Below are 71669 nucleotides of genomic sequence, written 5' to 3'. Positions count from 1 at the left end.
TTATTAATTTATTGTAGGGTTTAACACGCAGAACCTACACCTGAAACATGGGGCGCGCCGTATAGTGGCAAGCTCCGGGCTGATTTTCACCACCTCGAGATCTTACGTGCGCCGAGATATCGGCACCTGGGCATTTTTGCGTTTCACCTTCATCAGAAGATCAGCCACCGCCGCCGCACTCCTAAAAACGGGTGGTGGCGTTTACTAACAAAACACTAACCAGTTACTTGTCAAACCATCCACTAGGTACTCAGTAGTAGCTGGAGATAGTAACTATATACATGCTTTTACTAATTGGACATGCTTAATCTAGTAAAGCTACGCGTGACAATGTGGTTCTGCTGAGTGCGCATCACGACATAGACACATTCAAGAACACGCACATATCACACTTAGACAACAAATAATTGAGCAAGAAAACCAACGGGATGCACAGGGAGATTGAGAATAACTTCGTTACCGTAGAAATACGTCTGCTGTTCTTGCTTTTATAGCCAGCTGTGGAAAGTCTTCTGATAGAGTCGGTGGGCTTGTCGCAAAAAATCAAACATTTTAGCGATAATTTGTAATTATGCATTTTAATGTTAGCATATACTAGTCAGAATGTGGATTTGCAAAAACTTTTTAATCGTGAGGTGGAGTGCGAAAAGTGCAGTTGTTATTATGTTCAATAAGTCATTTTGTTACTATCAATGAATGTGAGCATCAAACAAGCAGCAATTGCTAAGTGCACGGTCTAGACTAGTAACGATAGCATTTAGGGTCCGTACTTAGTGGCAGCACCTGCGTACCGTTCTGCGGTGTAGTAAAGTTCCTAAGGATTTAGTAAATAAAACCCGTTAATGCCTTTTTACTAGCCCTTTTGTTAAGAGTGCGGGGTCAAACCCGCGTCCTGTGCCTCAGCAGCACAACACCTTAGCCAATGAGGCAGCGTGGCGGGTAATGTTTCGTGTTTAGGTACCAAGAAGAGACTAGCGTTCTTTCAAATAGGCGATTAATAGTAATGATCTCTACCGTGAGAAAACGAAGGATTGATAACAAAACAGGCGTTGGAAAAAAAATCAGAATTTCGAACTTCGTACGTATAGGAGATTCCGAACCTACGAGCTAACCTTTGTATGTTTGGACGTAATACAGAACATTTTTCGTGTCCGAATACCGACTTTTTTTCTGCATAAGATGCGCTCACCAGATGCCCGGTGAGGACATCTGTTTCCCAGAACTAACACTATAAATTCACGTATTTCTATAATCAACGTAGGTACACGGCAAGAAAAAAAAGTCTAAATGCAAGCCCATACAAGCAGGCGGTGGGTTTCCTTCTTTTTTTTTTTAAACACTCCGTTTATTTCTTCGCTTTCTTCTGCAGCATCGATATGTTAGCAAAGATATCAAAGATATCTCCTTAAAGCTAAAATTTTTCCGCAGATCAAGGCGGCGAATGACCTGGCTGCTTCACCTGTGATTGAGTCGGGGTCAACGTTACCTTCCTGCTTCAGGTTATGCCAAGAAGATACCGCTCACAAAAAGAACATCTGCTTCAGGAGCATTTGTAGTTGCACCAGCAGTCATTAACCTCCAGAAAATTGTACTCAAGGTTCGCTATGCTTCGGAAATATCGCCGAAAGTAGCTTCCCATGCATAAATTTTTCTAAATAAACATCGAGGCACGAAAATTCCTCGGAGCCTGTGCAGAAGTCACTTGATAAAGTGTGCTTATAAAGAAACCGAAGTGGCCTATGTGGATGCGTTATGCCGTGTGTCATTTCGCCGCATTGTTACCCTTACTGTAAAACGTTTGTTGTGATGAAGGGTGATGGGAGGAATTATTGAGGAAATGGCCAGTTGGACCATTTGCTGTCGAATCTGATATTTCTGTTTACAATGCACTGAAAATTTCTTTCTTGGTAAATTTGGCTGTTACAAGTATTATTGGAATTGCTATGTATAATAACGTATGCTGCGGGTACATTTAATGTCCTTGTTGAACCGGTCCACGAGGTTTCGGGTGTCCTCAATTAAGTATACCTATGGTAATTGTGTTGCCTGCTCGCCGGCGGCACGCCGCCGCCGGCGAGCAGGCACTTCCGCGCGAGGAACGCTGGGTAAATTCGCAGCGCCATCAACAGTGTGCTCCGTGAGTGACCCCCCCCCCCCCCCCCCCCCTTCGTAGCGGCCTCCGCCGCGTTGGGAGTTTGTTGTCCCGCACGCCACGAAAGAACCGTTGGCTGGTGGAGCTAGAAAGATTTGCTTTAAAAAGGGCGTATTACGCGGTCACCAAAAACGATTGATCTTGCTAAACCTAAGAGGAATGTACGAGGAGTGGAAAAAACATGTCTTCTAAAGTGGATATTACCTTCGTTCGCAGCTCTGGGCCCGCCACACTGCCTTTTGGCCGGCGGTAGTGGCACCCACAGAGTTTGCGTGAGGAGGGCGCACCAAAACTTCAAACTTATGCGTCATGCCGCAGGCTTCGGATAAACTACACAGTTATTGATGTCAGCAATTGTATGCAACATCGGCGATGAAGACTGCACGTGCAGGCACAAATACTTACACCCCATACGCTTTTTACATGGGCGGAAAATAACATTAAAGGTGTATCCCTCGTCTGAGTGCCAGAAGAAATGGTTGAGGAAACAAAAGAGCAACTCTCAAGAAGGTTTAAGTCGGCAAACCCTTTGAAAGGCACGCGCACCTTTCACCACTTCGTAACATAATCGCTAACAAATGTCGATGCGGGGTTCACGTTTTACTCCGCCCCCCAGGCTTTCCAATTATGGCAAAGGACCCCCGTCGGCGACCACGATGGAAACTGCCGCCCCTTAAATGCACCAAGGCTGGACTGGCAGCCGATCTTCTATACTACATCTGTATCACCTGCATGAACGCTGAGTTGCGGAATTCATTTAGGAGCACCACCAACTGATCATCTGAGGATGACGTCCTTCCAAAATTCAGTGCCAGCCAGCCACCCTTTTAAAGCAGCTCGCCTCGTGAAAACTAAAAAAACTCCCACCTCCCCTCGCGGGAACCCCTGTGTAGATGCGACGCATAGGGGGTTCTTTTGTTGTTTCCGTTACGTTGATTCTCCCATCGCGTGAAACGTGCCGTGAACCCCCTGCCCCCACATGCGCCGGCCCCAGCGCGTCTGCCGCGGCTATGACGCAATACAATCCAACACAATCCACTTGAATCCAATCCAAATCAAATTCAAGCTAAGCCAAGCCAAGCCAAGCCAATCTAATCCAATCGAATCCAATCCAATACCCCTCGCGAGAGAGTGTTCGCTATCGGAGAGGAGAGGGGGTGAGCGGCGGAGAGCGCAGCTGGCGCGGCGAGGAGAATGGGGAAGGGGCGGATAACGCCGACGACGACGACGACGACGCCGGAGGGACAAGGCGAGTGAATCAGATGCTCTGCATCTAAAACGCGCGCGGAACCTGCGCTGACCCAGCACCTAGCTGTACCGCGCAGGAACCGTCGTTGCAGTGAAGCGGACTTACGGCCCGCCGTAGGAGGCCGCAGAGGGCGGTCAATATGAAAATTATTGTCCCGCTCAAAACAAAAAAATTACACCATCTTCCCGTGGGGAACCCTGATGAGGATGCGAAGCATAGTGGCGGTTCCGTGTTGTTCCATTGTGTTGCCATTATGTTGAGTGATCTGGTTTTTACTAGCGCCAGAGGGAATTTCGCGTCCGGGTTCACACCGGTTGCAAAGGCACGCAAGTGCTGTTGTGTTACGGTGAGTAGGCGGTGGTTCTCGAGGCGCCGAGATGAGAGGCACGTGGTGGCTCGAACGCCGGCGGTCGCAGCTCAGCTACGCTCCAGCGTTTTCCCCCCTACAACCGCCACCGCATCTAGCCGCAGCACTACAGCCACGGCCACCGACGCCGAAACGCTCAGGGAACATCCTGACCAAGTTTCATTCACCGGTGAGCCCCCGTTTCTTCATGAGCAGAGTGCCAATCATCGACCACGCCGGCACGGCCTGCTAGGCCTAACCGGCGCTTCGGCGAGCCCGCGTTGCCGTGGCAACGGTAGCGCGCCCCTTTGATGACCGCCCGCCTTGGCCAAGTCATGGAGGTCGTGGTCGAAGGGGAGGACCTCGCTCCCGAGGACTTCCACGGGGACGACTGGCAGCATATACATCGCACCTACAAGGAAAACATCGAAAAAAGCAGGACCATTCAAGCCCCCAGCAAGCAGCAGCTGGCGCACCAGCCGAAGATGCGCCGAGCAAAGCAGCGGACTCCGCCGAGAGCCAATCTACCGGAAGAAGACTACAAAATCGTGTTCCGCCCAAGAGGTGGATTAGATCTGAAAGCCACCAGCAGCGTTACCATCACAAATGCGATCTACGCAGCCGCAGGAGTTCCTTACATAAGCGGTGAGCAGGTACGCACACAGCCCATCTCGAACTACTTCATCGTTAGTACCCCCTCCAAGGATCGAGCGGTTCTCTTCTCCTCCGTGAAGTTTATGCGCATTAAGACCAAAACTTCGAACTGTCGAGTCACGTTGCCGCCCCGTCGCGCACAGTGTCCGGCATCGTGTTCAACATTCCCGAGGACGAATCTCCAGACGACATCACGACAGGATTCAAAGATCACAACCCTGACTTCCACATACTGAGTGCCAGGAGGATGGGATCCTCCAAATCCATCCAAATTCTTTTTCAAGGCACCGTAGTACCATACTGGGTCCGATACCGACAAACGACCCAACGCTGCTACCCCTTCCGCAGGAAAACGGAGGCCTGCCCGCACTGCTGGAAAGTAGGCCATCGACCAGACGTGTGTCCAGCGGCTGAGACTCGCTGCCACACCTGCGGCATAGTGAATCCTACCGACGGACACCCGTGCACCCCCAAGTGTGTGATCTGCAATGGACAGCACCTGACCGGGGCAGTAGACTGCCCGCGTAGATTCCAACCCCGACGGAGACTCCCACCATCGTCGCAAGACGGAAGACAACAGCGACAAGAACATCAATCGAGGTCAATGCAGAAGTTCAAGTCGATCCTGAAAAACCCACAAGAATGGCCCAGCCTGCCGGAGCGAGAGAGAGGTCGCTCAAAATCTCGATCTCCATCCGGCAATAGGGCCACATCCAAGTCCCCTACGCGGAGCCAATCGAGATCGCCGTCAGTCAACAACCGCAGGCGACAAACTTCCAAGGGGAGGGACAAGACGCCGCCGCCAGCGTCAACCGCAACCGCCGACAAACAGGTGAGCTGGGGCAGCGGGGCGTCCCACCGTTCCTCGAACACCCCTCCTCCTCAGACTACCCAAATTCCTGCAGAGTTTCGGATGGAACTAGCTAGTCTTAAAGCAGAAGTTAGATCTCTTACGCAGAGCATCGCGAAGCTGTTAAAAGATAATGAAGCCTTGCGGGACGAAAATAAAGCCCTCCGTGAACAACTGACCACCCCGGCAGACCCCTCTGGTACAGATGTTAATTCGCCCCCCACAAAGAAACGCGCTGTCGAAACCTCCCTCCCCCAAGAAGTCGAAGATAAACTTGGCGACATTGCACGCACCCTTCAAGGTATTCTAGAAGTTCAAAATAGTATCCAGAAGTCTATGGTAATATTACCACATAGCCAACTGCTAACAGCCCCATCACAGCGATCCTCCGCTCCCCATGTCGAGAGAAACAGAGGCAAACCGTACAGTTAAAATCTGGCAGTGGAATTGCCGCGGATTTAGACGGAAGCGGCCAGAACTACAACTACTTGTCCAGTCACTTCAATTTCCTCCCGATGTAATTGCACTGCAAGAAAGCGGAACTAACGTTAAACTACCCGGCTATAAAGCTTTTCAGGACCCCGAAAATACCCGCACAGCCATCCTGGTCAACCGCAACCTACCGGCGACCAGGCAACAATTTGACAGTATAGACATTCATCATGATCTAATAACAATCTTTCCAAAGAAGCGCGAAGCGACTAAAATCTTCATTCTTAATGTATATAGCCCACCGCGGAACCGCGACCATAGATTTAATCTTCTTTTCGCTCTCACACGCAGGGAAGTAGGACCGCACGCGCTAGTGGTGGTAGGAGATTTTAATGCCCCACATACCGCCTGGGGCTACAGATGCAGTAACAAAAAAGGAAGGGACCTCTGGGAGCAAATACAGCAACACCACTTTAGCATTCTTGCTGACACCGGAATAGCCACCAGGATAGGTAACAGCATCCAAGTTGACACTGCCCCAGATCTTATCTTCGCCCTGCATACGAGATGCGAAGAGTGGAACGTTACTGGTCACACCCTCGGCAGCGATCACTTTATTATCGAGACAGTAATTAAGCACACGACGAAAATCAAATACACTCCCCGTCAGGCAACACTAGTCGAGTGGGACGAATTCCGATTTCTTCGAAGCAGCAATGCAGATGACGCTCCGATATCAAATATAGACACTTGGACAGAACAACTCCTAATGGACATAAAAACCACCACGAAAAAGCTTGATCAGGACATACCATCCCTAACCATTGATGCCAGGCTTGCCCACCTCTGGGAGGCCTACAAAAGCATCCAGAAGCGCTGGCGCAGAAAAACGCAACCGAAAGCTTAATGGCCTCACTGGAAAGGGAAATAGCAGCACACGCCAGCGAGCTCGCACGAGACCAATGGGACCAAATTTGCGACCAGCTTCAAGGAAATCTAGGGATGAAGAAAACATGGCAGCTTCTCAGACACCTCATCGATCCTAACCACAGCAAGGCTGAGCAGAGAAACCGGCTGACACAGGTCATACATAATTTCCCAGGATCTGATACAGAACTCCTTGACAAAATTCGTGACACATATTTGCCCCCGAGTCCTAGCCTCAAGCTCCCAAATTACACCGGCCTCCCAAATTCTGAAATGGACCGAGACATCTCGGAAGCGGAGCTCAGGGCGGCCATCGCAAAACTTCGCACCAGCTCAGCTCCTGGCCCCGATGGCGTAACTAATAAAGCACTCCGCAATCTGGATGACAAATCGATTGCATCCCTAACGCATTACATGAACGAGTGCTGGAGATCAGGCACCCTACCTCGGTCGTGGAAACATGCCAAGGTAGTTCTGATTCCCAAGCCGAACAAACCTCTCGCACTCGAACATCTACGCCCTATTTCACTTACATCCTGCCTCGGTAAGCTCATGGAGCACATCATACACACCCGGCTGTCAAATCACCTCATAGACACAGAGCAATTCCCCCATACGATGGTAGGTTTCCGAGCCGGTTTATCTACACAAGATGTGATGCTCAGACTCCATCATCACGTCATACGACGTTCGCCTGACAGGTTAGATTCATCGGCAGTGCTAGCACTAGATTTGACCAAGGCCTTCGACAACGTTGGCCACGAGGCCATTCTCAAAGGCCTGCAATCGATCAATCCTGGAGTACGCACCTATAACTACATCAAAGACTTTCTCTCAGACAGGACGACTGTCATGCACGTGGGTGACCTCGTAACCCCCATTTTCTCGGTTGGAGGAAAGGGTACTCCTCAAGGAGCCGTTCTTTCCCCACTCTTGTTTAATCTGGCCATCCTAAAAATCCCGAAGCGACTAGAAAAAATTCCGGGTCTCCATCATAACCTGTACGCGGATGACATCACTCTGTGGGCCAACAGAGGTAGCGATGCCCAAATTGAGGAAATCATGCAGATGGGCATCGACATCGTCATAGAGGAAGCTGGCAGAGCGGGACTCTCTTGCTCTCCATCTAAATCCGAGCTGCTTTTACTTCCGTCGCCGGCTCAAAGACCACCTCAGAAACCGAACATCGAGCTCCACATAAACGGCAAACCGATCCCAGAGGTCCCGATAATCCGAATCTTAGGACTAAGAATACAAAGCAACCGCAAAAGTGACAGCTTCATAAGCCTAATGAACCGAGCCGCGGACCAGACGGCCCGACTTGTCCGCAGGGTCACCAACCGCCATAAGGGTCTTACCGAAAGCGAAAAAGTTCGCATTCTCCAAGCCTTTGTCATAAGCCGGCTAGTTTACTCCCTCCCTTATCTCCTCCTAACTAAGGCCGACCTTCATAAAATAGACGTGCTAATTAGGCGAACCTATAAATTGGCGCTTCGACTCATTCCCGGCACTTCCACTGCCCGATTGGATGGAATGGGTCTCCACAATACAGCTCAGGAGCTGATAGAAGCCCACTTAACGAGTCAGTATGAGCGACTGGCCCGAGCCAGCACGGGGAGGCACATCCTTCAAGAACTGGGTATCGGTCACCATACAAACTTCGCGCAACTACATCCCATCCCCGCGTCAATACACTCCCAACTAATAATCAAACCGTTGCCCCGCAATATGCACCCTCAGCACCACGTCGCTAGGAGACAAAAGCGAGCGGAAGCACTCCACAAGATGTACGGCAACAATCCCCGAGTTGTATATGTCGACGCGGCAGAATACCGATTCCACGACGCATACACGATTGTAGCCATGAACAATGCCAAGGAACTTCTCAATTCGGCCACCGTTCGGTCCCCCCGCCCAGAGACAGCGGAAGAGGCGGCCACAGCCCTAGCCCTAACACTCGACCCCACTCCCAGCACGATCATTTCCGATTCTAAAACTGCAATTCAAAATTTTTCCACCGGTCGCATCTCAAAGCCGGCACTCAAAATTTTGACAGGAAACTCTGCCCGACCCCTAAAACAGCCAGTTCTTCTGACCTGGACGCCCGCGCATTCGGGCCTCGAAGGGAACGAAGCGGCCCACGAACACCCGAGGACTCACGATCCGGGCTGGGTCCAGCCTCTATCCCTACCACGGGGCGCGATCTGCGCGGGATCGCCTGGTCTCTTTTCACGATATCACTATGCACTACCGCCTTTCCCGCTTGACCTATCCTCCGGCGGACAAAACTTTAGACAATTGTAAGGCTCACACGTGGCGACTTCTTCAGACAGGCACCTTTCCGAATCCCGCCGTCCTGACGCACATCCACCCAGCTCTGTACCCCACTTCGGCCTGCTGCTTATGTGGCGGTCATGCCACACTATCCCACATCATCTGGGCTTGCCCGAAAAACCCCTTTCCAGAAATACCCTCCGAGGAACGGTGGGAGGCCGCGCTGCGCAGCTCGGACCCGGACCTACAGGCCCGCTTGGTCGCCAGGGCTGCCGAGATCGCTGATCAGTTCACGCTGACAGCCATCAACGCAACCTAACCACCAGCATCGTTTTCATGACGCATAATCACTGATAGTCCTCGAAATAAAGTTTAATCTCTCTCTCTCTCGAGGCGCCGAAGCTCGTCCATCATGTTCTTGTTGATGTTGTCTCTGTGGTAGAATCGGTAGTCTCCGTCGGCTTTGGTGAGGTAAAGGTTGTTGACATTGGTGCACCGGCTGATAGCAATGTACACGCCCTCCTCTTCGCAGCTTTGTCTTCTCGTTCTTCTTCTTCGGCGGTTCCCCTACGGGAAGATGACGACGGTGGTTGAACGCGAACCTATCTCGTGATGGATTCTTTGGTTGGCCAATCCCTAGGGGCATCCTGCCACAATCAGCATCAGAGGCGCTGCGGACGGGGCTGGTTGAGCTGCAAGGCGCGTGGCGCTTCCCGCCACAGCTTTCCCACGGGAAATTTAGCATCCCCCTCTAAAGTTTTCAGTTCGTCGTTTCCGTTGACGTTCAGCTTCGCGTGCCTTCGTTGTATCAGTAGCTTCTTGACGTAGTTTGAATGAGTCAAGGACATAAGGCTCGTTCGTAGCACTTGCTCCTGTCCCGGATTTGTAGCGTAGTGGGAAGAGCACCGCGTACCTCCCGTTGCGGCCAGAGAGTCGTGGGATCGAAACCGGGCGCCGCTAACTATTTCTTTAGTGTAGTATCGCGGAGCTGTGGGTGTAAGGAGGAGAGTTGCGCATGCGCAGTGAGCGTGTGGACGGCGCCGCCACCAACGACGGAGGACCAGGCGAGCCTAAGAAATGCTCCGCATTTAAAATTACTTAGATTAGACTTTCTGATTGAAATGCCATTTGCACATCTTTTCAAATAAACCTAAGGTTGTATTTTTACATGGACCACCACACAGCACGGTTCCGATGCTGAGGGCTTGGTAAAAGTGATTCCGCACCTTCAGGCCTTTCGTGGTGCCGCAGACGAAGGGTGTTGTTGATCTTTCGTAGTTCTCTCACTCACTTCTTTGAATTATGAGCGTATCAACAACTTGTTCGGGGCATACCCTTTTGCAAACAAGTATCGTAACGTGAGCAAATTTGCAAAATTTTCCAAGTTTATGCCTTTACTGTGGTATACCTCACAGGTTCCCGGCTCCCATAATTTTGTTTTTGCAATTATTGCCAACAATATAAACAAAGCGTGCAGCGGCACAGTCTTTAAGAAAATCTTAACAGCCGTGAGGTATGTGCGAGAGTCGCTCAAAAACGCCGCTCTGCTTCCCCACAAAGCCCATTTTCAAATATAAACTCTGAATGCATAGTATAGCAAGGAAGAACGCTTTTTTCCCGTCACCTGGAAGTATTTCACTGCGCTCCATGTAACATTTCATATCTGCGGTTTTTTTTTTTTTTTTTTTTTTTTTGCAGCCTGGGTTTTCGTCACCGCCGCGATTTTCAAATTGCTTGAGAGACAGAAAAAAAAATTCGCCATAGATAGGTTACGAGAACGATTAGCGTGGGGAAGTGATCTATTTTTATAGTGTAATCGGAGATGGTCGAGCGAACACTCCGGGACGTTCGGCTTGGAACGACCCGACTACGTTTTTAACAGTTGAGCAGTTTAGGCCGACAGAAATCCATCCAGCGTAGACAGAAAACTTCGAGCGCAGGTGAGCGCGTGCCTCCCGGCAACCGCCCGGCGTGGCCCAGGCTTGCGCGTGGGTTTACGCCACATGAGGAGCTCCCGCCTTCGTCGGCGTCGTCGTGTAGCGACCGGCGCACCACGGGACCGCCACGCCGAAGCCGATGACGACGAATCTTGACCTGTCAAGCCATCCCTTCACAATCCACACGTGGAGACGGCCACCGGACCAGCTGACGAAGAGGTATGGTGAGATTTAATTATGCTCCAACCAATTATACATAGACAAAAACCCGACGTTTCGAAGCCGGCTCGGCTTCTTCTTCAGGTGTGACTGGGACCACGCTGCAGTTGCGTCTTATAGTGTTTCACTTTTGCTGGCCTCGCACAAAGCCCTTCGCTGCGGCACGTAATCCGTGTGTGTACACCGAAGGGAGAGTGCCAAGCAAGCGATTAAGGTTCCCAGGGGTTCGCTGGATATGCCACGACTCAATGAAAAGCCGCTTCCTCCAGTTCGTCTCCCTTTCGAGGATGGCCGTTCCGGAGATATCATTTTTGTGGTCCGCCACTTCACAGTGTTCGGCCCAATTAAAGACCGGCCGACAATAGAGAAAGCGCCCGGGGTCGTTTACCGCATTCGGTGCGCTGAGTGCAACGCCTCGTACATCGGTGAAAGCAAAAACCTACCGGAGAGGATTAGGCAACACAAAAACGACGTACGGAAACAGAATAGAGACCGCAGCGCAGTCGCCGAATACTGTGAAGTGGCGGACCACAAAATTGACGGAGCGCTCCTGGTATGGACGGGGTGACGTACCAGATGCTGCGGAACCTGGACGTGACTCAGCTGGAGCCGCTTGTGCGACTGTTCAATCGGGTCTGCCAGACTGGTGTCCTCCCGCCACCCTGGCTCGTGGGGCTCATCTCGCCAATTCTCAACGTCGGAAAGCCCTCGACAGAGCCAGAGCCCTACCGGCCGGTGTCCCTGACGTCGGTTGCTGGGAGGGTCATGCAGTGTAGCCCTGGCCCGTCTTGAGTGGATCGCGGACCACAGCGGCGTCTTCCGGGAGCAGAAAAGCGGCTTCAGGCGACACCGCTGCACGGCTGACTCCCTGGGGGACGTCATCTCCCATGCTGGAACAGGCCCGCCACAAGAAGGAGGTGGCCTTCCTGCTCCTGCTGGACATGTGGTCGGCATTCGACCCTGACGGCCATGGACGGCATGGGCGTTGTGGGGCGCCTAGGAGGCTACATCCGGGCGTTCCTGCGTGACCGGACCCTGCGGGTGAAGGTCGGGCGGGCGACCAGCAGTACTCGAGACGTCCGCTCCGGGGTGCCCCAGGGAAGCGTGCTGAGCCCGTTCCTTTTCAACTTGGTGCTGGCTCCTCTCCCCGACTGCATCCCCCAGGTTTGCGACACCCAGTGAAGGTGGCGGTGTACGCTGACGACGTGGCACTCGGGACCCATGGCCCCACCAAAGGCTGCCACACAGTCAAGGCGTGCCTCCAGGAGGCTCTGGGAGCAGTTGTAGTCTTCCTCGATAGCCGTGGCCTGCAGCTCTCGGAGGCCAAAACGTAGGCACTTATGCTGCACCCGGGAGGATGCAGGGCTCGACGGGCAACACTACCCATCCCACTCAGCGGACGGCCTGTTCCCTGGCGGCTGACCGTGAAGTACCTGGGGCTGCCCATTGACTGCCGGCTCACATGACTGCCAGCTGTCAAGGCCCTCCGGACACGCAGCGCGCGGGTGCACCAAGGGGTGCGGCAGCTTCTTGCTCGAGGCAATGGCTGCTCACACCAAGTGGCGCAGCGCGTGTTCCACGGCATGGCCTCCGCAGCTGTGCTGTACGCGCTTCCACTCGCCTACCTGGGAACTAGACGCTGGCAGGAGCAGGAGATCGACCAGCACCGCGCCATCCGCCTGTGCCTGGGCCTCCCCTCCAAGTGCCCGGTGGCGGGCACTTACACAGAGGCGGGCACCTGGCCCATCGAGATGCGGGCACCAGCCAGCGCCTGCTGACAGCACGCGACGGGGCTGCGCTCCTGCAGAGGTTCCGTAGCCGGCCCAACTCGCACATGGGACCGCTGCTCACTATCTTCGAGGAGGGCATCGAGGTTCCGAACCGACCCCGCCTGGAGCTCCACCACCAGACACCGGGGAGGCCTTGCAGATCACCACGACCCTCCGCAGGGTCCGCAACAAGCGGACCACTCCATCCCACGCCATCCGCCACGAGGCGGCCGCCCTGCTGCAGGAGGTGAACAGCTACCTGCATCTCTTCACGGACGGCTCCGTCAAGCACAGCACGTGCGAGGGTGTGGCTGCGTGCGTGGTACCTGAGCTGGGAGCCAGCCGGAGCTGCCGCCTGCCCTTCCCCACTTCCTCCACACGGTCGGAGCTGGCAGCGCTGCACCTGGCCGCCGACCTCCTTCTCGAGAGTGGGCCCCATAACCACCCCGGGGCGGTCATCCTCACGGACTCCGGGACTGCCCTGCTGCGGCTGCACGCGGCCGATCAGCCCACCAACAGCAGCGGCCACCCCGAGTGCCCCCTTGCAACCAAGCTGCGCACTGTGGCCTCCCGAGGCGTCCTCAGAGAGGCTGCAGGTGATGATGATGACACCAACGCATGGAATCTCGCTTCACCTCCGTTTCTGCCGCCGATCTCGTCGCGACCGACGGCGGCGGCAGAGACGGATCGTCCAGCACCGGGTTTGAGTTTCCTTCAATTTTATAAAAAATGTTTCCAGTTCTTTGCATCACCAAAACAACTTAACCGACCACCGGTCATGAATCATGCATTGATTTAACCTTAGCAAAGAATATCTCTTTGAAGTAGTAAAGGGCGTCATTAAGTGCATTTCACTGGTCTCTGGTTTCACTATCTGTAGAGCCACGTGGGTGAATTTAAGTGACGTCGCATCGGTAACCGTTGTGGGTGTCGTTTACAGCTTTGCTTTCCAATCACATTCACAGGGTGGATTGGCGTGCATTTTTTTTTCAATATTTGTGTATCTGTAGCATTTCTTTTGTTAAAAAATGTATTTCGTGGCTGGGACGAAGCTGTTCCTATTCATACTCAATGAAGTTCTTCCTATTCATACCCGATTTGTAGTTCCAAATTTTATGTTAGCTACTTTTGGTGTTTTTTTACATATTTAAAGAGGCCATGAAGACAAAATGCAAGTTCGGTTCATTCGAAAGATTGCCTCGCTAAAATAACACTGGCGCTACTTTTAATGCACACTTCACTCAAATAAACTATATCATGAGGAAGACATTGAATAAACATGTGTCTCACCAGCTACTTTCCCTCTATGGCCCACTTGTTGCGATTGGCTGAGGCCAACAAAATTCAACGCAAGTGAAGCAGGGATTGCTAGTTGCAGTTGAAATCAGTGTATTTTCTTTTTATAGCAGTGAGAATGGTGATTGATTGATCGATTGATTGATTGTGGGGGTTTAACGCGCCGACGCAACGCAGGCGATGAGGCGCGCCGTAGTGGAGGGCTCCGGATTAATTTTGACCACCTGGGGATCTTTATCGTGCGCCGAAATCTCGTACACACGGGCGTTTTTGCTTTTCGCCTCCATCAGAAAAGCGGCCGCCGTGGGAATCGAACCCGCGCCCTCGTGCTCAGCAGCGCAACGCCTTAGCCACTGAGCCACCGCGGCGGGTGAGAATGGTGAGGTAAACAACAGAGGTTGAAAGCAAACACGTAAACACAGAAAGAAGCTGGTGCGGCACTATGCTGCTCGATTCATCGAGCACGTTAGGTTTGTCTGACACGACACGGCCAACTGTCAAAAGCAACCCTAGTTGTCATTACGAACCCTGCCAGTCAAGTGATAAGCAACGTTTCACGAAATGATTACTATTAACCATAACAACAATACGTGCGGTACACGTCCTGCCAGTTTCAAACAGCGCGAAATGCAGTCCTTGAGGGGGATTGCTGTGCCAACGAGGAAGGCAGACGGTAACAAAAGTAACCAAAGGGGAGTTTGCAGATAGCGGCAGCATCAGTTGACATACTGACTTTCGTTTTTAGGTCATCATCATCACCAGCCTACTCAGATCCACTGCAGGACGAATGCCTCTACCGATGACCTCCAACCACTCCTGTCCTGCACTGCTGGAGTCCACAGTTTAGCCCGGAATTCCCTTATTTCATCCCTCCATCGTGTTATTGACCTCAGGCCATCCGGCACTTCTCCAAAGGCTTTATATCCCCCGTAGCCCCCAAAATTCTTCTCCAAAGCCCCCCAACCGACCCCGTGCAACTGGTGTGGACCCTGGCCCACACCGGCATAGGTGCTAACGAGGCAGCGAATGCACACGCTCGAGCTCTTACTTCCCGGGCCGCTGTTTCTCGTACACCTATACACGGGCCTCCCGAGACCGAGACCTCCGAGTCTCTCCTCAGTTTCAGGGAAATTACCCTCATTACCGCCTCCTCCGCCGTACTCTCCCACCCCCCCATCCACACCTATCCCCCGAGGCTGCCCACATGTGGCGGATACTCCAAACGCACACGTTCCCTCATCGTACTCAACTAATACATACACATCCACATCAATTCCACACACCCCACTGCCCCAAGTGCGGTCAGCTGGATACTCTGTATCACTCTCTTTGCGAATGTCCTTCTGACCCATATTCCCCACTCCCCTGCTCATTCCACTGGGAGCAGGCCCCGGGCAGCTCCGAGGAGTCCAGCCAAGTGCTGGTCACCTGCCGAGCTCTGGCGGTCGCGGCGGACCTCTGGTCCTCCGCCACGCCCCCTCGCTAACCCGGTTTTCTTTTCTTTTTTAATAAAGTTTTGTTCTCTCTCTCTCTTTAGACCCGTCTCTTGGTATCCACTCTGATACCCTAACTGTCCACCGGTTGTCGCTTCGTCTCACCACATGGCCAGCCCAACTCCATTTCTTTTCCTTTATGTGAACTATGATGGTATCTTCTGCTCTAGTTTGTTCTCTTATCTAGGTAGCACGTTTCCTGACTCTGACTGTTACTCCTAACATTATTCATTCCATAGCCCGTTGAGCAGACCCACGTTCGCTTTCCAGTTGTTTAGTAAGGCGCCAAGTTTCAGCTCTGCATGTCATCATCGGCAGTATGCACTGGTTGTAAATTTTTCTTTTGAGTGACAGAGGTAGCTTGTAGGGTTAAAGTACCTGCCCATAACATGTCATTGCTGACGTCACAAAATGTACAATCTTTTGAAGAAAACAAAGTTCGTATTTGTCTTCATGGCCCATTTAAGATGTGAGCAGTCTAAGAGACATCTGCAGCGCAGGTGTGAAGAATTAAATTCAGGCCATGTAGGTGCTGAGACGGAGAAAGCAGGCATAATACCTCCACAATATGGCGGGTTTTGGAAACCTGCCTGAATTTTATGCTTTGCGCTAGTTCGCATAGAATTGACTATTTTTCTCAGAAGGGAACTGTGGTAACCATATTTTGTTGGAACAGTTACACTACCCCGATTTCACAAATGCTCAAAAATGTGCGGTTGAGGTGGCCACATGAGGTAAAAGTTGCCTCCACATAAAATCTAATATTGTCAGCAGCTAAACGCAGCTCACTAACTCTTGTTTGCTGTATGCAATATAGAAATGCACAAAAACTTTAAAATTACCTCACTCAATCCCCTTATTAAAAGTTAAATTAAGCATGAGCAAGAGATCGTAAATTTAGCTTTCTTATTAGAAACTTGCTTCAATTTGAAGCTATTTGAACAGAATAGTAACACGCTTAAAAAAATTAAAGCAGTTTTACTTAACGTGAAAGTTGTCTGAAGCATGGAGCAGATTTGCCAGTGTTTCCCTTGGGTTATTTTTGTAAGTATCTTTTGTTTGTGTTGTTCTTTGCAACACCGCCTGTATATCATTGCCAGATACAGGCAGCGTTGCTTCTACTCTCCCACCAGGAAAGGCTACGGTGCCCTCTCTTCCCTAGTTTCAGTATCAGCCTGGCCATGATACCGAAAGTAGTCAAGAGAGTGCACCGTAGCCCCTTAAAAGGCCTATAAAGACACACTGCATTGAGTTTTCATAAACTTGAGGTAAGTAATGCATTAATTCATGATGTCTTTCTTATTTTATTTCATTGTGCACTTATTTGCGGCCTAGCAATGGCAGCGTCCACGGCGATGGCGCAGCACAAAGATACCCCTAACATTGCAACGTGTGCCTCTGTGGGACCATGGGATAGACATTAGCTTCGTATCGCAAGAGACCCAGGTTCCATCCCGACCGGGCGGAAGTGGTTTCTTTTAAGCCCCCGTTTGGGTGTGTGACACTATGGACAACAAGCCGGCCCCTCAAGTGCTCCGCACTTAAAAATCGTTATTCACACATGCCTACTTTAGAAGGCACAAACACACCATCACAATGCAGGGCACACGTTTGCACTGCTTGTGTGAACTTTGGTTTAATGTCATCTACGTGAACAGGTTCAGAAAAAATACTTTCTGCGCCATTCCTGACAGCAGGAATACCACGATGCATCCCCTGGCATCAACTGTACCGCTAGTCCTTGCTCGAGTGAACCGACCTGGTTGCAGCACCAGCTGTATCTCCACGTATTTCCAATGGCTCATAGCATCGCCAAATGTGGTACAAACACCACAGGCCGTCTGAAATTCAGTGAACAACTTTTATAACTGCTTATATATCACAGAGGAGCGTGCCGATCTTGCGCGGTGCTCTCAGAGGTCTGTCACCCCGACGCATGGACGCCCGTGGCGACACCGACACAGGCCAGGCCTCTTTGAGTTGCAGCAGTGTTGCAATGGCCACGCCTTGCTGCAGTAGCGGTGCTGCACCCAGAGCCTGTGCAGGCCACGGATGCACAAGGAAACCCCACAGGTGAGTGACGCGTGCACTATTCGCGGTGAAGTTCTCCAAGCCACTTCAGAAGGAGGCACGACAGAGTGTATCCCGTGAAAGTCGCTTCCAAAGTGCTGAGCGGACGGTGCAGACTGGAGTCGCGAGAAGTCCTGATGTAACCGGTACTCAGAATGGACGTCCTCGGCACGGGAGTCCAGGTGGAGTGAAGAGCTAGCCTTGACCTCCTCTTCCGACCCCATTTCTGTTGGCAGAGCTCTGTGAGTGTGCACGCTGTTCGTGCTACCTTCGAGGCTACAAAGCCGTGCCACTCGTGCTGGGGAACTCACCACCTCGTACGCCGGGTATTGTCCCATTCAAGTGCGTACACATGGCACCTTGCTTCGCTAAAATGTTCTCTTTGCACGCATGTACTCGCGTTCATCTTCTCTGCAGCATACTCGAACCTCGGGAACCTTGCCAATGACTTCCGTCAGGATTTTCACTACCAGCGCCCTTCCTTCCCGGCACTGCATCTGCAGCTAAGACACAAGCCCCCCTACGCCTGGTCCCCAGAGCGCCTGCCGGTCACAACACTGGGCTGACCGAGCTCTGGCTCCCGTAGATGACGGCGCCGACAAAGTTGACCGCCGCGGCCAGCACAAACACGGGGAACCAGCGTCCGTGCGATTGCGTCACCAGCTCGGCCGTGAGCGGGCCGCACAGGATGCCCGGAATGGTGGCCTGCAAAAAGGAGGGAGACGCCACTGCTTCAAACGGTGCACTGGGGGGGAGGGAGGGGGCAGGAAGGTGACCTTGCTTCACATTCCTAAGAACAACTTGAGCCAGTAATTCTGCAGTGTTACACAATTACTGACACCTAGGCTAAAATACTTACCTTCTTCTTTCTCCTGGATCTTTGACCATCATCATCATCATCATCATCATCATCATCACCAGCCTATCTACGCCCACTGCAGGGCAAAGGCCTCTCCCATTATTCTCCAATTACCTCGGTCCTGTGCCAACTGTGACCAATTTATCCCCGCAAACTTCTTGATCTCATCTGCCCATCTAACTTTCTGCCGCCCCCTGCAACGCTTGCCTTCTCTAGGGATCCACTCTGTTGCCCTTAATGACCAGCGGTTATCTTGCCTTCGCATTACATGCCCTGCCCACATCCATTTCTTTTTCTTAATCTCCACTAATATGTCTTTAACACCAGTTTGCTCCCTGACCCACTCCGCTCTCTTCTTGTCCCTTAATGTTACACCTATCATTTTCCGCGCCATTGCCCGCTGAGTCGTTCTCAATTTAAGTTGAACCCTCTTAGTGAGCCTCCAAGTTTCTGCCCCGTAGGCGAGTACCGGTAAGATGCAGCTGTCATACACTTTCTTCTTCAGCAACAATGGTAGGCTGCTATTCATTATCTGAGAATGTCTGCCGTATGCACCCCACCCCATTCTGATCCTTCTAATTATCTCTGCCTCATGGTTGGGATCTGGGGTCACAACTTGGCCTAAGTAGATATATTCGCTTACCACTTCCACTGCCTCGCCACCTATCTCAAACTGCTGTGCTGTCCCGAGGTTATTGATCATTACTTTAGTTTTCTGCATATTAATTTTCAGGCCCACGGTTCTACTCTGTTCGCCCAGTGCGGAAAGCATGCTTTGCAATTCGTCCCCCGAGTTACTTAGCAAGGCAACGTCATCAGCAAATCTGAGGTTACTGAGGTATTCTCCATTAACCCTTACTCCCACCTGTTCCCAATCCAACGTTCTGAATACTTCTTGTAAGCATGCTGTGAATAACATTGGAGAGATTGTGTCTCCTTGTCTGACACCCTTCCTTATGGGTATTTTACTGCTCTCCCTATGGAGGATGATGGTAGCTGTAGACCCATTGTAGATATCCTCTAGTATTCTTACATAATGCTCATCTACCCCCTGGTTCCGTAATGCCTGAATGACTGCTAGGGTTTCGACCGAGTCAAATGCTTTCTCATATTCTATGAAGGCTATACAGGGTGTCCCAGCTATCATGCACCAAGATTTAAAAAAAGATAAATCCCGTAACTCGAAGAAAACCTAGTGCATAATGTTTGCAGTACTGTGAAGAAGCGGAGAGTAATTTTGTCGTTAATGAGACTTAATTAATTAATTGTAATTAATTATCTAACTCGAGAAATACTGTCCTAATCACTTAAGTGTCAATGAGGCACTTGTAGGTAACCACGAGGGGCATCTAACTGCGGTATTTTCAGCGACGAACTAATTGCGTACTCATTTATTCTGACTGATAAAGGAAACCCGCGAAATATGAAAAATACCACGTGACGACGCTTACGCGCGCATTGTAAAGCAGCGTCCCCAAACAAAGCTGATTGAAAGCAACTGCTTCGCGTGTTACCCGCTCGAAGAGACAGCGCATCACCTTGATAATAGCATGCATGGAAGGAGCAGCAGCAGCAAGATTCGCGGGACGCGTATGCAGATAAGGAACAAACTCGGTCGCGATTTCTTCTTTCTTTCTTTTGTCTATTTCATTCTGGCTAACTCAGAGGCAGCCTGTTTGAGGGCGTTGATTTACGGTGCGCGCGGAGGCACCGTCACGTGGTATTTTTCATATTTCGCGGGTTTCCTTTATCAGTCAGAATAAATGTGTACGCAATTAGTTCATCGCTGAAAATACCGCAGTTAGATGCCCCTCGTGGTTACCTACAAGTGCCTCATTGACACTTTAGTGATTAGGACAGTATTTCTCGAGTTAGATATTTAATTACAATTAGTTAATTAGGTCTCATTAACGAAAAAATTACTCTCCCCTTCTTCACAGTACTGCAAACATTATGCACTAGGTTTTCTTCGAGTTACGCCTTTACTCTTTTTTTAAATCTTGGTGCATGATAGCTGGGACACCCTGTATATAGGGGTTCAGTATACTCAGCACACTTCTCTATTACCTGATTGATCGTGTGAATATGGTCCATTGTTGAATAACCTTTACGGAACCCTGCTTGTTCTTTAGGTTGACTGAAATCTAAGGTTGCAGAGATTCGGTTAGCGATTACCTTGGTAAATAACTTGTAGACGACTGACAGTAAGCTGATCGGCCTGTAATTTTTTAAGTCCTTCATGTGGCCTTTCTTATGGATTAGGATGATGTTCGCGTTCTTCCAAGATTCCGGTACCATTGCGGTCATTAGGCATTGCGTATACAGGTTGGCCAGTTTTTCAAGTACAATTTCTCCGCCATCCTTCAAGAGGTCTGCTGTTATCTAATCCTCACCAGGTGCTTTGCCCCCTTTCATTTCTTTCAAAGCCTTCCTTACTTCTTCGGTCGTTACTGGTGGGATGTCTATCTCCTCTGAACTACTGTCTCGTTCGGCATTATCCTGTAAGTCCCGGCTACTGTACAGATCTCTATAGAACTCCTCGGCCACTGTGACTATTTTATCCCTATTTGTGATGACATTGCCTTGCTTATCCTTAAGTGCATACATCTGATTTTTCCCCACGCCAAGACGTCTCTTCACTGCTTTCAGGCTACCTCCGTTCTTTACAGCGTATTCGATCCTCTCCATATTATACTTCCGTATGTCAGCTGTCTTACGCTTATTGATTAACTTCGAGAGCTCGGCTAGTTCTATTCTGTCAGCTGCGGTAAAGATTCTCATGCTTTGCCGTTTCCTGATTAGATATTTCGTCTCCTTGGAAAGTTTACCAGTATCCTGTCTAGCCATAGTGCCCCCGACTTCTACTGCACACTCCGTGATAATGCGTGTAAGGTTGTCGCTGGCTTCCTGTGTCGTAAGCTCGGCTTCATCGTTAGGGGCGGAATATCGGTTCTGCAGCGCGATCCTGAATTCTTCTACTTTACGTCTTACTGTTAGCTCATTTATCGGCTTCTTTCGTACTAGCTTGTTGCGGTCCCTCCTCAGATCTAGCCTAATTCGAGATCTTACCATACGGTGGTCACTACACCTTACCCTTCCGAGCACTTCCATATCCTGCACGACGCCAGGGTTATCGCATAATATGAAGTCTATTTCATTTTTGTGCTCCCCATTCGGGCTCCTCCAGGTCCACTTCCGACTCTCCCGTTTACAGAAGAAGGTATTCATTATGTGTAGGTTATTCCGTTCTGCAAACTCAACTAGTAGGTCCCCCCTGCTATTTCTACAGCCCAGACCATAGTTCCCAACTGCCTTGTCTCCAGCCTGATTCTTGCCTACTTTAGCATTGAAGTCCCCCATAACTACGGTATACTGTGTTTTTACTTTAGCCATTGCCGATTCTACATCTTCATAGAGGCGTTCCACTACCTGGTCGTCGTGGCTGGATGTGGGTGCATAGCCCTGCACCACCTTCAGCTTGTACCTCTTATTGAGCCTAATTACAAGACCTGCTGCCCTTTCGTTAATGCTATAGTATTCGTCTATGTTGCCAGCTATGCTTTTATTGACTAGAAATCCCACTCCCAACTCTCTTCTGTTTTCTAGACCACGGTAACATAGGACGTGTCCATTTTTCAGCACCTTAAAGGCTTCGCCTGCCCTCCTAACCTCGCTAAGCCCTATTACATCCCATTTGATGCCCTCTAATTCCTCGAACAACACCTCGAGACTTGCTTCGCTAGATAAGGTTCGCGCGTTAAACGTTGCCAGGTTCAGATTCCATTGGCGGCCTGTCCGGATCCAGGGATTCTTAGCACCCTCTGCTGCGTCACAGGTCTGACCGCTGCCGTGGTCAGTTGCTTCGCAGCCGCTGGGGACTGAGGGCCGAGTGTTAATTGGCGTATTCATGGGAGGTTGTGGCCGTTACTACACCAGGGTGGCCAATCCTGCTCTGGTGAGGGAGTGCATTACCGGCAATGGTCGCCGGGTTCAGGCCGCACCCAAGCCCCTTTGTGCAATTCCATCAATACGCGGATTTTTCTTTCTTTTTTTTTTAATCCGGTGGGAATTGTCCGGCACCGGGATTCGAACCACGGTCCTTCTGCACGCGAGGCGGGTGTTCTACCAATTGACCAAACAGTCACAATTCGATATTCCTTTCCAGGGTACTTGACAACAATGAATAGCGAAGGTTAGGCTGCTTTCCTCCTCCCCCTACACAGGTAACAGCCTTCAAGTGCGTTTCCTACGCAATGCTACCCTTAACCAGCTTTGATTTTTTTCTTTCGTAACATCGGCTGCATCTTCCTTTCCCGCACAATGCTTGGTCACACAACGCGATTTAAACAAAGTCGAGTGTGCATGTGATTAACCACCACATAAAAGTTGCGTGCACGTCTGCCCGCTTCGCTGCAAACGATGTCACAATAACAGCATTCCCATCCACCTCTGTTCCCCATAGGCAGAAAACGCTCTGCTTCTCATGGTTAGTGACAAGGATGCCACTTTCAACCATCTCTATACCAACATCGCCAATCTGCTAGATCACGGTTTCTCAAAGTGGGTTCCGTGGATGATGATGATGATGATGATTCCTATTGGTTTCCCCTTTGAAGCGGGGTGATTACATGTCATCTCACCAAAAAGGACTAATAGAACCATGTTTTACACTCTTGGTTTAATACTAGCGCTGCTTATGGCAGGCACTAAAGCTTATTAGGTCCGAAATACTTTCTTTTCCCTGTTACAGGTGGTAACTGCAATATTCCCCTCTCTGCTTTTCGTCCACCAGCATTCTAATCTTCTTTTCGTCCCCTCCACAGCCTTGAAGTTAACTTCCTCTGTGATACCCTTAAATCCTAGGGCTTCTGAAAGCCCAATATTCCCTTCATGCAGATTTGGATGGATACCCTCACATTCTAACACTATGTGCCGCATAGTTTCTGTTTCTTTTCCGCAGACCACGCATACCCCATCATTTTGTGAATACTTCCCCACAAAACTCTTACATAGTTCGCAGGCAACCTGCTCTAGCCTCAAAAAGCAAAGCACTGCCCTGGGAATTATCGTAGAAATTTTCCTTTCTGATGTTCATCTTCTCAGCCCTGTACATCTCTAACGACGTTTTAGCTTCCATTTTTTCCCTCCATTTATTCATTTCAATCTGACTTGCCTCTTTTTTGGTTACCTTGGCTGTTTTGGATTCCCCACTGTTCTTTCCGTATTTCATCGTTAGCCTTCTAGTCTTCCTTAACCACTGCGTGTCCACGCTTTTCAAGTATAGGTACCTAAAAACCTTAGCTGCCCACCTTCGTTGATCCATTGCCCTCAACCTCACCTCAAAGCATATTTTACTCTGAGCTTCTCTAACTTCAAACGACGCCCAGCCCATATCTCCCTGAACTGCTTCGTTAGTTGTTTTTCCATGCGCGCCTAAGGCCAAACGTCCTACCGTTCTCTGGTTTACTTCAAGACCTGATAGAACGTCTGATTTTAAGCAGAGTACAGCATTCGCAAACGTGAGAACCGGAACCATTACTCCTTTCCACATTCCTCTTACTACTTCATATTTGTTATACCCCCACAGAGCTCTATGCTTCATTATAGCTGCGTTTCGCTTTCCCTTAACCTTAAGTTACTCCTCGTGAATACTTAAGTAGTTATCCCCTTCGTTTATCCACACTCCCAAATATTTATATTCCTTCACTCTAGGTAATTCGCCTTGCTGGATAGACACTACGTCGGTGGTAGCGTCATTGAAAACCATTATTCCTGATTTTTCTGCACTGACATTTAACCCGAGGTCAGTGGCTTCCTGGCCGAAATATTTATTAGCCGCTGCATATCGGTTTGGTTATCAGCTAAAAGAACAATGTCGTCAGCGTATAACATTCCCGGAATATGCTGTTGTACCACTTCGCCTTGCAGCATATGGGTTAGGCTAAACCCTACTTGACTTTCTTCCAGTTTCTTTTCTAACCCTGCCATGTAAAGCATGAACAGTACCTAGGGGTTCCGCAGGCTCCTCCCCGAGGCTCCGGGAGCCCCTGATAAATTTCCCCTGGTTCCGCACTCGCCAAGTCACTTCAATGGCAAACCAGAGGTGCGATTGATCTAAGAGACCTCCATTACTCACGCTGGAGTGTCAATAAGCGCATCTCAGTGCATAAGAGAAATGTGGGAGCTGCGCAGCAAATCCCGCCAGCACTTTGTAGCCAGCCACACACCGAAAACGGGCCACGCGGTCAAGCTATTGCACTTAAATCTCAGAGGCCTTATATATTACCCCCATGTGCATTTCTCCTGTTTGAAGACAGATGCCGCTAGCGTACGCGATCGCGTGATGTTGAGGCCAGGCATTCTCGACACTACCCTATCTGAAAAATAAGCACAGGAATCGGCTGAATCCAGCAGCCCACATGTGGCTGGCCATGCGTGTGACTGAGCCTCGCATCGGTTTATTGGTGCAAGGAAAGCGAGTTCAGTTGCATGTCAGTGAATAAATTTTTATATGCCCTTGCTTTTGAATTTATTGCACCTGAATTTAGCTAGAACCGAATGAAAAATGCTTCTATAACAGTGAGGAGGGGAGGGGCTTCCTTGGCATTTAATGAAGCTTAACAGGGTTCCCTGGGACCAACATGCTTGAGAACCCCTTAGATGGCAAAATCATCGGAGCACTCGAGTGTACCACAGTGATCCGCCATGTTGCCACCAAGCTCCATTTCAAGCACTCGCATTCAGCACTAAAGTCATTGGCTGCAGCGGCGTGCCTGACAGCAATTCAAGGCACACACCGCAGCAGCGCCCAGGATGCTTTGCTCATACACCTTTGACTTGTCCACGCTCCACACTGAGCTGTTCTTTGGGACATTGTGAGGCTGGTCCCATTGATAAGTGTGCGGAGCTTCCCGAAGTACACAAGCTGCGGCACTTAAAGGGGTCCTGAAATACCTTCCGCCGATGCATGGATGTACATGTACCCAAATAAAGCAATGTATTTGCAATCTCCTCCCGCAAGAATTTTGTTAAAGCGATGAGTATTAGCTGAGAAATCGTAAATCAAAAACCGCGCATTATCGTCGCTCCGCGTTTCCTCCTCCTTTCGACTTACTCTCCGCTGTTGACGGCGCGCGAGCTTTGCGTCCCATGATGCTGCGCTCCGCAGCGGTGACGTACTTCCGCTATTGCGCTGCTACGTCGTCTGCTACGGGCAAGCTTTGTTGACACCATGAATCCCGCACTTCGCTCAAGGCTGGAAAACCGAATGAAAAATCTGGCCGCATGTGTGCGGCGGCCTGGCCTTGCCCTTTCGCGGTGTTCGTTGGTGCAGTTGCTATCGGTGGCACGTGACTTTTTATCGGCGGCAAACTCGCAGCCGTACGGGGAAGATCGTGCGCTCGTTCCCTTTGATGCACCGACACTGTTTATCCAAAAAGTGCCGTATCAGATGTGGCCCCGCTGGTGCCGGGTCTTATTTTGCGACGGTCGTAATTCCTGCTGGCGGCATGTGAAAAAGACATTTTAAATCGATACAGAACCTGTGCACAAAACCCTTCAATCATGTGACCAGTTCAGCTTGGGGCGACGCGTGGTGGAGAGCGGCAACGTTGGCAAAGCATGCTCCACCGCGGCTCTGAGCTTTCTAGCGCTGGAGCGAGCGCCACTTCTTTGAGAATCTCAAACATCGGTTGCCTTGACAACAAGGCACAAACCACTGTAGAACTCAGTTACAGTTGCGTGTTCCCGGTTCAGCTCGGGGCCCCACCTCGCGACATGTGGGCACTGCAGGCGTACCACCCACTCCCATTGGGAAGTGCAAGATGCGTTTGACATTACAGGAGGCGATGGTGTGTGTGTGTTGTGGACGTCTTTGTTTCGCGATGCAATGCGACGTTGTGCTTCTGCGGGTGGATAGTGCTTCCCATGGCCTGGGTTATCTTTCTCGAGCGACGTACGACTCAACTTCGCATGGGGTATGTGCAGTGTGCGTGGCTAAAAGCCATCTCGGCTTGTGCGCCGGAGTTCAGTGACTTGCTGTTCGTCCCCGCAAACCGCGCGCGAGGTGAGTGCCGAAGTTACGACGGGCAGGAGGAGGCAACCCATCGTCTTTCAATCGCGGTTCAGACTTGCAACGCATGTTGTGACGTTGTGTTCGTTCGAAACCCATCTCTGGATTGTTGATTGATTGATTGTAGGGTTTAACGCGCCGACGCAACGCAGGCGATGAGGCGCGCCGTAGTGGAGGGCTCCGGATTAATTTTGACCACCTGGGGATCTTTAACGTGCGCCGAAATCTCGTACACACGGGCATTTTTGCTTTTCGCCTCCATCAGAAAAGCGACCGCCGCGGCCGGGAATCGAACCCGCGACCTCGTGCTCAGTAGCGCAACGCCTTAGCCACTGAGCCACCGCGGCGGGTCTCTGGATTGTTTTGAAGTAGAATAAAATGTATGCGTCAAACCCGGGCATTCGGCTCAGGGCGTTCTCTGCGATTGCACGAAAGAAGTGCCACGGGGCTTCAACGCTTTCTTTACGGAACGTACTCAGGTAAGGGAATATCCATGTCGTGTTATGGCCGTGCTGCATTTAATACAAACGGTTAAACGTTTGTTTACACTTGTTTCGTTTGTCGTAAAATGTCCAAGCACTCCGGCACTCCGCCGGCATATCAGCCGGCGAGCCGACGCTGAGCAGACGACTCATCTCTTTGCCGGAAGTGCGTGAAAAAGCCGCCCAATAGCAGGATGTCTAGCTCATGACGAACATCTGGGAATCGATGATGTAGACATGTGAAGATGGCGGCGTCCAAAAACACGAAGGAAAGGGTGAGAAAAAAGCGACAAACTTTGCAACAAAAGTGTGAGCTTTCCGCTGCGCGTAAAAGAGTAATACTTGGCACAGATGACGTTGACGACCCAATCTAACGATTGCGCTAGTTCATTTAGTGTGCTCAAAACGCCTTTCAGGGCCCCTTTAAGGATGCACCTCACTGGAGCAACAAAGCATGCCATTGCAGGGCATTAACTCAACGAAGACACCTACAAGACTGCTGAAAAAATATGTAGACTTTGTGTGCTTGTAGACCAGATGTGCGAAAGTCTCGCTTGTAGACCATGTCTTGTGTAGCTTGTGTAGGTGGCCTTGGCTCCCCTGCGCCCAGTCTGATGCACTGGGTGCATGTTTCGAGGGAGCAGTGCAATGTAGAGCTGCCTCTTCATATGTGACGGAGATTTCTCATTTGCAATGCCTGACGTTGCAGAGGGGATGTGAGCCCCAGGCAAGAGATAGGAACCTTGCCAGCCTCTATCTTTGGCTTGAAAGATAGGCTTCTATGAGCTCGTCGGCCGTATTGTGCAGGCTGAGCTTCAACAGCTTGTCGGTGGCCGTGCTAGCGGGAAGTCCGAGATTCTGTTTGTAGGCCTCCCTAATGATAACAACCAGCTTTTCAGTTTCCAATTTGGTGGGAAGTGCATAGGGTATGGCGCATGTTATCCTTCAGATAATGAATGCTTGGATGGGGCAAAAGGTGTCCCCATCAAGCATTCACCGTGTTTCGGTGGTTACAAGCCTATTCATGTGTGTGCCCTGGTCTGAGGTATGTTTCAGCCTATTCATTAGGAGGGAGTTAGTACGACCGGCTCGAGATGTAAGTTTTCATGAAATTTTAAAGGAGCCACGAAGCCAAAATACAAGTTGGTTTCATTCGAAAGATTTCGTGTTTTATAGCGTCCCCAGCGCTTGCGCGGCAGCAAATGATGCCGTATTCACTGAGAAATTAATTAATTTAGGTTAAAATTTTGATTCTCCCACCAAATCGTGCGTTTTGGTAACGCCTGCGATGAAGTCATAACAACGTGTATACAAGCAAACTTCCACTGCGTCATTCCACTCTGCAGCCTGCTTGCCGTCAAACCTCCCAGGTGGCGCTAGCATACTCAGCACTCCACCGTTGCTTTGTTTTTGACCGTATTTACACCTGGCTTGTTTTTGTTATGGTAGAAAGTAATTGCTTCGTGAAACATGGGGTATGCTTAACCAATAGGGTCACGTAAGGCAACTTCGCTTACACCAATCGGCCAGCGTCGTATATGACAACTCCAAAGTGTCGGACTGCTGTGCAGCTAAAACAAGCATAGTGCGCCCAGTACCAACAGCAGTGCGCATTGGTACTTCTATGTTTACGTGTATTTTCGTAACTTTTGTTGTTTACCGCACCATTCTTACTGCTGTAACAAGCGTGAAGAGCACGAGGCTACGTCTGCCATAGAGAAGGACGACTCAGCGGTTCCTGTCCAAGTAGACGGTGCAACACGTGAAATGAAGGACGTGAAAGAAAACATACAGGCTACGCAACACGGTTTCGAGTACCTCTTTGTTCCAGACTCCGTGAAGGGCGAGTCCTCACCGGAACTTCTTAAAAGACCCGACAAGCTCAAACCAACAAAGTAGTTGAGGAGGTTGCAGTCATGAACGAATCCCAGTCACTCTGTCAAACTAAAATTAGAAAAGCAGAAGAAACCTCGCTGTTCACTTCTGCGCAGTGCCAAGAAACAGCGAGATGTGCTCCAGAAGCAGCGCAGCCGTATTGTGAGCTGGCACCTATCAAGAAAATGTGCTCGCCAGGAACGGGAGTTACAGAAGAGAAAACCGAAGGAGAGGACAAAACTGATCTAAGAACACCATTCCACGCCAAGTCATTCCACGTTGCCCACTGTCATCTTCAGGGCAATTACAGCCAGACTGAAGGGCATGAAGTCTTTCGGGAAGCAGGGCGGAGAGTTCGGTTGTCGTCCGCGTCACCTTTTCGGCGCTTGGCTATCCTGAAAGCAGCAAGACGGTGCAAGCACCGCTGGAAGAGCAAGAGGAGACAGGGTTCGCCTAAGCTTTACAAGGACTGGCCTCCTGGAATGAGAAGAAACTTTACTATTGTGGACCTATTCTTTATCCACTAGGAACTATCTTGCAGGCCGGGGGGGGAAATGTTAGATCCCCCGGCAGGTACACGGTGCGCCGCAGGGAAAACGTTCCAGCGTTGCGAAGCTACAAAGAACTGGATCAGTACGTTCAAGCTGTGCCGCAGGGCTGAGGTGTTAAGGGCGCTTTAAGCGAGGCATCAGCGCGTAGTCATCAGAGCCCACTTGATGCTCAAGCTTTCGGATTAACTGCGAGACTCTCTGCGCGTATGTCATCCGAAAAGACACATACTAGAGGGCCATGTTGGAATTTGGCCAATACGCGGTTATGGTGCCAGCTGGAGAGGCTGTCGACTGGCCAGCAAGTACGGTGTGCTGTAGCGCGGCGGACCCGAATGTTGCGCGCGCAGGAGGATGTTAACTCTTTCGTTACCGCGGGAAATTGACCAATTTTGAAGGGTCTAACAAAACATTTTTTTGGGGCTATACGTATTCGTTAGGCACACATTGTAGTGACATAAAATGTAGATTATTCCACGCGCTTTCCAAGGACACCAGTTTTAATAATGTTTTCCTAAATAATGATTGTGAAAAAAATTATCGAATTCGAAATTTTTGTCCACGCGTCGAAGAAAATAAGAAAAAAGTAAGTTGTGTATAATAAACGACCAGTAGTAGAAAAAATTTAGAATATACATTTTGTAGGTAAACATTTCAAAAACCCGTCCTAGAAAAAAAATTTAGTTGCGTGGTAAAATACGTCAAATACAAAAGAAAATGTTAGCACACGTGGTGCTTGTGCCTTGTGGTGAAACCCAACCTCAGCGTCAAATTCTGCTATTTTGTATTTTTCTCTGGAAGAAATCTGGTTGTTTAATATTAAAGGCCCCAATTAGTCCCCACATGATGTAAAAACACCTTGTCAATGATTAGGACCAGCACAATATTGAAGGCAAGCAGGCAATGCGAAGAAATCCGTTTCAAGTTGAAAACCAAACTCGGTGGTTGAAGCTTGTTGACATTCTGATCACCGCTTATCAGTCAGAACTTCCATTTGCAGTTTATTATCATGTTGTGACTCACTATGGCAGCCCTGCTTGCAGGAATAAGGTGCGATGTGCTAGAATCGTGCCCAGCAAGCTTTCACCAAGCCGCCGTCGGGCTGTGAAGCGAGTTCAGCACTACGAGCCTACTACATTGCAGCGCCACCTAACCATTTTGAAAAGAAACAAATACAAAGCTGTTGGAGACTTCGTCAGAATAGACCGTACTACTAAGAAGCGACACTAGAGCTCCGGAAATACCCTCGTATTGAACAGCTGGCGGTGTTCGAGGCCAATTGGAAGCGTTCTCCTCGTCTGAACTGATACCAGACGACTTGGTGTTATCGTTTGACTTTCAGCGGAAGCTCTTATCGCAGAAACAAGGCGTAGATAAAGTGGAAGCGCGAGTGGCATGCTTGTTTTGAGGAGCAGTAGCGGACAACGGAGGCGCCATGGCAAATGAGCTTGTAGTTGGGTAACTGCGTTGTACATAGCGCCAAATATGAATTTCGCAATGCGAAAACGAAACCGAAACTGCTGGAAACTGGTTGAAAATGTCAGGCACACTTGCTAGACATGCGGGGGACCATCAGCAATAAGCTTTGGGAGAATAAAGCTGCCCTTTGTCCGAACCAAAGATCATTAGTGAATAGCTGGGACCATTTTCAAGTAATTATCACCTCTCAACGCTGTCGGATTACAAAGCTGACCGCATTATTTGGTATTTGACTAGCCAGGAGCCTTTTGACAAAAAAAAATATTGTGGTAATGCAGCCTAACCACGATCTGCATCCCTTTTTCTCAAGTGCAGCAGCCACGCCCCCTTCCTCAAAAACACACGCACCTCAGCTCGCAAGAAACGCCGTCAAAAATCTCAGTATCGCCGGAGCGGGAAAATTTAAACTGATTCTAAAAAGGCAGTGCCTAGACTAACTACTGGCCGCATTAGGTGTACGAGAAACGACTACAACATGTTGAAATAGGCAATATAAATCATCGATCACCGGTGATCGATTTGAATAGGCGTGGTAACGAAAGAGTTAAATCTCCCCCTGGCTATGCGCCAGTCATGATCATCACCGTGGATTTCCCATGTCGTTAAATCTGTCATCCCCGCTAAGGGCAGCCATGGCCCAGGTCTGCCTTGCGTCGTTCTTCCGTAAAAAACCCTGTAACGTGCCAGGATGGAACAAGAATTATCCGAATGTGTGCCGCATGACAGGGGAGCGTGACAGCACTGCAAACGCGGTGCAGCAGTGAAGAAGTCTTTAATAATCGCTGGCTTTCGCCTTCAAATCCCTTATGAGACTTACGTTCCATATAAATTTTTTTCCATTAACACTGAAAAGAATATAATTGTTACATGCTGCATCACAAAAGTCCCAGGAGAGCTCCCGCTCTCAAAATCTGCACACAATTTAATGCCAAGGCATCGATTTCAGAAATCATTTCCCTCACTACAGATTGGTCGCATCACAATGAACTTCCCCGGAGCAGCTCTGTGTATTTTTTGTTTCAGTGTTATCCTGGTTGGAAAAAAAAGAAAACGAAGAAAACCCGTTTTTTTTTCTTCCTAGCGCTTTCTTTGTTTTGGAATTTTTTTTTTTTTTTCAACTGCTCACATCTCTACGATTGGCTTGAAAGGTCATACCAAGGATCTTGATATGCGAGGAAGGATTGATGGTGCGGCCATGGTGACAGTGGGTGACCTTTGGAGAAGCTTCTTTCGTTTAGAAACAAGGAGGAGTTCTGATTTCTTGTGGAGCACATTGCAGGCCGCAAGACTCGGCGTAATGATTGACCATGTTGTCTGCAGTTTGCAGGTTCCACCTCGCCTAGGGATCCTGTATTCGACCATATGGTAATATCGTCTGCGTACAAGCCGTGATGTATGCCCGGAATGGAATCCAATAAGGGGGCAAGACTGGTGAGCGCAATGCTGAACAGCAAAGGGGATAGCACTGCTCCTTGGGGGGTGCCGCGGCTGCCCAGCAGGATCGGATCTGTGGCCAGGTCTCCCACTTTCCGTATTGCCCAAAGACCCATGAGGAAATCCGTGATGTACTAGTACATTCTATGCCTACAGTTTAGGGTATTTATCTGCGAGAGGATGGCGGCATGTTTAACGTCATGTTTAGCAGCATGGTGAGTTGCACCTGGCTGGTAGCATTACGTATTCTTTAAGCTGGAGTAAGATGTTTTGTGTACACAGACAAGGGCAAAAGCCAAACATGGTCGTAGGTAGCTTCTCGTGATCTCGGAGATACATTTGTAGTCTGTTTAAAACGATGTGTCCTCACAGTTTCCCTACATATGATATGAGGGAAATAGGTCGACGGTTATTAGTACTTGGGGGTTTGCCTGACTTAGGTATGAATCTGACTTCCGCTGTTTTCCATTCGTCTGGGAGTACACGCGCCTGCCAGATGTGAATGAGATAATCAGCTAACTCAAGCAGGGAAGGAGTGCCCAGGTTAGCCAGGGCCTTGTCTGTTACTTGGTCCATCCCGAGCACCGTATTGTGAAGATTGACCAGGGCGGCCGTAATCTCATGCAAATGGATGTCGTCATTTAGGAGCAGGTTGGGGCTTCCAGAGTATGGGGGAAGGGTTTCCGCAGGGTGAGTGGGAAGGTAGCGGGCCGTGAGAGTGGCGAGCAGATTGCGCGTGTCTCCCGGGTGTTGAAGAAGAATAATTCTTGTCATTGTACGTTGGAATTCCATCTTACTCTCGCTTGGCGTCTATAAGAAAGCGCGGCAGCTTCCACGTTTCGGAAGCGCCTTTGGGCTACCAGGTGCGGGCTGGGAATTACTTGGGAACAGAGCACAATCTCACACAACAGTCCACACTGGCCTATAACAAGCTATTTAGTGGAGTTCCACGCCCTTGTCGCTAATCTGATTCCACAAACCTATGGCACCAATAAAGCACTAAGTTGGGCAAGTTGGTTATTTACTAAGGTATTCATCGCACTAGCGAACATTAAGACAGGGACACAGCTGTCTTCTTTTTAGTTGTGTCCCTGTCTTAATGTTTGCTAGTACAATGAATACCTTACTATGGCACCAACCCTGCTACGAGCATTCCGCACATCCCGATTCCGACAGCCAGCCCTATTCTGCCCCGCACCAATGGACGGGGAGTGGAGGATGACCGTCCCACCTGTTCCAGCTGCGCTTGGGCTCAGACATAGGAGACGAAAGGGCCCATTGCGGCAAGCACGGTCGAGCGACCAGATAATGTCACAATAAAAACAAAGGCGGACTACAAAGCTTCACAGCTGCGCAGCGAAGGAGACGGTAGCGGCACCTGACGGACGAAGTGATAGCGGCCGCACTTATTTCAGGGCTGAGCAGTGAAATGCCGATTGCGGCAGCCGTGCAGTTTCTTCACCCATGGCAGATGCCGCTAGCTTAACCTATGACCAGCGCTTGTGACATTATCTGGCCGCGCTAGGAAGCCTAGTTTCGCCTCCTATCTTGTTCTTGCTCCGTGGGCTACCTGCGTTTGCTACCTGCAGTCGTTTGCTACCTGCGCAACAATCCCTTGGTTCCCCCAAGTAACGGTTGCTATGGGTGGGGAAAGCTATGCAGCTGCCACCAAAATACCTGACACCCCGTCTGACCCCCAAAATGTGAGTGACGTGCCTGCTGAAGCACACAGACATCAGTAGACACAATTCTCTCCCCCTGCCTCTTCACCGTGGTCACTGATCGATTGATTGATTGTGGGGTATGACGTGCTTGAGCTACACCAGGGCTATGATGCACGCTGCACTGGAGGGCTCCACACTACTTCAGACCACCTGGGGATCTTTTAAAGGGACTCCGCAACACTATCGATAAACGCTCTCACTCTTTTCTTTGCGTCTAGAAGTGCTGCAAAAGCTATAGTTATTACCAGCACAAAGCGGCACTGCACGATTCGCTCGTAGCAGCAGATACACCTTCCACTTCTGCTATGTTCGCGTGCCTTTCTTAGTGGCTATCGAATGTGTTCACTGCTGCAATTGAAGGCAAGCCGGCCAATAGCTGTTACACCGCTGTAATGACGTAATTCCAGCGGCCGAAAAATGTGAAGAACAGAAAAGAGAGAAAAATATTTTGAGCAGTTTTTTAACTTTTTTTGTTACCACGCCTATTCAAATCGATCACGGGTGATCGAAAATTTATACTGCCTATAATCGATACATTGTAGTCGTTTCTCGTACACCTAATGCAGCCAGTGGTTAGTCTAGGCACTGTACTTTTAGAATCAGTTTAAATTGTCCCACTCCAGCGACATTGAGATTTTTGACGGCGTTTTTTGCGAGCTGAGGTGCGTGTGTTTTTGAGAAAGGGGGAGTGCTGCACTTCACAAAAAAGCATGCCGCTCATGGTTAGGCTGCATTACCATAATTTTTTTTTATATAAAAAGTCTCCTAACAAGTCAAGTACAAAAAATGTTGTCAGCTTTGTAATCCGACAGCATTTAGAGGTGATAATTACTTGGAAATGACACCAGCAATTCACTAGTGATCTTTTGTATTGAGAAAGGGCAGCTTTATTCTGCCAAAGCTTATTTCTGGCGGTCACCCGCATGTCTAGCAAGTGTACCTGGTATTTTCAGCCAGTTTCGAGAGCAGTTTCAGTTTCGTTTTTGCATTGCGAAATTCATATTTGGTGCTACTATGCAGTTACCCAACTACAAGCTGATTAGCCGTAGCGCTTCTGTTGCCCGCTACTGTTCCTCTAAACAAGCACGCCGCTCGTGCTTCCACTTTACCAGCACCTTACTTCTATGATAACCGCTTCAGCTGAAAGTCGAAAGATAACACCAAGTCGTTAGTTATCAGTTCTGATGAGAGGAACACTTCCAATAGGCCTTGAACACCGCCACCTGTTCAGCGGCCAGTTTCGTTTCTGTATGAGGGTATTTCCGGAGGTCTAGTGTCGCTTCTTTGTAGAACTGTCCATTTTGACAAAGTCTTCAACTGGATTGATATTGTTTCTTTTCGAAATTGTTAGGTGGCACTGCAATATGTAGGCTTGTAGAGCTGAACTCACTTCATAGCACGACGGCTACTTGGTGAAAGATTGCTGGGCACGATTCTAGCACATCGCACCTTATTCTGCAAGCAGCTGGTCTACCATAGCGAGTCAGAACGTGATAATAAACTGCAAATGAAATTTCTTACGGATAGGTGATAATCAGAACGTCAACAAGCATCAACCACCGAGTTTGGTTTTCAACTCGAAACGGATTTCTTTGCATCACTTGCTTGCCTTCAATATTGTGCTGGTCATAATCATTGACGGGATGTTTTTACATCATGTGGGGACTAATTGGGGCCTTCAATATTTAACAAGCAGATTTCTTCCAGAGAACCATACAAAATAGCAGAATTTGAAGCTGAGGTTGGGCTTCACCACAAGGCATGGGCACCACGTGTGCTAACATTTTCTTTTATATTTGACAAATTGTACTGCCCAACTCAATTTTTTTCTAGGTTTTTGAAATGTTTGCCTACAAAATGTATATTCTAAATCTTTTTTACTACAGGCGGTTTGTTATACACAACTTCATTTTTTTTTTATTTTCTTCGATGCCTGGACAAAAATTTCGAATTTGATCATTTTTTTCACAATCATTATTTATGAAAACATTATTAAAACTGGTGTCGTTGGTAAGCGCGTGAAATCTTGTGAATTTTATGTTACTGCAATGTGCGCCTAACCAATATGTATAGCACAGAAAAAAATGTGTTGCTAAACCCCTCAAAATCGGTCCATTTTTTGCGGTAACGAAAGAGTTAAGTTATACGCCTCGAGATTCGCGATCGCTGCGCCGCCTGCCGCCGCTTCTCCGCGGCGTTTGCGGGATTAGCGCTGCGTGGCTGATAGGTGGTCATGCGGTGTTTTGGTTCTCCTTCGCTTCCCTTTGCCTTTCCGCGCACTAAACAACTTGTTATGGTGACGTCTGTAAGCTAACTGCACGTTTAGGGCCCTTAAAACAAACAGCTGCGTCTTGGTAGAGCGCTCTAACGCCAACAAGAGCTACCCGGGGAGGCGGTTCTGCGCGCTTCTTGGCGGCTCTTGCGGGCGTCGGCGACGGCAGCAGCATATCACCGCTGTCACCTTCGAACACGTCAGCACAAGTGAATTCTATTTATTGTCGCCTCGTTTAGACCTGATATTGCCACTGTAAAAGGTTGGTTCGATTTGCAGCGGAGACAACAAATGCGGCTTTGCTCTGAATATGTACGTCGTAGAAAAATATGTTTCGTGGATGTGATAACCCAATAGCTGACAAAAACTTGTGCCTTTTATGGGAATATAAGCCACGCGAAAATGTTAAGTACACTCAAAGGCTGTGCATTGTCAGATATGTGCCCACTCATGCCTTATAGTAAGAACCAAGGTATATGTTAATGAAACCACGGGAAAATGTATGGTCTGCAAGTCAGGAAGAAATAGAATAGTCGTACGGGAATGAAAAAAAACACCGAGTGCAGCTTCTGAAATGCTAAAGACGTTTGTTTGAGCAAGGTAGTATTCACCAGACCAAGTATGTGCGAAATGCACCGATATTTCGCTAGATATGGGGGTGGGGGGGGGTGGAGGAGGCGGACGCTCAACTATCGTTGTTTACAAATGCGGAGCGAAATAAACGAATGAACGTTTTAGTAATCACACCCACAAGCTGCGTGTTCACTTTTCGTTTGTTTTTCGCTTTCAACGAACAGCTGATCACTCGGCGGACGCATTTTTTTGAAGAATACAGGGTAGGCAGTTCACAAGCGATACGAGGTGTCGTTGGAATAGTTGACTGATTGATTGCAGGGTTTAACGCGCCGACGCAACGGAGACGATGAGACACGCCGTAGTGGAGGGCTCCGGATTAATTTTGACCACCTGGAGATCCTTGACGTGCGCCGAAATCTCGTACACACGGGCTCGTTGGAAGAGTGTCGTATCTGATAAGGGTCTCTGATTTGGTTTATGCTAGATTCTGCAGTCTCCCTGTGTCAGATGACGATGTTTCGAAGAAGAGTTTGGTCACGGACGCGGATCACTCTATAAGCCCATCTTCGCACTCCTCGTGGAGGATAAATGTAAAAGATGAAACTTTGCGAGCGCTCACCTCGGGACAAGACGACCCAGCATTCAATTTCTCGTCGTGTGCTGACTCCGGAGTGTAATTTTGCATTATCCATCGTACTTCTTTGGTACAATGTTTGTGAAATTTATGCCGCATTGGATTGTTCATGCTACTGATCAATATCTGATATGTGATATTGGCAGGCGTAACTTGCGTGCTGTCAGGTATGAGTGCTCCGCTGGATTTTGTAAGTGCACAAAGTCGATTTACATCATAGTGTGTATGGCCGCAACATGACCATTGGAGGAAACACTGCTTACGGAGACGCTGCCACTAAATTTCAGGTAGCGTAATGGCAATCAGCTGCATGCAAATGCTGGATCCGGGACGCCGGCCTGTGACACACGCCGGGCGCTCATATAGATTTCACTAAGATCGCGCCATAAACGTTTATACTCTCGTGAACACACCACGCTTGCAAACAGAGTGCCTGCTCCACGTTATTCGGTATTTCGAACGCGGACAAACGGTAAATCGCTGTATTGAACGAGCCCCAAAAGCAACGGCGACAGGGGGGAGCGGGCCGGGGACTCCCGCGCCTGCTTTCGAAACGGGCCGCTAGAGGGATTTCAGTGGCGCCCCTACAGGCCGCGCTCGAGGCGTATATGATGGGCATACAGCAGTCATTTTTGGCTGAGGTACCTAACAACCTGCTAATAAAGTACTTGATGTTTTGGCTGACTACGTTCTGCAAGCATTTAAGATTTTGGAAGATGTTACCGTATTTTCCGGTTATAAGTCGCACTTTTGTATAGGTCACACACATAGGGAAAAAAAAGAAATGTATGTAAGTCGCACCGGTGTACAAGATGCACTGGTGCACAAAACACATTTGTTTATGAGGTAAACTCATAGAGGATCAGTTCGTTAGAAAGTGTGGCGAAAGTACATGGTTGCGGCGGCCGCAACCTCTGATCCCATCCCTTGGTAAGCAGTGCTAGACACTTGCATCTACCGTCCAAATTCTATACAGAACTAACTTCTCAAAAATAGTTACACAGATAGCATGTACTTACAGACAGCATTTAGGCAAAACCATTGAAGCCTTCTTCCTCCAACTCGCCAACAAATAATTTGTTCATTTAGACCATTTAGGATAACCCGCACCAACGAAAATTTCAGAAGAAAAAAGAACACGACTTATACACCGGAAAATACAGTAAAAAAAGTGTTGCATGGTCCCTTTAACGTGTGCCGAAACCTCGTCACATAGGCGTTCCCACTTTCTGCCTGCATCAGAGAAGCAGCCACCGTGGCTGCTGAGCCCGTATCCTTGGACTCACCAGCACAACGCCCCAGCCACCATGGCCCATCCTGCTTACCAGGGTGTTGCTAATGCTGAACGTTAGGGGCGCGTGCGTGGGCGCCACGTCGGCGTGGTTGGCCAGGTGTCCGGCGGCGTTGCACGCGAGCAGGCCCATGGCGGCCGAGACGAGCAGCAGGGCCCCGGCGAGGCTCGAGGCGGCCGCAAAGGCCAGCAGGGCCACGCCGGGTGCCAGGAGGCCCAGGAGGGACGTGGCCAGCCGGCGCACGGCCAGCAGGCTCCAGCCGTACGGTGGGGAGGCCAACAGGCGGCCTACGAGCAGGCCGGCCAGCGAGTTGCACACGTAGGGCAGTGCGGCCAGGCTGAGGTGTGCGGGCTGGGCGGCCAGGGCCCGCACCAGGTACGTGGGCAGCCACTGCATGATGGTGTAGCTGGACCAGTTCATGGCAAAGTGGGCCACGTAGATGGCCCACAGGGGCCACCCGCACAGCAGCTCCCACCAGGGCACTTGGGAGGGTGGCACCCCTGAAGGAGGAGGAGGCAGGGGGTGACGTCAGCCCATGGCATACACGGCATAACGCTCATCCTAATCTCTTCGTGCACATTGTCCCTACTTTGCACCACGTCTATAGAAATGCTTCACCAACTAAACTTCGCACTCTCGCCTTACTACAGCTTGCAAGGGTCACTCACAAACCTCACAACCACCTTCTTTTGCAGCACCTGCCCCTCCTGACGTGTCTTCTTTCTCATTGCCTTGCTAGGCAAGGAAAGGTCTTCAGGAAAAGTTAAGGAGATAAGGAAGTTTAAGAAAGAAAGAAAAGATTAAGGCTTGAATATCTTCAAGCCTTAACCACTGCCTGTGTTAGTGTTAGGCCTCACATGGGCGTGCCTTCGCTGTCAGGTGTTGTCAAACGTGGAAACAAAAAGGAAATTGTGCGCACTCATCAGATTCCCTCACTGAATCGCTGTCTGATGAGAAAATCACAACACACAGTGACAACCAACCCTGCCAACAGGCTCTCTACCGGTAGCATGTGCACAATTTCATTTCAGGCAGGCCAAAACCGCAAAAATGACGACAGGGATATGAAAGGGGGAGAAACGTAGAACAACAAGGTGCAAGAAAAGACAGGAAAAATGTGAAAAAGAGAACCATTAAAAATTAAAAACAAAAACTCCAGTATGACACGAGTATACATTGCACGGCCTCCTTTCCATTATGTTCGTTTCTTTTTTCACTTCACAGTCATTGCAGAACAGCTGATCGTCAAGACGAGCGTATCCACTCTCCCAAAGTCCAAAAAATCCAAACAGCCAAAGTCCACTTCAACTCAGCCAATGTCCACAGCCAACGTCCAACCCCACACCACCAAAGTCCAAAGCCAAAGTCCAACCCTGCTCAAAGAATGTATTTCGTCATCGTCGTCACTAAACGTATGTACTGCCAAACAACATTTTGCCTATTACGAGAGACCCGCCAGGTGTGCAAAGACGCCCCATTCTTATGTTATGCAGTGAATGATTTATGCGCCTTTTGTGATACCGATTGTGTAAAGCTGGCACTCCTGCAGTGCGTTCTCGCATAACATCGCCACCAGTAAGGCATACTAAGCTTCACTTTAAAAACCGAAGAAACATAAGTAAACATTACCTTATTTCGTGTTTCTGGTAATTTGAAAAACAAGCTTTATTTTATTAGGTTGTGTTAGTGAGTCAATGTTTAGCAAAGTTCAGCTTATGTTCCCCTAGGTGGGGTGCCAGTGCACCTGCCCCTCAGAAACAACGAAGCCCAGGTGCTCGCTTGGCCCCGGAATCCGAAACAAAGTCGAACAAAGGGTGTACGTTAAAAACCCGAACTAACGAAGTCACCAGGAACCTCCAATTATTCCATTAAATCGAGAACTTCATAAAATCGGGACTGTCACTTTATTAGCACTTGATTCCATCAATTCGATGCCTCAAGGTAGACACACCTTGCAGCTACCACGACATCGTAATTGCCGCGGCAAAAGTGCTCACCTGTCACACTAGACGTAAAGCAAGCGCCACACTACTGCTGGCGCCATCTAGTAGAGCTCCGTAAAAATGAAACTAGATTGCTTGTTTGATTTTTGTTTTTTTTTCTGACGTGGCGCAATAATCTTCATGGCCTTCTGACAAAACATTCGAAACTGCTCCCTTTTCAAATGTGTCTGTTTCTTGAAATACTTTGTTAAATCGGGAATGGCACTGAATCTATTTCATTAGTTCGAGCTCGTAAAAGCATTGAGCCATATAGGCGCCTGCTAGGGAACGGTAATTTGTTCGATAGATCGGGAAATTCTTAACATGGGATTTCGTTAAATCGAGTTTTGACTATATATTGCAAAGCTCTAGCGCTATGGGTTGCCCCGGCCGGCGTACCTGCTGCCGACTTGGCGGTCCCGTCGTCGGCCTCCCGGTGCAGCGGCGGAGGCGGCAGCAGGACCCAGGCGGCCGTCCAGATGAGGCCCAGGGCGCCGAGGCCGTAGAAGGCGTGCGGCCACTCGAGGTGCGGGCACACGAGCGCCGCGGCCGTCTGCCCCGCGGCGCCCGCGGCCAGCACGTGAGCCACGGCGCGGGCGCGCTCCTCGGGCCGTCCGGCGGCGGCCTGCCCCACCAGGTGGAAGAGGCAGGGCAGACCCAGGCCCTCGCCCAGGCCCAGCAGCGCGCGGCACGCCAGCAGCAGCGGCAGCGACCACGCCACCAGCGGCGTCACTAGAGTCGATGCCGACCACAGCAGCACGGCGCCCGCTATCACCGCCCGGCTGCCGTAGCGACGAGCCACCCGCGAACCCAGCACCTGCGGGGTGACACGCACACGTGACGCTGCGGGCGCTGGTTCTTGTCTCGCCAACCGCCTCCGAGAAGACCTCCATTTCGAGCTCACTTCAACACAGCTCGAAACTAAAGGACTCACTTCGCAGCCGGTAAAATACGTCGCCAAAGGCATGGGTGCAGCTTCCCTTTCTGGCACAGCCTTTTTTTAACAAAGGAGCTGCTTAAGCTTGAGCGTGGTTCAGTGGCGTTAGCAAAAAAAATACCAATAAAAAGCTGCGCCGCCTGTAAAGGGAGCACCACCGCAGATGGGGTGTTATAACAGTGAAGCCAGCTTTCGCACACGCTCCAGTGAAAGCGCAAGTGACACCATATGCGTATGCGAACTCAATTTTAAAGGTAAAATTCTTTCTTGGGCTCCTAAAACGCAAAAAAAAAAATGGCGCAGCTTGCACTCGTGGCACAAGGCTGAAGAAACAGCAGAGCTGGGGGTAAACCTAGCTTCTTCCACCCTGGGATCCGTTTTGAGTGTGGGGGACTGACTGGAACGGCCTCGCAAATTCTGGCTAAACCTGGCCTCACCCCTCAACACTTAGCCTAGCTTAGCAAAAAACATCAAAAAACCAAACAAAATTTAGCAAAGCGTAGTAAAACCTAGCCAAAACTGGAAGAAGCTATAACTTATCCTGCCTTGCATCACTACCCAAGAGAAAATGGTAGCTGGTCCCAGCTGGTTTATGGTTAAATTCCCAGCTGGGCCCAGCTGGTCCCAGCTGGAACCACCTGCTCCCAGCTGGGAATTTCACCATAAACCAGCTGGGACAAGCTGCACCAATTTCTGTTTTGTTTTGTTTTGCTGTTCTATGTGGCTCCTTTCGAGTTCGTACGAGCCAAACTAACTAAAAGCCTTTAAACCATTTTGCACAACACATTCGGTCACCTTGATTAAACACCATGCCCTCTCACAGACGTCTATCTCCCTACAACCTCGCTCTGTGAGTTCACAAATTTACCCATACGAAGGAACTCCAGAAAATTCCCTTTTCACAGTGACCGGTACTCGGACAATGGGCAGCATAAGTCTCACCTGCACAAATGGGCAATGGACAAATGCTTTTACTGAAGAGACACCAAAATATAAAAGCTAGTTGGCCTATATTGGTATATTTGAGTGTCCTGAATACCAACATACCACTCGCAGCAGCAGCACATGCTTCTTAAAGGAGTGCTGACACAAAGTTTCAAAGGTGAAACAACTATGTAAAAAGCTTCCTTTGTAAATGGAGAGATATCTCCCAGGAAGTCTCAACAGCAACCGTTCAGTACGGCATATTTTAAATCAATTTTCATCTTCGCATGCCCGGGAAAGCTCCGAACGGATACTTTTTCGGCGTCAGCGTGACGCGTTGAGTGCCTCGCCGTGCGCCTTGCCCCAAAATGTCGATGCCAGGCCTCCCATGACATAGCCAAGGCTCTGGCTGCTGTCGGCGTGCACTGCTCTGCTTCGTATATCACCTCACAGAGTTGGCCACCTGCCGTGGTGGAACGAGAACAGCGACGTCAAAAGCGCCATCCTGTCATAGCAGCCACCTTGGTGTTCCTTCCGTCAAAACCAAAACTTACACGAATAAACAAGGCTGTAAAAAATTTTTTACGCTGCGATTGACCATCGAACGTGTCATACTGTGATTACCGGTGGTAGGCACCCATAGGAGCGAAAAAAACAAAGCGTAATGCGAAAATATCGTGTCACCACTCCTTTAACACTGAAAACACCAAATGCATGAAAACAGGTGTCCACACCCCAAACACTCTTCCACACTACATTTTGGGGCATCATGAACCGCGAATGCATGCTGAAACGAGATTGGTGGAGCTTGCTAAGCATTTTCATGAAACCAAACGGAGGTAGCAGGGAGATGCAAACGTAAAATAAATGTAAACGGAAACTTTTGAGGCTTACGCACTTTTTAAGGGTGACAAACAACAGTTAGAAAATAGCACACATCACAAGATATGATGGCACAGTCTAGGCAGTAACCTGTGTTTCAGCTTCAATTTCGTTGAAATGTTTCGCTTTGCATGCAAGCGCAGTCAAAACATGCACAATACGGGTGAATGAGAGAGTATGCTGTTCCTACTGACCACTTGCGCATGTACACATAAAAAGCCAGCGGCAAAAGCAGATATATTTGTGCAAGTGAAATCATTTGATCAACTGCAAACGCATTTTGAACGCCTGCTCCTGGGTGGCACCATGTTCCAGACATCCCTAGGAAAGCCTGGCCGACATCATCATCCCTCGCCAAACAAAAATGGTGGCTTGGTGGCCGATTTTGCAGTACGCCGCCACACCAAGATGGAATTAGAAACATCCTTTCTGATTGGCCCCGACAAAAGCGAAAGCCAATGAGGCGGAGCTTTTAGGAAGATGGTGACAATCAAGTAACGCCGTGCTGGCGTCGCTCTGGCTGCTTTGTAGCGTGATAAGAAATGTCACGAAAAAATGGAAGCGAAACGGCAGAGAAAAATGCCAGCTCTAATTATTTATTTCTCGAGGCAAGCAAAGCATCGATGCCGAACAAAACCTGGAAGGACTACGAAATGTGTGATCTTTTAGTTGAAACAAAAATTTGGTCAACCTTTAGTGTGCCCTTAAGACGCGCTCGGCCCCAAGTGTTGGTTCATGAGGCAGCCAACAACTTCCTGTGGGATGTCTGTCCTCTAGCTCGTATGAAAGCCACCATTTTATATAGTGGTGTAACTGCAAAGAATTTCTCAACAAATTAGCAAAAATGGTTTTAATTCGGCCCTAAATTTTTCGAAATCTGAAAAGTAGCAGTGCTGCAAAGTTACCACTCTGGCATTTGAATGACTTGGGATTGATTTAATGTACCTTCTTAAGTGTCTTTGGTTTCTATGATTGCCAAGCTCTGCCACTCAAGCCCTACGCGGCTTTGGCAGGCCAGACTTTTTGTCTTGTTTCAATTACAAAAATTACATGATCTAATCATTCCGTCTTTTCGTGACCCTAGAATGGAATGGGAATAGAATTAGGCACGTTCAGCCCGGAGAGGAGTGGAGTAGGTCTTTAAACTAGCTACGTCGATCTTCAGCTGGTATCTACAGCCAAGCTGAGTATTGAACTAGCATCCCTGCAACCTTAGCGGCCCATCACTGCCTTTAGTTTCTCGACGGCTGATGTGAACTCGTGGATGACAGTGGTGAGTGACTCACAGCGAATCCAACAAAAGGACTTCTCGAAAGTTAAAATATTCCTGTCACCTGAGGTGCGCCAAAGCAACTACTGTCGTATCTCGCAACCTACAGCAAGAACAGCAGCCTTTCTTCCCCACCACCGAGATTTAGCGCCTGTTGTTGTGAATCTCATCTTACTCAGTAGTACAAATTAGCATTTCTTTAAATGCCAGCAGTGAGCCTCCCATAGAACCAACGGTAATGCTCCCAAATAAAGCCCAACATTTACAGGGGTTGGGAGGGATTATGACTTGGTCACATTCACGAACCGAGGTGCGGTCAAGTCACTTCGCAACGCTTACACAACTGCGACGTGACTGTATTTATCACCAACTTAACACTCCGACACCGTCGTTTAGGAGCCCGCTTTTAATTTGGCACTTACAACGTTCACTTCGCGCGCAAAAAATACGCTACCGAGTGGGTGACGCAGTAATTACTGTTTGGCAGCCAGTGTACTGGGTTGGGTGGCACTTGAGGGAACATTTTTTTACACATGAGCATTGCCCAACCATTACACCGATCAAATGGTTAAAAATACACCGTCCCTGGATCCACGTAAGTAAAGTATTGGCCACGTCTCCACTTACTTCGCTGCAACGGTTGTCAGAAAACAAAAGCCTTTAGCCGCCCCTGTCATGTAAATGCTTTTCCCTTTCCCGCCCACCTCTCACATTCTTCCTCTCCTGTTCCGCTCCTCCCACCACAGATACAGTGGAGGTTTCCTCAAGTCAATCCAATTTTTCCGCGTTCCACTACACGCGCCATATACTGTCCACACAATGCATTTGTCCACACTTCTCCTACTAAGCTGGTTGGCATGCTGGTGGATCACATGATCAGATTAAGGAGAAACATAACAAAGACAACTGACTGTCTTAATCATTACCACGCTGATTGAGTTTGAGCTTGGCGAATGAGTGAATCGGGTGCGTCAGCATACGCTCTGGCATTATCAGGCGTGGCATTTCGTCGTCCTTACCGCGTCATTCAAACGGTGGCCACGGCCGTCTTTTTCTATGGTCACGCCATAAACTTGTAACATAGCAACAGACGATGGCGTGGTGTTCACGGCCAGGACGGTGATAATGCGACAAACAGCTTGCAAGTTAACATTGAGGCAGAGAGCTCACCTACGCCACCAAAAGCGATCGAAAGGAATAAATACATACGGGGAAAAAAATGTGCAATGTTCTTTAGCTTAACACATGCCTTTTGCTAGCTTTCGGATGGACGTTACTTGATCGCCTTGACGTGTTGACGCTAATGTTAACCTCAAGGAAAGTGTTTCTTTTGCCAGCCTCGGCTGCTGTCTTACTTTTTAAAATACGTAGCAGGTGTTTCGACGTCTGTTATCCGCATCATCTGATAGCTCGCTAGTGTCTTTGTGAGCTAAATGTCAAATTACACTGCATGTCATCAGAGCTATACGTGCACACGTCACTGATTGCTTACATTTTGCTTACACAAAAAACATGGCGAATTCACAGAGTATTCACGAAAAAATCGAGAATAGGGCCCTCTTAGAATATTGTATAGGGCGGCCAATCACCACCGCCACCGACAGTCGGGGTGATGATGATAACAAGCTGACGCAGGTGCCTCCAGCATGCCCCTTCATAACCATGGAGGATGTTCGGGATGTTCGCAACCAAACATAACAGCATCATCATCATCAGCGACAACAAGAGCCTGTTTAGGTCCACAACAGCACGAAGGCCTCTCCCATATCCGACGAAAACATCGCACTGCAACGACTGCCAGTTTCTCAGCGGTCTGAGGTTGCGACGCACGTCGCGCGTCGAATACTCGACAGCCGGTCTACGTGGTCCGGTGTCGGAAGCCAACGGCAATAAAAGCAGCACGACTCACCTGACTAGTGATGTAACCAACGGCGAAAGCGCTGAGTATCCAGCCTTGCCAAAGCAGGCTCCATCGGTACTCGTCGCTCATAGGCACGATGGCTATGGGCATGAGAACACGGTCGGCGGCATTCACGAAGTTCGCGAGACAGCACAGGGCCACGGTCCTCGACATTCGCGTCATGCTACTGCCGCTCAAGGCACACTTGACGCGCGCACTGGCACGCGCACTTCTTGGGCTCGGTCAGAGCAGGCGGCGAGCATTCGGATGACATACGTGAGCAGAATCGCCACGCGATCACGGATGCCACGTACGGGGACGGGCCCGCCACATCGTGCGCAGCTTTCGACGCCGCTGAGTGGTACGAAGCGCTTGCCCGGCAGCTGGCGGCCCGCAAAATGCGACGGCGTCGTACGATCGTGGAGGCGGCACAAGTGGTTGGGCTCGCTGACTGAGTTATAGTAAACTACAATATTTGGATATTCTAACCAGATATTTAGTTAACTGAGTCCACGGAGCGCGTCGTATGAGGTACGGCAAAATGTGGCAGTGTGCCGAGTGCATGGTTGTGGCATTGACAATAGTCTTAAGATGGGGTTAGTGTGACAGACGCCGAATTCACGTCGTGAAAGAGAAGCGCGAACGCAATGAAATATTTACGCCGCTAGGGGCGCTGCTGTAGATAGAGGTGAGTTTAGAGGACAGGACCAGACTGCTAACCAAGCGGTACGGAACGTTGGCAGGGGAAAGGGGAGCATACACAACAGTTAAAAAGCAGGTCAAGGCAGCAGAGACGACGAGTTGGGCACAGAGAATGGAAGTGAAAAAAGCAGAGAAGCTAGAAATCACGAAAGACGGCTTCTATGGCAGCACGAGAGGCAGTGCATTGTTCTTTGAAGCACGGGCAGAGTGTCTGCGAACCCGTGCACACACGGGCGTCTACAGGCAGCAGGATGAAACATGTGTATGCTGCACAGAGATGCGATGGCCACTGGGTGAGGAGGAAACGATCGTTGGTGGAGACTTTGGGATTTGGGGCGAGGTGAAGCCTCAACTTCAGGGCGACTGGAATGGAGCTGGAGGAAAAGTAGGGAAGAGATTGGTACGTAGGGGGGTAATCAAGCGATGAGAATTTAACACAGCGGGGGAGGGAAATTGGAGTTACCAAATCTAGGGTGGCTAGCAAATCTATTATAGGTTAGCATGGTTACCTATAAATAGGAGTAGGGCAAGCATGGAGGCTAGTCGGTTGCTGACGACTGACGCCCCGAAAGGAAGAGCCACTAATCATCATTGTAACATAGACAGCTGAGCACGTAAATATAAACCCTGCAGGTTGAAATTGAGAGGGAGAAACAAATGCGATAAATATTTAATCAGCTACACAAATATGTCGGGTGGCAGAAAGCCTGCTAAGTGGGTGGAACGGAAGTTTGCGGGAGGCGAGCGCATAAGGAGGTAAAAACGATATCCGTCGATTGCGAAACAACTGAAATAAAAACAAGCGGCATCCGGGGCGGCGACGAGGGAGGAAAGCCATAGAGAAGAGGCAAAGAGTGAGAGAGAGTAACCGATCGCCACGCTACGGAGGAGGCGCCAGTGAACGGAGGAAAGAAACATTTTGTACCCTGTCGTCAACAGCAGTGCGCTAACATGGCCCGGACTTTCACACTGGCTGGGTTCTCGGAAGCGATCGACTGGCGGCCCCTGAAGTTCGTGGAGCCCGTGCCGGCGGCCGCGATATGCGACTCATGCGGTTACGTGCCCCGGTCGACTTGCCTCCTGCCCTGCGGCCATACGCTCTGCGAGTCGTGCCGTCGGAGGTGCGTCACTGCTGATGGCGCCAAATTCGAATGCCCGTTTGACGGCGACATGTGCTCTTCCGAGGACATCGCCCGTAGGGACTATTCGGGGAACCTAACGAGACGAAAGGTAAGGAAAAACACTAACTGTTCGACGGGAGGAGAGCAAAGTTTACTCCCACCTTTTCCCACAACACTGTCCGTGTATTCTTCTCGCGTTACGACTGGTACGAACAACCATTTCGAGCTAGCTTTGCTTAGTGTATGTTATTGACGTCATCTATGATGTTAACTTGAAATAAGGCCGGTTTTGGGCCGTTTCACCATTCGTGAAAAAAATACACTACTTGGGAATCGCCGCTGGCGCCTGGGGGCGACTTCACCTTACTTTGCTTACTAATCCCACTGCTGCCTCAGCCTTGATCCTGCTCAATACTTCGAACAAATTCCCCGGAAATGAAGCACACACTCCACTGTGAAATGGGCCGAAAATAGTTCACCCCCATCCCCCCGCCCATAATGCCCGAATTGTCGCATTTTTGCTGAAGCTGTCCTACAACACCTAGGTCACAAATGTACCGTTTGAAATACACCGAAATTTCGTATAGCTTGCGATATGCCTAGATTTTACACCGTTCCACTTGCACACGCTTTCTCAAATAGTAGACATTTGTTCACTTAAAAGTGCCCTCCCTTTCCTCTTTGAGGCGGATTACTCTCAACCAAGTTCCGTGTCTCCAACCGATGACCCTTCATGCCTCCATTTGTGAAATGGGACACACTTGAGCGTGCGAAACTCGTCTACACACTGACTAGTGCAGTGCACACATCCGGACTGACCCCGCATCATCATTTTAAACTCCGGTCCCTACATCACGTCCCTTTCCGTTACTCAGACCACTGGTCTTTCCTTCTGAAGTCTGAACAAAAGGCTTCACTTTTTCTGCTGCCCAAACTTTCGCCCCACTTTTCAGCTGGCCTACAAGTAATTATGAAACATGCACGGGGGCCAAGAAAGCAAAATATAAGTTTGTTTTATCTGAAACAACTAGACTTTAGCAGCTGTCACAGCCATGAAAGAGTTTTTAAAGCACAATTTAATATGCCAGAAGAATTGTCACATTCAAATTTAGCGCTACAGTGACGTGCTGTGGGCACGAGTGACGTCATATGTGTCAGCACTAAAAACATAGTTACTAGCGTGTCAACTGCAGTTAGCTTTCAAGTGATGCAATCAAATGGAACTAGAGGCCTCACTACAATAGCCTAGTCATGTTACTTCTTTGCGGTGGCTTTGGTGGCTGGCCACCAATCGCAAAAGCAGGATTCTGTGACGTCATAGAAAAGCTGACCGAAAGTTGCTTACTTTCCTTTCTTTAATTTCTTGATTTTTTGTGGGAATGTTATGATAGAAGTGGTGTCATTGTTACCGGACAAAGCAGTCTTTCTAATGAACCACACTTGTATTTTGTCTTCACAGCCACCAAGCTTGAATAAGTGGCAGCCCAGTGGCTTCGTTTCTGTGTGCCTCCTCTCGGCATGCCTTCTTTTTGGGGGGAAGGCCTGCTTGATGATGTATACGAATTTTAATCAAGCACTGCGTGTGGCCTCGGAGTTAAAAGAAATGGCTTGAGTATTGTTCTTTAAGCGCACAGTGCAACTGAATTTGACTTGCATCTAGCGAGTGAGGGCCACGAACCTGCATGCGGCAATTTGAACTTCGAATCAAATTATTCGCCCAATCGTTATTCAGTTCGAATAACTGAGCGCGTTGTCTCATTTGGAGCCACAAACTTGGCATTTTCGTCCTCGTCGGCGCATTCAGCTGGCAAACGCCCAGACTATGTGGCAGCAGTGCTATTTTCACGTTTTCTCGCTATACCCTTCCTCTCTCCACAAAGGTACACTGCTGGAATGAAGCCAACGGCTGCACTGCCATCCTTCCAGCATCGGAAATCGCTGCACACTTCCGCCGCGACTGCCAGCATCACGGGGCCCATTGTCCCACGTGTCTGGCGAACGTGCTCTGGAACGACGTGTGCGCGCATCAAAAGTCCCGCTGCACAAACCTCGTTTTTCACGCAGCAGCTGAAGCAGAACCTGACACAGGCAACAACGAAGAGGAGCCGTTGGTAGCAATCGAGAGAAAAGTGGACCAAGAAGCTGCTCAACTTGACGCCAAGCTTGCTCAGTTGTCCTTGGAGAGTGGCTCGAAAAGCGACAGACTGCTTGAACTCTGTCGTGGAGCTAGCAATTTGAACGAAACGTTGAGAGGACAGTTCTATGCAGCTTTGGCTATAAACGACCACCGTCTGGAACGCAATGCCGCTGCAATCAGAGCCGCTTACTTAGCAAAAGGCAACGCCTTGATGTCCGCCATTGTCTCAATGCCGCCCACGACTCGAAATGATGCGGAAACTCGTGAGTGGGTGCTAACGGGATATGCAGCACACGTGGAAAGGGCGATGAAAGAAGGGTACTCGATTGAGATGACCGAGAAAGCTTATCTACACCATTATCTTATGTCTTGGGGAGTTTACCTCAAGAGAAGCGTTGACACTGTGTGCATCTGCTTGCGCCATTGTTTGCACGAAGGTAGGTATGACCAGTTCCTCGATTGGCCGTACACGCACGAAATGAAACTGGTCGTTATTCACCCCGACACGCGCGAAGAACGTGAGATCCACGTTGCACCGTGCACTTCAAATAATGCTGAGGCTCGCTGCAGACCAGCGGCATCCAGCAATAAAGCCATATCTTATCCTTTCACCTCATTCCGCCAGGGGGACGTCGAACATGGTGGTTTTGTTAAGAACGATCAGTTGCTTTTGAGGTTCGAGGTGCTCTTGTGATGCAATTTTAAGAGCAGGCCCGTTTCCGCATCATATTCTTCTGAGATAAGATCATATGTGTGCAGGACGTTACTTCAAAACTTGTACCATATTGTAAAATGTACATGTGGACAGCCGTTAAGTGCATGGATACTTAAATCGGTACGTAAAGAGACATGCACACGCATAGCTATCAGGGCATGTTGGTAATTTATTTTGATCCACCGTGGGTTGAACTTATGTCCGGCTGTAAATAAAGGATTCAAAATGTTTGCCTGTGTGTATTTCTTTTTCGCAAGCGACAGATTGAGCAGCCACAGAGGAAAACACGGCGGAATTCCCCGCTATAGTGAAGCATGATTCTCGGGGGCTGCACTGTCTTGGTGTCTTGAGCCGCTCAGGCAATCTTTATTGGCGCTGAGTTTTGCCACGCGTTTCAGGTAGAAAAGTCTGTTTTGCGTGTATTTGAAAGATTGGTGCCGACTCACTACATTAGTTCGCTAAAAGTGTTTCTGCCTACTCGAAACGTTAAATTCGGTGCCCACATTTTGAAATGAACCAATGATGTGCCAAGTGTCCCAACGTGACCTCAGGGCAGTCAAGTTTGTGTTGCTTCATGCATGCTTGGTCAGACAAAAGAACACACTTATTCCTTCTCGTGATTGACAAGAACCTACTGATGTATTTCAAATTACCCGCCATGGTGTCCCGGTCACTATGCCGTGCTGAGCCCAAGTACGTGGGTTCGATCCCTGCCGTGCTGGTGGTTTTTCTGGTGGACGAAAAACACGAGAATGCCTGCGTGTTAAAATTTCTGATTTAATCCGCAGCCTTCCACGGGTAACGTCAGGGCAAAGGAAACTTACAACGTGAATTTTGTCATTTTGGGAAACAGCGCGAAAAAAGACGTGGACGAAAGAAACGGACAGGACGAGCGCTGGCCTAAAGGCTAAAAGGGGACCAGGGGATAGTATGCTCTGTAGGCTTGATAGTGCTAATTTCTGGGACACTGGTAGAGCGGAGAGAACCCCCTTTCCGAGATCCCCCACTGTGCAAACCCATTTTCTACGCACCTGGTGACTTCCCATCACTCACTATCTTAAAATTGGGGATGCTGAATGTTGACTCTAGGGCGACTACAAACTGGTGTCGAGACGCCTTTGACAACCACGGGTGTGGAGTTCTACAGAGATGACCAACTCGGGGCTGGGGTTACCACATGAGGATTGTCGTTAGTTTCCCTGCCCGTGCTTCACTTCATACTGGTAGCCCATAATCTGCTGGATCGAGGGAGTTCTGACGTGTTTTGTGAAAGCAAGGTGACTGGGAATTACCCCGCAAAAAGACAACCCTGCAAGTACTGGCAATACCGCATGGCTGCCCATCTTGTGGCCAGTGTCTTTTTTCTGTATCGCTAGCTTTTGCCACGGTTGACTGATCAAGAGAGTAGTAAATGCGACTGTACGGTGAGTAACTCCGGCTTTTTCCTCAAGGAGCACCGTACCAAGCAGTGGTGGTCCCAAGGGGGGTGAAGGGGGCGATCCCCCCGAGGAGGTCCTCAGCTTTTTACTTTTTGTTTTTTTAAGCATACCGCTTGTGCGAGGTCGCAAACGTGTAGCGACCGTAAGAAATGTGGACTCGAGCCAGCCGTTATACCGCCTAAGAGGATATGCCAAAAACCGCTGTGCCGCTAAGTGATTGTGCGCAAACGGGTTACTCCGCATGCGCGCGCGCCGTCATGGTTATCACCTCCTCCGAAAAGCTGGGGCAAGGCGGGGAGCAGTTCTTTATTCCAGTTCTTTAAAGTGTGCGCGCGCGCAGGTTTTGGCGTATAAATGTGATGTGTTTCTGCCGAATAAATCCAGTTCTTAGTCCAGCGGTGTTGTGTGTGTGCTTCCTCCTCTTGTCCTGCGTTCTGCTCGCTGGTTTCCCCTTTTCTGAACTTTATTCCCCCCGTTCCTCCCCCATTCCTCTTCCTTAAAAATTTGCACCCCCAAAAAAAGTCGCCCCCTCCAAAAGCAACCTCTGGGACCGCTACTGGTACCAAGGCCTCATGAACTGGCGTCCACTGTGACCACGGTAAGAAAGGACGGGGCGTATGTTTGGAGCTGAACATCTTTCAGGTTTGTGAATACTTCTTTACAGCTGTGTCCCAAGCCTGGTTGCTCTTTTTTTTAGGAATGAATTTTTAAAGGATTATAAAATAGATTTGCAAAAAGTGTTTTCGACTTGTTGCAGCGACACATTCTTTATTTATGTGGCACTTTTTTTAATGAGTGGAACGACCTGATAACTTTTGATCAGCTGGAGCCTAGCTTGAAGCTAGAGACTTGGAGTATAAGCGTCTTTGCCCCCCCCCCCCCCCCCTCAAAGATAAGGATATATTTTTTGCATTGATTTATTTTTAGGATTAGATTCACTATTATATGACCGACAAACTGACATCCGCTACAGCCGAACTTTAGAAAAGTGGGACCAAAGAAACGCCAGGGAAATCTCCGCAACAGCCATGATAATCGAGAGGATGCAGTTTGTGAAAGACAACGACGGTGACCGTTAACGACCGTCACGGCTATTTTCTGTTCATACAACGTAAATACAGAGCTTCTACTGCTTCTACCGCAACGATGGCGTAGTTTTCGCCGCACGCTACGCACCCTGAGAAACGAGCATTCATTGGATCGTGCGCTGCAATAAGTGCACATGTTTTCCCTGGCGCAACGTACTTCGGTCGCGGACGTGGAGAGGCGTGACTGAAACGACGCGCGTTCTCCCCCGCGAACAGGCAAAGCGAAGAGAACGGGGACACGGGGACAACTGCCCATGGAAACTGAAATAAACAGTAACACCAATTGAGAGAGCAATGAATAATCGGCAGGGAGAAGGAAAAATGAGTTGAATGGCGGAAGGAACGTGCACGCAACACCCCTGGGAAAGCTTTTGCAGAGTTAGAATTGTTTGTTTATGTCACGGAGGCCGATTTCGTGTCGTCTGCTCACGTACTCCGGTCGGCACACGTAGATCAGTGGTCGGCACGCGTACCTTGAAGAGAAGCAAAACTCGCACCCTCTCCCGCAGAAGGAAAGAACGACGGTCGGAAAATAAACAAGCGCTATCTCCTTTTGTTTTCTTTTATCACCGACGGAAGCATTAGGGAAAGAGGGTTAAGTAGAGAGGCGCCCAACCAGAGGGGGAGAGCACAGGCGCCACGCGGGAGCACGTGACGTCCTCTAAAAACCCGTCGCCTGACGTCAGCCGGTGGACTTCACCGGTGGCAAGAGAGAGTCGCGACAGCGCGTTGCAAGAAGATGTTGTTCGACGCACCAAACATGGCGCGCCCTAGCCGGACGCACACGTTCTTCGGGGTTTCGGAGGCGCTCGACTGGCGGCCCCTGAAGTTCGTGGAGCCCGTGCCCCCGGCCGCGATATGCGACTCGTGCGGTTACGTGCCCCGATCGACTTGTTGCCTGCCCTGCGGCCATACGCTCTGCGAGTCGTGCCATCGGAGGTGCGCCACTGCTGATGGCGCCAAATTCGAATGTCCGTACGACGGCGACGTGTGCTCTACTGAGGACATCGCCTGGAGGGACTGTTCTCGGAACCTGATGAAACGAAAGGTGAGGCAGAGATGTGGACAACAGTCGTCGACTGCGCCAGCACAATTGGGGGCGGGTCGACGAGCGCCGAACTTCAAGCTATTTTCAAAGATCATGAACTTCTTTCTGTTGTAAATCGCAGTAGTGAAATACGAACTCGAATCGAATGCAACACTGAATAGGCGCAAGAAATTGGATGTTCAGCAGGATATTGAATAGTGATACTATTTTCACTGGAAAAGAAAGCAAACCTCGCTGAAAGAAAAAAGAAACACGTCACCTGACTTTTTTTTTAAAGTATGGTATCTAGCACACCATAACAATAGTACATGAAATAGGGGAGTGAGCGTTTTGACAGGGCAAGGCAATAAGCCAATGCCGTTTTATCCACTGTTGGCCAATCTTTTGCGGAGTTCGCTGTGTGCGAGTACAGGGACCTTAACAGCTCTTGACACAGGTTATTGGACCAGCAAGGCTGCGGCAGTTAGGTATGAGAAGTACGTATATTCAACGTTTAATCTTATTTGTGAATTCGATGATTAGAAATTTGATTGTAAATGTTCTCGCATTCATTATCGCACGCTCTTCCTTAGTGGAACTTGGCTAGTTGAATCATTTTGGGTCTTCTCCGACAGAAATTAGAAATGTTGTTTTTCATTTTTATGCACAATTCCAACTAGCAAAAAGAGGAAATCCTTGTTCCATTTTATAGGAATATGGTTTTGGAAACACCGCGTTAAAACAGGACCCAAAGGAAAAGAACCAAACAGGACGAGCGCTGACTATCAACTGAGATTTATTCAAAACGAGGAAACATTTATGCATAAAACATCGAATCTGCGCATGCGCTACGATAAGAATCACATCAAACACTGATATAGATAACAGGAAGGAATTTAGAACTAGGCTTAGGTAGCTCACGCAGCCCTATTCCATCCATTAAAGACGCTTTTTAAACGAAGAAGCAGGGAATGCTGCAAAACTCAAATTCTGCACTACCTTACATCAGCAGGGACACATTAGAAAGAACACTAAGAACAGTTACCAGTGTGTTAACTGCATGTTTAGCATTCAACGGATTTGATGAAACGAAACTAGATGCCCCACTGCAAGCGCCCAGTCATGCCTTTTGGCGGTGGTTTAGGTCGGCGCGCGACCACCAGTCTTACAAATTTTTGTGACGTCACAGAGACCTCGCCAGAAAGTGGATGAGGAGCCGCCATTGCTTCATCTGTTTTCTTTACTGTATGCATTTTTTTGTTTAAGGTTTGCGATAAGATTGGTATATCATAGATGAGGCAGTGGCGGCTCCTCATCCACTTTCTGGCGAGGTCTCTGTGACGCCACAAAAAATTGTTTGTGCGACTGACGGTCGCCGACTTAAACCACCACCAAGAGACATGACTGGGCGCTTGCAGTGGCGCCTCCAGTTTCGTTTCATCAAATCAGTCGAATGCTAAACATGCAGTTAACACACTGGTATATATATATATATATATATATATATATATATATATATATATATATATATATATATATATATAGTCTGAAAAGATAAAAACTCACACACAGCGCGAAAAAAATAAGGTTAGTAGAGCCAGAGACAAACGAGAAAGACGTAGAAAATAGAAAAAAGTTTACTGACGTTTCAGAGAGAGGCTCTCCCTGAAACGTCAGTAAACTTATTGTGAGCACAGGAGTCATTGTTCTCTCGTAACTGTTAGTCGACTGGCCAATCCCACCTAACAACTCATCATCAGTGTGGCGCACGCGAGCATCACACCATCGTCTTCATCTTTCATCCTCGCGCATTCTTCACCATCGCTTTTCCCAACGGCCTCTCGGCGAGGTTGCGTCGTCATTAAACGCGTCCTTCGAGTCGCCCGTGTCCGAGTCTTGCATTATTTCTATTTTCTACATCTTTCTCGTTTGTCTCTGTCTCTACTAACCTTATATATATATATATATATATATATATATATATATATATATATATATATATATATATATATATATATATATATATATATATATATATATATATATATATATATATATATATATATATATATATATATATATATATATTATTTATTTATTAAATACTGCGGACATTGAAGGTCCATGCAGTGTGGGTGGTTACATAGTGCCAAAGCAGGAAATACAATGCGAACATGAATGCAAAGAAACAAAACAACAAACATCACTGAGAACGATACATGGGATCTGTAAGGGAATTCCATTCGGCTATGGTACGAGGGAAGAAAGAGAATTTATATGTGTCTGTTCTAGGAAAATATGGTGTTAGGGAATTAGGGTGGTGATGGCGCGTTTGTCGAGTCATTAAAGGAGACAGTTATAGTGTCGCGTCAATGGCCAATTGGGAGAGAAAATCCAGGCGGAATGTTCTCCTTCTTATCTGAAGGGGTGGAATATTGCTGGCTGCCATAAGGTCAGAGGGAGAGTCTAGTGGGGAGAATTTAGAGAAAATACATCTAGCGGCTTTCCTTTGAATCCTTTCAAGTTTTTTAATGTTAGAATCGGTGAATGGATCCCATACGATACAGACATATTCAAGTTTAGGGCGGATAAGGAAGAGATAGCCAAGTAATTTTACGTTTGAAGGTGTTTTAGAGAGTTATATATATATAGTATAAGTAAAGAGTCCGATACACAGCACACAGCAAGAACAATAACAAAGAATGTTTACTTACGTAGCGGCAACGGGACTTGCCGTTATCATAGTACAGTTACATGATACATATATATATATATATATATATATATATATATATATATATATATATATATATATATATATATATATATATATATATATATATACGTTACTCAGATGAAAACTGGTCTTCCAGTCGAAACGTCAGTAAACCACTGTTTTTTGTATATTCATGATTAGAAACAAAAACAGTGGTTTACTGACGTTTCGACTGGAGGACCAGTCTTCATCTGAGTATCGTACAACCGAGGAGCACGCATGCTTATATATATACCAATGGCAACAAATATTATATATCATTGTTATCTGGACAAAGCAGTCTTTTTGACGAACCAAACTTTTGTCTCATCGTTGTGGTCCGTTTAAGAAAAAACTTCCAGCTATTTTGTTTCCACAATTTCCTCATTACTTCTGTTTATACCCCGACCTAGGTACACTGCTGGAATGAAGCCAACGGCTGCCCTGTCATCCTTCCAGCATCGGAAATCGCTGAACACTTCCACCGCGACTGCCAGCATCACGGGGCCCATTGTCCCACGTGTCTGGCGACCGTGCTCTGGAAAGACGTGCGCGCGCATCAAAAGTCCCGTTGCACAAACCTCGTTTTTCACGCAGCACCTGAAGCAGAACCTGACACAGGCAACAACGAAGAGGAAGCGTTGGTAGCAATTGAAAGAAAGGTGGACCAACAAGCTGCTCAACTTGACGCCAAGCTTGCTCAGTTGTCCTTGCACAGTGACTCGAAAAGCGACAGACTCCTTGAACTTTGTCGCGGCGCTGGCGATTTGAACGAAACGCTGAGAAGACAGTTCCGTGCAGCTTCGGCTGTAAACGAGAGTTGTTTGGAACGCAACGCTGCTCTAATCAGAGCCACTTACATAGCAAAAAGTGATGCTTTGATGTCCTCCTTTGTCGCATTGTCGCGCCCTGTTCGAGATGATCCGGAAACTCATGAGTGGATCCTAACGAGATATGCCGACCTGAAGGGAACGGCCATGACAGAAGGCTGCTCTGTTAGCATGAGTGGAAAAGTGTATCTGCGCCGTTATCTAATGTCTTGGGGAATTCACTTCAGGAGAAACAGTGACACCGTGAGCATCTTCTTGCGTCACTGGCTGCACAAGGGAAGATATGATGAGTTCCTTGAGTGGCCATTCGCTCACGAAATGAAACTTTTCATTATTCAGCCGAAGACGCGAGACGAACGCCATATTCGCGTTGTGCCGTCTGCTGTGAATAATGCCGAAGCTTACTGTAGACCTGCGGCGCCAAGCAATAGGCCTGTGTTTTTTCCCGTTGACGCGTTTGACCCAAGCGACATTGAACGTGCTGGTTTTGTTGAGGACGACCAGTTGCATTTGAGGTTTGAGGTGCACTTGTGATGCTATTCAAACACTTTCTGTTACTTTTTATCCAATCCACTAGAATTGTTTGAAAATGTCATACTTTATACCTTTGTGTGTTCTGTATGGGCAAGAGGGTGCCACTATATTACAGACCTGTAATGTTAGTGTTCTCATTGCAAAAATTATTACGGTACAAAATTTTGTTTTGTAAAGTCCTAATATTAAAATAACTTATAGAATAATTTACTCTTGTGCTGACAGGTGTTACATTCTCGTAGTTTTATTGCGCTGCCCATTTAATAGCTTTTCGAATACAGCAAATTTTTAAATCTGACCAGTGCAAGCCCTGAGATACCCTAGGTAGCAGTTAGTTTCATGGCAAGATTGTTTGTTTCGGAAAGTTTCGAAATGTAGGCAAACATGGTCATGGTGGGTGGGGATTGAAGTGCGTCAGAAAAGGAAAATAAAATTGATTTTTTGCTATTTTTTGCTCTGAGTGCACCTGCTTTCTTGTAAATTAGAGTAAACTCCCATTAACATGATCTTTTAAAAAATTATCGTATTTACCGACCAACGCACATACAGAACTTATGGCAAAAAAACGCGTTAAAGACGAACAGCATCGTATGTACTGTTCCGTTGACACGAACTTCCTCAGTGGCTCCAGCTACCATCAGTTCTGTACAGTGCATATGGCAGTCTTGGCAGTGCATTCACATAACCGGATGAAACGCGATACAAAAAAGGAACACCTTGCATGTAATACGATTGTTGTGGCTGTGTCTAACCCTGCTAAATATATCTGATTGAAGAGGTCCTTGAGAATCATTCTTTAGAGAGTACTTCTGCCATTAAAGCTGCTCTTGGCTTGGAACATCTGTAGTCCCGTCAGTAATGGTACCAAAAAATTGGCACGATGTTACGTCTTTCACGATGCGCGCAGTACGCTGTGTGCCATGATATGTGTTTCAGTGGAACCACGCTGAAATGTCCCCCGGACTTACGGCGACCCGCTTCTAACGACGGATCACCGCGGTCCCGGAAAACTAATGCATCAAAAAACCCCATGACGTTCTGGTTCACGCAGTCCGCTTCACACGACGGACCCTGGTGCGGATAAAGCGGCGTTTTTTCCATATTTTACACCGCTTCGCCGTCTCGTCCCGACCTTTCTTTATTCTGAACCCCGTTTGACGCTGCTTGATGAGCAAAGGTCCGCATGCGGGCCGGACCGCTTACTTAACAGACCAGACACAAGCAAGCAGGCGGGTACTCGTGAGCGGGAGTTAACCTTCGACGGCCCCACGGGGCAGCAGTATACGTCAACGCGCCAACCACGACAAGTCGTTCAGGTGGCAGGCGCGCCGTGAATGGGAAGCTCCAAATTCAGTGTTGTACGGAACGGCGTTACAAGGAACGGCGTTCCTGGAACTAGTTCCTTTTTGGAGGAACGGAGGAACGCCACCGTTCCATTAAGGGTCGGTGGAACTGTAACGGTAACTCGTTACGTTTTTGAAGGAACGGCAGGAACGGCGTTCCTGCCGTTACATCGCTAGGATTTGGCTGTTTTTGATGCCAAGGCTCGAGTACAAAAATCCACAAAGCGCTACTGCGTTTCTCTTCCTATAAGATGGTCAATTTGCCCGTCCTTCAGCCGTACGTGCTTCCTCGACGGTCAAAGGCAGAAGAATAACCACGCAGCATGCCGCAGCTTCTGTTTGCTTTCATGCTGGTTGCTTGCGCGGCGTTCGACGGGTGAATAGCATAGCCGCGAGAATGCTTTAACCCCTTTCATCGTTTGTCTGGGGAGGCCAGAATGCGCGTCTCGCCGATAGAATTGTTCCCTGGTGGGGAAAGAATAGAGAGTTTTAGCAGTCCGTCCGTTCTGTCGTATGCGTTGTTACTGGGTTGACCGGGACCCAGCTGGGCTCTTGGGCATTCGTCGCAGTAGGGGGATTAGTTCCGCCGGCCTGCCTTCGCCATGTCCATGCCTCCGCACCCTTCCTACTCACACTTCCCCGCACTCAGGAGCAGACCGGGCCTGGCCAACCCGGTAACAACGTAGCCAACGAAAGGGACGGACTGCTAAACGGGGTCCGGACATTTCGGTGTCGGACATTTCGGTCCAGCACGTTTCGGTGTGGACATTTCGGTGCACGGACATTTTTGTGCACGACGTCTTGGCCCAGACATTTTGAGTGAGGGGATGTCCCAGGCATTCTTTGAACATTTTAGCTTTAATATTATAATTTCGTGACTTGATATGATTTTACGTTCGAGACTGGTGCTTGCGCCGCCGTTCGTGGAAACGAACGCTAAACCCTGGCGGAGCATTGCCACGTGAAACCCAATTTCTGTAGCAGATCGTAAAAATTAACGTTGTTAATTTGGATCCGTTCAACCATTTTTTGTTATTTTAACATTCATGTGAGCAACCCTAATACTTTAAGTGTTGCCAAAGCGCTTTCCTTTCACTTCACCCAACGGTGCAAGACGCTGCTGCTGTTAGTCTATTCTTCCCCCCCCCCCCCCAGGAAAACTTCCGCGAAAAAACAACAACAAAAAAACGAGGTCGATTAGGCGCGTGTACATTTCGTTTTAATTAATCTCTCAATCAATCTCGACTTTGTTGCATTCGGTGTCGGTTCTACTTAAAACTAACAAACCAACCATCGCACTTACGGTGACGTTACTTAGGGGAGGGGAAAGCTGAGCCCCGCCGGCAATCATCCCCCTAAGTAGAGAGAGAGGGGTGTCACTTGTGCTTCACCATTGCGTCGACTGGACTTCGAAAACTTGAAGGCGACTGTTGCCGCTCTCGTCACACTAGCCTATTCATTTTTTTTTTTTGCTCCTTATAATGGGAGGAAGCGATGTATACCTGGGGTGTCCATGATATGCGCGACTTGATGAGTTAATTCACAAGGGGGCGACTGAAGGCGCAGAAAGAGCAATTCCTGGAGTGGGGGCGCCGTCGATATGACCGCGACTCGCGGAAGGGCGTAGCCAGCAAACGATAGTGACCATTGTGTTCTCAGCAGTTTTTTTAGTGGCTTTTTGTGTCACATTATAGAGGTTTCGTGCGCCCATGGTGAATGTAAAGCTTTTTCTCTGTTTTAAACGCGAATTGTGCTATGTAATTGTTCTGAATGTATCACCCAATTCCTGCAAAAGGTCCACTAAGAGGCTAGCAGTATGTTCTAAATAAAAAATAAAAAATAAAAAATTCACTGCGGTGACGCTTCGGTGACCGTGAGCTCCACCACGCCAGTAGGATTTTCAGGAGAAACCAAAAATAATATGGCTGAAAAAGAAATCTGGTCGAGATTCGAGCGTACAGGCGGGAGGTGGGAAGGGGGGTGCGCTAGAACAAAGAATTAAAATGTGGTAAATGTAGACTTGTAAACATTAAACGAAGGTTGGTTGTCCCGAAAACAATGGCTGGATTTCGTATGCGCAACCGGTACGCGCTTAATCAGCATTTAGGACATTAGAACCTGCGGCTGTTTTCCAAAAGGCCCGTTTTTCCTCCCCGACAATATCCTAGACCAGTGTTCCCGAATTCATTTTAGCAAGGCAGCCAAGCCTACGTAATACTCTTCATAAGGTTTTCTTCATTCTCATGGGCTAGCTACTGTTTGTTACTTTTTGGATATTGAGAGTGTGCATGTAATTTATGTAATTTGAGGGTGTGTGAATTAAAAAAAATACAATAATGGCGTCGGACCATCGTAAACACCGGTTAATTGTCTTAGCTAAAACAGAGCGAATATAAATAACAACCTGTTGTGAATAAAAAATTCCAAGCATTTCCCCAGGGGAAGAATTTGAAAGTGCGAATGCACGAGTTGAATTTGCGCGGTTCGGTAATGTTCGCGAAAGAGAGATCACACACACACACACAACTACAAAGAAAGAAAGATGCATTTATTCACAGACACCTATTTGTGTTGTCGTTGTACTTGATTGCTAGAGCGGATCTCAGCTTTGAAATTTCGTGTCAGTACTCCTTTAAGCAGGTGCATTAGCCCTTCTCACGCCCGATTCTTGGCCAATCCCACACGTGTATATGTGCCATGTCAGCGGACAGGCAGCGCGCGCCCATCTCCCCCCGTTGCCAAGGAAGACGAGGAGATTCCTGGCCAATCACCCACGTGGGTATGTGCCATGTCAGCGGCCAGGCTGCGCGCGCCCATCTCCACTTGCGCGGACATCGCCGGTGGACGCAGGTTCAGGGTCGCTTAAGAAGTTCATTGCACTTAAAAAAAACACGTGTGCTACAGAATTCAATTGGCTTAATAACAGGTTCCCCCAGGAAGAGGTATTAAAAATATATATATATAAATGTAGAATTTCTAAAAATACCTGGCAAGGATCGAACATGGCATCAATCAAAAAAATAAATTCACTGTTCCAGATTGTTGTCCACAACCCACGTTAAGCTGAAATAAAAATATAACGGCTGTCGCAAACAGGCAAGCACCGGATAATTTGGTCGCCGAAATTTGGACACCGAAATTTCCGCACCGGAATATCCTGCACCGAAATGTCATCGAGCCGTCTGGAGTTTGTCCGGTGCTCCCTGAAAAAATTCGCCTAGGAGCGTTTCTTTTGATTATCTTTATCTCCAGATAATATGCTGACGGTGGTGTTAACATTCTTATAATATGCGTAGTTCGATGTGGGTTTTAAATGTCTCACTTATTTCGACCCAGGATTATCCGACACTATATTTTATTTTAAAACCGTAATTGTAACGTTAATGTAACGACACGTTCCAATTTTCGAAGTGGAACTGGAACGCGTTCCTTTCGCAATAAAGGAACTTGTAACGGGAACTCGTTTCAAAATTGGCAAGGAACGAGGAACGAGCTTTCGTTCCTATTTTGGAGGAACGTGTACAACACTGGCTCCAATCGAGCCGCCGAAGAATGGGAAAGCACATACGACGCAAACCCACGGCGATTACCGAACAGCCGCTTTCCCCGCACGCTCGATCCAAGCTTCTTCCTTTCCCGACGATCTCCCTATATCTCTGCTCTCTGCTTATCAGTGTCTTTCAAAGCCGCGTTGTCACTCCAGTCATTTCTTTGCTAGATTGTCTCTATTCACGCAAGTTGGCACCGCCATTTTGGGTCACTCGCTGGCCGCCGCAGCAAGTCACTGTAGCAAGACCACGCTATAATTTTTGCCGCAACACAGTTTACTCGCGAAGTTGGAATCATCTATTTCATCTTGCTGGGTCTTGTGGGAAACGAGAGCAGCTGTGTGTTCAGTTTGCGTGTTATCTGGTGTTATTAATCATTTTCATGCACCTGTATGTGTTGTAGCCCCCCCCCCCCCTATGTAATACCCTCCTGTGAGAGGGCCCTTAGGGGTATTCTGAATAAATAAATAAATAAATAAATAAATAAATAGCGACGGCACGGGACCGTTCAAGGGGTGTCTCCACCCTGCACGGGAATGCCGTTTTTTGTTTTAATCTCGGCCTTGTACTATTGTTCGTTTCGCTTAGCCCTGGCAGTTTCCCACTCGCTTTTCCTCATCTCCCACTCCCGATTTGCTCGACCACGTCGGCCTTATCTCGCTCGCGCAAGGCGCGGGGCTGGTGGGTAATAAAAAAACAAATGATGGAGTCTTGAGCTCTCCAAATTTTTCTTCTTGTTCTGACAGCAAAGAGCCGAAGTAAGCAGTGGCGCAGCCAGAAATTGATTCCAGGGGGTGCTATACGCCACTGCAGAAGAGGACATATATTGTTCGGACGTCTGGCGCAGCTCTTTCTTTTAATTTTAAAGACGATAGTCTTTCTTGGGCTACAACACTCCAAGAAATCGGTGCAGGTGGGCTTCACGACAACGCCCCAGAACGACCATTCGGCGTGCTTAAATCTGCGAATTTGGCGAATCACGAGGCCCAGCATGCGATTAAACTGAAAACTAGGATCTGCGCTGGGACAACTGCGCAAGGCGTGCGTGTGCGCTGTCGTCCCAGCGCAGATCCTAGTTTTTACTTTAATCTCATGCTGCGCCTCGTCATTCGCCGGATTCGCACATTTAAGCACGCCGAATGGTCGTTCTGGGGCGTTGTCGTGAAGCCCACCTGCACCTGTTTCTTAGAGTGTTAAATGGGAAATAAATAAAAAACTTTTAAAGAAGGGCGATGAACCCGCGCCGGCGCCGGTGCCCGCGGAGGCCGCAGACGCGGCCGCGGAGACTCCAGCGCCATCTCTCGCCCCCGCCGCGGATCCTCCCGCGGCGAAGTGCGAGGAGGTGGCGCCGCTAGTCGGCACCCCAGCAAAGAAAGAACTGAAACTAAAGCGTGGCAAACTCTTCGCATGGGGACGCAGTGAAACATCCCCCTCGCGAGGGGCACGATCAAATGCAGGGCATTTCCGGGGGCGCACGACGTTAAGTAGTTTGCGTTACGTTAATGTTGTTGCACTTGTTGCAACTGCTGACGAGAGAGCGCTCGTCAGCAGTAATTTGAATGAGTCAACGAAAATGTTCTATGACGGTTCGTCATGGATTGCAACAAACTCTTAATCATGCAACTGAAGTGCACAACGAGCGTTCTTTTTGGTGAGATATAGCAGCGAAGGCATTCATTGGTACCGGTGATATTCCGCGGCATATCCAAAACACGTGCGGCAAGCGTTGCCGGCTCGCTCGGCCAGAGGCGATGCGTCGACTAAGAAAACGACGCAGTGAAACATCCCCATCGCGAGGGGCACGATCAAATGCAGAGCATTTCCGGGGGCGCACGACGTTAAGTAGTTTGCGTTACGTTAATGTTGTTGCACTTGTGGCAACTGCTGGCGAGAGAGCGCTCGTCAGCAGTAATTTGAATGAGTCAACGAAAATGTTCTATAACGGTTCGTCATGGATTGCAACAAACTCTTAATCATGCAACTGAAGTGCACAACGAGCCTTCTTTTTGGTGAGATATAGCAGCGAAGACATTCATTGGTACCGGTGATATTCCGCGGCATATCCAAAACACTTGCGGCAAGCGTTGTCGGCTCGCTCGGCCAGAGGCGATGCGTCGACTAAGAAAACGACGCAGTGAAACATCCCCCTCGCGAGGGGCACGATCAAATTCAGAGCATTTCCGGGGGCGCACGACGTTAAGTAGTTTGCGTTACGTTAATGTTGTTGCACTTGTGGCAACTGCTGACGAGAGAGCGCTCGTGAGCAGCAATTTGAATGAGTCAACGATATAAGGCGCGTTCGTAGCGTCCCATTCTGTGTCGGCTTTGTGGCGCAGTGGGTAGAGCACCATGTACATTGCGTTCCGCCCGCAGGGTCGAGGGATGGAAACCGGGCGCCGGATAGTATTTTCTTTTACATAGTGTAGGGGGAGGGGTGCGGACAACGACGGTGCGGACTACGACGGGACAACGCGGGTGACATCGTGAGTTACTGAAATGCTCTGCATTTAATACCGCAGGACGGCACAGGTGTCGCGTAGCGCGCAGCGTTGGCTGGCAGGTTAGCTCGGACGCCGTGGAGAGGAGAGGACACAACATAGGCGTTTCTTTTTTTAAGTTGGGATTTCAGTTAAAGGTTTGCAAATCACGCGAGAATGCGTTAAATATAGTAGTTTAAATAAGCTCTTAGCCCACCTGTCGCGTGAGACCGCCTACTAGGCCGACATTTACCCGCACCCCGGTCGTACGATACCCCGGTCATACGATGCTTTCTCCCGATCCCTTAAAAGGCATATTATCCAGGTTCCACTGTACAATAAACGTGTTTTGTTTCGTGCACTCTGTGGACTGCGTCCAGCTTTGCAGGTCATCCTTATTCACAGAGTGGAAGGACCCTAATTTTTTCTTTATTTCCGCCTTCTACTATCCTTCGTTTCGCTTGGCCTTGGCAGTTTCACGCTCGTCTTTTCTCCTCACAATTTGCTGGACCAGGTCGGCCTTATCTCGCGCGCGCAAGGCGCAGGGTATCGCGTAGGGCGCGGCGCTTGGCTGGCGGGCTAGCTCGGACGCATGGAGGGAAGGGGGTGCAACATAAACGTTCTTTTTTTTTTTAAGCAAAGCTTTACTACTTTCGTCCAGTGATTCCGTGGAGAATGCTCAAATGACCTTTTGATTGGAGACACAACCCCGGCGACACACCCCTCGAAGCGCATAGCGTAACTCGCCGGGCCCGCTGTTGGCGCCTGCGGACGCCGACAGCGGTCGCCACCGCCGCTGCGGCCGAGGCAGCCAACCACCCCCGCAGCCTCCCACGCATGCGGCGCTGGGTCGTATCGGGGGACGTGACTCGTATAGCGCCCGGCGAAGAGGAACGGTGCGTTTACCATGAATGAACGTCGCGTCCGCCCGGCCTCCTTCTATGGGCGTTGCACGGAACCAAACGGCTTTGAGACGTGGTCGGCAATACAGCTAAATCAAAGGTTAACCAAGCGAAACCAAGACTCAACCAGACTAAGCCAAGCTTTTTCTTTTCATATCAAATGTTAGCTGAGCTAAGCCGTAGCCATTTTTTAAACGTGAGAGTTCAGCTAAAGGTTAGCAAATCATGTGAGAACGCGCAAAATATAGTAGGTTAAATAAGTTCTTAGCCCACCTGTTGCGTGAGATAGTCTGCTAGGCCAGCATTTACCCTCACCCCGGTCGTCCGACACCCCGGTCACACGACGCTTTTTCGCGGTCCCTTGAAAGTTGAAAGTCGTATTATCGGGGTTCCACTGTACCAAGAAAGCTTTTTACACAGATACCGAATGCCATGGGCTGTGAGAGGAAGGTCTTTTTTAAAGTGTGTTGGAGGGCGTCCCCCCAAAAAAGGCGGCATTCCAGCAATCTAGGAAAACGTGTTCTACACTTTATGATTTCTTGCACGGAAGACAATCGGCACCCCATGGCAGGTAAAGATATTTGCTTCGCATCCATTTTTTAACCGGTAGCGTTTCCGTGTGAAGCTTATAATTGAAGGTCCTTACTCCTCCTGGTACCGACATTTTTTTTTACTCATTTTAGAACATCTAGACCTACGCCAGCACGGAATCGAGTCCTATACAGCGGCTCAGCAAACAAAGATTCAGTTAAATCTTTAAACGATTTCTTGCGGGCAACCGAAGGCTGGTAATCACAAGTAAAATGAGCTGGCAGGAACCGGTACGCAGAAACAACTTCACGCAGAAAACGTGCTCCTTGAACTGTGGACACAACAAAATCAAATGAAGCATTTGCTAACTTACGCTGCATGAACGTAAGTACAAAAGGGTGAGACTGGTCATCGGAAAAAAATGGCTGCGGCTTCGCTCAGCTAACCACGGATATGCAAAGCAATAGCTTGTCTTGGTCTTGGTTTCGCTTGGTTGAATGAATGAAACTTTATTAACGATACGGGGGGCTTGGTAGCCTAGTTGGGGAAAAAGGGAAAGGGAGTGGGGTGGCCGTCAGAGTCGTCCGGTCAGGTCTGCCGCTCGCACGAACTCCCACAAGAAAAGGATCGTGCTCGCGGCGTCCAAGTGAGGGGGCGGGGTTGTCCATTCCTCCAATGAGGTAACGCCGGCGCCCTTGTGCCTGTTCCTCAGCGGTGAAAGGCCGGGGCAGTCCCACAGTAGGTGCCTTAACGTTGGAGAGGCACCGGTACTGCACGTGCAGCACGTCGCAGTGGCTACCTGGTCGCCCTCCTCGTTCTGATCGGTGATGTCCGCCTGCGGGTCACCGCCACGAGCTCTTTTGGATGCATCGTGTGCTCGCCACTTTGCCAGAACATCTTCCGTAAGGGCAGCACCTATAGCCTTGAAGATTAGCACTTCCGCGCCGCGCGGAAGCCCTTTGGTAAGTGGGTGGGGATTGTGCGGCACCTTCGCCCTCAGTTCTCGTTTGGATTGCACCTTTATCCGCTCGCGTTCCTCGTCCGGGTCAAAGATCAGCGGAGCCTGAGGGACTGCGTCGAGGGGGGACGAGCGGAAACGTACCAGCTCGCTCGCCGCGTTATGGGCGGCGCCGTTTCCGATGCCGCCCGCATGCCCCGGGATCCAGTTCACCCGCACCGTCACGCCGTAGAGCTCGTGAAGGGTTGCGCAAGCGACTTTCACGTTGTGCGCCAAAGTGCCGGCTCTAGGTGTCTTCGTCAAATTTTTGAGGGCGTCCAATGAGTCGGTAAAAACGGTGAAGGTTTGTCCTCGCACAGAAAGTGGGCTGGTTCTTCCACGTTCAGTCAACTTCTCTAGTGCATAAAGGATGACCTGCAGTTCAAGTGACCTCACAGGTTGCTCTTGGCAGTATTGAAACGCCCGCGCATCCCGCTGCTGTCCTCGGACGGCAGCGACCGCTCCCCGGAAGGTATCTGGGTCCAGGCAGCGTCCGTGAAGATGGCGTTGTCCTGGAAGTCAGCCCTCTCATCAAGGGCGGTTCGTTGGGCCGTGTGATCCCCTTTCGTGCGTCGGCGCGTGACTGGCTTCGTGGCACGAACCTGGACGTCGTCCCAGGGAGCGATCGCGCGGAGCGCTTCTATCTGTTCACCCAGCTGTTCCCCGTCCTGCTCTAGGAGCGACTGGCCCGCTCGCGTGTAGAGACGGCGGCGATCATGTCCTGCCTTGCTTTCTGCGATGATGTCTCCGAGGGGTGGGATGCAAGAGTAGCGGTGCAGCTCCTCGACCCGGGCATGGCGGGGCAGGCCCGTTATCACCCGAAGACATTCCCGGTGTAGTCTTTCCAGCTTGTCGTATTGCGATTTTGTCGAGAGAGAGAGAGAGAGAGAGAGAGAGAGAGAGAGAGAGAGAGAGAGAGAGAGAGAGAGAGAGAGAGAGAGAGAGAGAGAGAGAGAGAGAGAAAGTGTTTATTAAACTGAAAATATTTACAAGGCGAAGTTTTGCCTCTCGACAGAGGGCACAGGTCTCGCCGGGAGAGAAAAGATCATTGAAGAAAAAAGGACAGTTAAAGGGCAATGGAAAATAAATATCCTAACAGGCTATTTAAATGTTACGTACAGACTATATACATACCCGCGCAAGTTATATGCAGGCTATTTACATACACACGCACTCACAGATACACACACACGCACACAAAAGGGTTAACAGGGGGTGGATAGTGGGTGGGGTCTGGCTTCGACAGTTCATGGGCGGGTGTTGAGGCCGGACTCGTCGAGGTACCAGAGGAGCAGCCTGAAGGTCTCTCGGTGCAGCATGAATTAAGGGTCCCCGAGGACGCAGGATGTCCGCTGCAGTGCTTGAGGGTAGCCCCAGCCGCCGGTACCCAGACACTAGTTTGTTCCGGGCACCAGCGTACGCAGGGCAGAGGTAGAAGATGTGATCCAATGCTTCGGGGTTGGATGTGGCCTTGCGACCCTGCCTGTGGAGGCGTGCTGCTGTGCTGTAGCAGCCGGTGCGGAGCCGGAGGAGGAGGGACCGCTCTGTTTGGGATATCCCGCTGGTGGGAAGGAGCCGCGGGGCCTCACCGGTGGCCACTCGTTTGCAGGCCACTCGTTTGCAGCGCCGACAGTTGGCTCCTCGATGCCACCCAACCCTCCCACTACCTGGCTGGAGGTGACCGGGAGCTCCTCGCCCGAGCTACAGCTCCTGACCGCCACTAGGGCTCAGGATTACCTGGCGCGCCTCTCTCACCTGAGGGACACTCGCTAGAACTGAGCCTCGTCAGAAATAAAGTTATTCTCTCTCTCTCCTCGATGCCAGCGCCTACGTGCGCGGAGGACGCGCAGCGTAACGACGCCGACTTGCTAATGTCGCGCTCGTGGCACGGTCCGCTGCTCCTTTCGCTGCAGCGGACCGTGTGTTCACCAAACGATCCGCTGACAACCCGTTTGGTTTCGTTCGCATGGACGGTTTGCGAGCGTCTGTGGTTTCAGTCGGATTTGAGCAATGCTCCGGCGCGTGCAATCCAGTGTCTAACGTCGATGCGTATAACGGTGCCATACCGACGAGATATAAACAGCGACGTGCAATTTCATATCGATGCACAATAAACATTCAACTGCTCCATGTGAAGGCACATTTCACTTACGTGTTTTAGCGGTTCCTATGGAAGAGGGATCAACCACATTTTTTTTTGTTTTCCTCCGTCGTCTCTGCGCCATATGGAGAAGTGGAATGACCGTTTGAAATAACGACGGCCACACAAGGCACGTAGTTTATTTTTTCGGTGAACATATTTGTGAACTGAGGGAATGGTATGTCTCGCATGAATGTGGCGATGAAGTATTGAAAATTGTTAGTGATCTAATTATGATGAATGCCACAAATTTTAACTGCTTTCTCAAAGCAGGGCAGCGTTGTTTAATATCAACCACCGCGTGCATTTCTCGTATGTTGTAGTCTAAACAGGCCATCAAATAAGGCTTGAGTGGCCTAGGGGTGGAGTCGTACGTTTTCACACTAACGACCTAAGTTCTAGCCCCAGTGATTTACTTTTTTCTTGCGCTGCTGAGCACGAGGTCGCGGGTTCGATTCCCGGCCGCGGCGGCCGCTTTTCTGATGGAGGCGAAAAGCAAAAACGCCCGTGTGTACGAGATTTCGGCGCACGTTAAAGATCCCCGGGTGGTCAAAATTAATCCGGAGCCCTCCAC

At 49.2% G+C, this 71669-nt stretch overlaps 2 protein-coding genes across 4 annotated transcripts; one reads left to right on the top strand and one right to left on the bottom strand.

Moving 5' to 3' along the window:
- Positions 1–17218: 17218 nt before the first annotated feature.
- On the bottom strand, positions 17219–47412 carry LOC144162394 (uncharacterized). Its single transcript, XM_077692900.1, has 4 exons — positions 46819–47412; positions 41296–41713; positions 38948–39414; positions 17219–18373 (listed from the first exon to the last, which is right to left on the bottom strand). Exons 1-4 carry the CDS (start codon positions 46990–46992, stop codon positions 18218–18220), a joined length of 1215 nt encoding a protein of 404 aa, XP_077549026.1. The 5' UTR covers positions 46993–47412; the 3' UTR covers positions 17219–18217.
- An 866-nt stretch (positions 47413–48278) lies between these two features.
- On the top strand, positions 48279–59934 carry LOC144162393 (uncharacterized). 3 transcript variants are annotated; one of them, XM_077692898.1, is made up of 2 exons: positions 48279–48741; positions 50513–51714. In XM_077692898.1, the coding sequence occupies exons 1-2, from the start codon at positions 48463–48465 to the stop codon at positions 51461–51463; spliced, it is 1230 nt and encodes a 409-aa protein (XP_077549024.1). In that variant the 5' UTR covers positions 48279–48462; the 3' UTR covers positions 51464–51714. The 3 variants fall into 3 exon arrangements, with proteins under 3 accessions (XP_077549024.1, XP_077549025.1, XP_077549023.1); XM_077692899.1 differs by lacking the exon at positions 50513–51714 and adding an exon at positions 58207–59934 and having other exon boundaries at positions 48304–48741; XM_077692897.1 differs by lacking the exons at positions 48279–48741; positions 50513–51714 and adding exons at positions 54694–55059; positions 58207–59925.
- The last annotated feature ends 11735 nt before the right edge of the window (positions 59935–71669 follow it).

Source organism: Haemaphysalis longicornis, unplaced genomic scaffold (genome assembly GCF_048455015.1).
Source record: "Haemaphysalis longicornis isolate Haplotype H1 unplaced genomic scaffold, Haemaphysalis longicornis Haplotype H1 scaffold_12, whole genome shotgun sequence".
In the NCBI taxonomy this organism is placed as follows: domain Eukaryota; kingdom Metazoa; phylum Arthropoda; class Arachnida; order Ixodida; family Ixodidae; genus Haemaphysalis; species Haemaphysalis longicornis.
The sequence above is the reverse complement of the archived record's forward strand: the minus strand, read 5'-3'. Positions and strand labels throughout refer to the sequence as shown.

Coding starts and splice junctions, on each gene's coding strand:
- LOC144162394 (XM_077692900.1), bottom strand. CDS start 46,992: ATGACGCGAATGTCGAGGACCGTGGCCCTGTGCTGTCTCGCGAACTTC. Junction 39,415..41,295: donor GACCGCCAAGTCGGCAGCAG/GTACGCCGGCCG, acceptor CTCCTCCTTCAG/GGGTGCCACCCTCCCAAGTG. Junction 18,374..38,947: donor TCAGCATTAGCAACACCCTG/GTAAGCAGGATG, acceptor TCCTTTTTGCAG/GCCACCATTCCGGGCATCCT.
- LOC144162393 (XM_077692897.1), top strand. CDS start 54,751: ATGTTGTTCGACGCACCAAACATGGCGCGCCCTAGCCGGACGCACACG. Junction 55,060..58,206: donor GGAACCTGATGAAACGAAAG/GTGAGGCAGAGA, acceptor ACCCCGACCTAG/GTACACTGCTGGAATGAAGC.